The sequence below is a fragment of the Carya illinoinensis genome, chromosome 6, assembly GCF_018687715.1.
Source record: "Carya illinoinensis cultivar Pawnee chromosome 6, C.illinoinensisPawnee_v1, whole genome shotgun sequence".
In the NCBI taxonomy this organism is placed as follows: Eukaryota; Viridiplantae; Streptophyta; class Magnoliopsida; order Fagales; family Juglandaceae; genus Carya; species Carya illinoinensis.
This window is the reverse complement of record NC_056757.1, coordinates 4,881,099-4,953,187: the sequence shown is the minus strand read 5'-3', so window position 1 is coordinate 4,953,187 and position 72,089 is coordinate 4,881,099. Positions and strand designations below refer to the sequence as shown.

Below are 72,089 nucleotides of genomic sequence, written 5' to 3'. Positions count from 1 at the left end.
TTTCGGGAAACCAACAATGGCACGACTGGGTCACCACAGTCAGCGCAACCGGATGGTGGTGATATAATAGAGGAGCCAAAGTCGGGGATGGAATTCAAATAATTTGAAGATTTACAAAGCTATTATAAGGATTATGCTAAGAAATGTGGGTTTGGATTGATGACACAAAGGAGTGAGAGGGGAGAGGATCAAAGTATCAGATATGTCACCCTAGGATGTGCCCGTGGAGGGAATGCTCGAAATAGGAGTTTAAATGTTGCCAACCCACGTCCGATCGGAAAGACGGACTGTAAGGCAAAGATTAATGCATTAAAAGTTGAGGGGAAGATGCGGTTAACAACAGTCCATAATACACATAATTATGGCCTTAGTCCAAAGAAATCCCGCTTCTTTCGATGTAATAGAGAAGTGAGTGAGACTATAAAAAAAGTTCTCGACACAAACGACTTTGCTGGCATCCGGTTAAATAAGAGTTTTGGATCTCTTGTCGTTGGTGCAGGTGGGTTCAACAACCTTCCATTCTTGGAAAATGATTGTCGCAATTACATCGACAAAGCACGACATCTACGACTTGGTGCTGGTGGTGCTGGAGCACTCCAAGATTATTTTTTGAGAATGCAGTACAAGAATAATGGTTTCTTTGCATTGATGGACTTAGATGATGATGAGAGGCTAAGGAACGTATTTTGGGCAGATCCACGTAGTAGGGCAGCGTACACGTATTTTGGTGATGTGGTCACATTTGACACCACATACCTCACAAACAGATATGGGATGCCTTTTGCACCATTTGTTGGTGTAAACCACCACAGACAGTCCATTCTTTTGGGAGCAGGGTTGATTTCAAGTGAGGATACAGAGACCTTTACATGGTAATTCCAAACTTGGTTGAAATGTATGGATGGTATAGCTCCGAAAGCTATCATCACAGATCAAGACAGAGCAATGAAAAATGCAATTGCTCTTGTATTTCTGAAAACACAGCATAGATTTTGCCTATGGCATATATTGAAAAAAGTCCCTGAGAAACTTGGCTCACGTGGTGCCTATAAAAATGGGTTGAAAAATGAGTTGATGAAATGTGTATATGATACTCAGAGTATCGAAGATTTCGAGAATTGTTGGGAGGGGTTAATTAACACCTACAGTTTGCACGAAAATGCCTGGTTGCAAAGTTTATACGCTGAGCGTGGGCATTGGGTACCTGTATTTTTGAAAGAATTCTTTTGAGCTGGAATGAGTACAACCCAGCGGAGCGAGAGTATGAATACCTTTTTTGATGGGTATGTTCATGCAAAAACAAACTTGAAGGAGTTTGTTGATCAATTTGACAATGCGCTGAGAAAGAAAATTGAGAATGAAACAAGCGCAGACTTTCACTCATTTAGTGCCACAATTCCCTGCATTTCTAGATCTCCCATTAAGAAGAAATTTCAAGAGTTGTACATGAACGCTAAATTTAAGGAAGTTCAGCAGCAAGTTATGGGTGTGCTTGATATGGATCCAGCTCTATATAAAAGGGATGGATCCATAAAAACCTATCTTGTAGATGATGAAATTCGTGTTGAGGAGTTCGCTAAACCGGTCACATTTTCTGTGGAGTTTAATGAGGAAAGCTGTGACGCAAAGTGCTCATGTGGGTTATTTCAGATGAGGGGGATACTGTGTCGGCATATTCTGGCAATATTCAAATCTAATCAAGTAAAATCAGTGCCAAGTAAATACATTTTAGATCGATGAAGGAAGGATATTAGAAGACAATACACATTGATCCGTAGCAACTATGACGTAGAGGATCAGAGGCCAGATACGAACAGATATTCAGGTCTATTGAATGTATGTTATAAGATGATAACTCTTGCAGCGGGATCCATTGAGCACACCACGGATGCATATCAAAAGTTACATGCAATGATTGACTTATATCTTCAGAACCAACAACCCCCATCTATGACTGTAACGGGTTCAAATGTTGCCTTACATTCAGTTCAGACACATTGATAGCTAAATACTTCCTAAACAGAACAAGTAGAATCATAATACAGAGGTCACATCTAGTGGAAATCACATTGTTGGCTCACATTTAATTAGGATGAAGTCTACATAAAGACACTGTAAACAGAACACTCGGGTTGATTACAAACAGACAATATCATGCACATAATAACATGTTCATAACATTCAAACACATTGATAGCTAAATACTTCCTAAACAGAACAAGTAAAATCATATTACAGAGGTCACATCTAGTGGAAATCACATTGTTGGCTCACATTTAATTAGGATGAAGTCTACATAAAGACACTGTAAACAGAACACTCGGGTTGATTACAAACAGACAATATCATGCACATAATAACATGTTCATAACATTCAAACACATTGATAGCTAAATACTTCCTAAACAGAACAAGTAAAATCATAATACAGAGGTCACATCTAGTGGAAATCACATTGTTGGCTCACATTTAATTAGGATGAAGTCTACATAAAGACACTGTAAACAGAACACTCGGGTTGATTACAAACAGACAATATCATGAACATAATAACATGTTCATAACATTCAAACACATTGATAGCTAAATACTTCCTAAACAAAACAAGTAAAATCATAATACAGAGGTCACATCTAGTGGAAATCACATTGTTGGCTCACATTTAATTAGGATGAAGTCTACATAAAGACACTGTAAACAGAACACTCGGGTTGATTACAAACAGACAATATCATGCACATAATAACATGTTCATAACATTCAAACACATTGATAGCTAAATACTTCCTAAACAGAACAATCCAACCATTCTGGAAATTGATCTAGGAATTAACAACTCAAGCAGAATAGGAAATAAAACTCAACTTCGGTTGGTCACTTTCAACTGCATTCATTCCCAATTCTCTTCGTAATTAATAACCTGCAGACGAAACCACGGAAGAATCAGATTTTTAAACAGAAATAAATAACATAAATACAATGCATAAAAATCATTTATTGAAACGCAAGAGCTAGGGGGAGTTACCAACCTTGAGTGGGTTCTCTCGATAATTGCCCAATGCCCAAACCCCAACTCCAAAAATTGGGTTTCTCGGGTTAGGATTTCGGGAGTTAGGGTTTCAAGAGTTAGGGTTTCTAGAGTTAGGGTTAGGGTTAGGGTTAGGGTTCGGGAGTTAGGGTTAGGGAGTTAGGGTTAGGGTTTCGGCAGTTAGATTTTGGGTTAGGGTTAGGGTTCGGGTTTGGGTTTCGGCAGTTAGATTTTGGGTTAGGGTTAGGGTCTCAGGAGTTAGGATTTCGGGAGTTAGGGTTAGGGTTAGGGTTTCAGCAGTTAGGGTTTCAGGAGTAAATGCGGATTAGGGCTTTGGGAGTAAATGTGGATCAGGGCTTCGGGAGTTAGGGTTAGGTGTGACGCCCCCAAATTCCGTTTGGGATCGGACGGACATTTGAAGCGTCGAGACATGCAACACAAGGTTATCTGTCCCCGTTCATGACATATAAGATGCAATGTTCCTAACATGCATCTAACATTATGCAATATTCGCAGCGGATAATTTTTTTCTTTAGCAATACTATGCACCAAATTGAAAATATCCCAAATGCTTAAAACATACTTCATACATAAGGACCCATTGAGTAGATCATAACACTAGTCCAAAATGGTTATGATCTAAAAAATACTAAAGATACAACTCCATTGTACAAGTAGTAATTTACGTTAACTACTATATTAACATTGACGTCGCACCGTCGCTTAGTCAACTGTGTCTAGTTGATCAGCTCCTGATTCTCCTTCAGGTCCTGTAACAAGATCTACCATTCGGGGGGAATGGTAGTTGGGACTACCAAAGTGAGATTTGATTACAAATCTCAGTAAGTTAACAAAAAACTTCCACACAAGCTAATGATGCATGCATGACAGTAAAAGCATAAATGCATAATCAAATTCATAAGTAATTAAAGTATAACTTGGCGTACAACATAGCATAATTGACATAACTTAAATTGAAACATGAACTGAACTTGATTTGAAACTTGACTTAGCATGAACTTGCTCTGAAACTTGAATTAACATGAAAAATACATACTCCACAGTTGTTGTGACCCCATGTATTCTACACAAACTTGACTTAACATGAAAAATACATACTCCACAGTTGTTGTGGCCCCATGTATTCTACGTGTAAATACATACTCCACAGTTGTTGTGGCCCCATGTATTCTACGGAAACTTATTTTTTAACTGCTTAAATACATACTCCACAGTTGTTGTGGCCCCATGTATTCTACGTGTCACAATTGCTGTGTCTCATGTAGTGTATGCGCCACAATTGCTGTGACCCCATACATAAGTAATCAAGATGAAACGTAACTGGAATACGAAATGACTGAAGCCCTGACGTAACATAACGTGACTTGAACATAACTTGAAATACATGACCAACTTGAGATAAAAATATTTCGTAACATGGCATAACATATAATAGACAACATATTTAACATGACATACTTGCAACAGTGAATATTACATGACTTGACATACATGTAATAGATGGCATACTTAGCATGACGTACTTGTAAGGTACAGTAATACATGACAGAATATATTATATAACAGATAATAAATTGATGATAGAATAAATTCTGTATAATAGAAAATTACGTGATAACTTGGCATGGCATGACATATATGATAACACACATACATACACTGTAATTCCTTTATTTAGCACACATACACAGTAGACTGCTAGTAAGTTAAAAACTAACTTACCTCGATTTCCGCGTTTCTTATAAAATTTCAAGTGCGATCACGAGGAACTGTAATTAGTGATTCTAAAAGTTAGAACTAAATCACTAATAATTTGAAATATGGAAAATACTAACTTAAAGAGTAAAATTTTCATTTTACTCTCTACATGTGGGAAAATGACCGTTTTACCTATAACTTAAGGATTTTGCATACTAACTCCAAAAGTTTTCAAAATTTACATTTCTCATGTAAATTTTGTCCTAAACTTAAATATCAACTCAGAAAAATTTAAAACAAAACACAACTATGAAGAACACACTATGGCCGAAACATCCATAGGCCATTTCCCTTGATTTTTGTTGCAATTCCTTTCAATTTCAAAACTCATGCTTAAACCAAAATTTTGCAACAAACATCTTCCAAACCTAAGTTCAAAACCATACTTAAAACATTCATTCAGAAAAAGCTAATAATTAACATCAAACTTTTTTGTAAAAAGATCCAAGCACTTGAATCACAAGTTTTGACCTTAAATCAAAACATCTCCAAGAATTTCAAAAATCAAATCTTACTTCTAACATATTCATAATATCATCCTAACATCAACCATGCTTTAAATCATCAAACTAAAGTCACCAAAATCACAAAATAACATTTGGAGTTTTTGGTTTTACACTTAGTCCAAAAACAGAAACTTTTTCCTCAACTAGTTTTGATAAATCTCTTGATTTATGACTTATAAATATATGATCTTCAAATCAAACCATCACATGGTTTAAAAAGATGTCCTAAAACATATATAAGCTTCTAATTCAAGATCTCATGGTTAGAAATTAACCAAAACATAAATTTAGCCAAGAATATCCACACTTTGGCTTATTTGAATATCTCTTTGCATAAAATTTCATATCTTTGAAACTAATATCAAATATCTTCAAAATAATAATATAACATGTATATAAAATACTTAGGATCCTCTAATAAAATTATTAAAGTCATTAGAATAGGTTTAGACCACCAAAGAGTTAAACTTTCTCAAAACAGAAACTGTTTTTCTTCTTCCAGTTTCTAAGTTTCTAAATCTAAGAAAATCTTTCATCAAAACCTTTAAGCATGAAAAAATCCTCAACCAATAGTAACATATACATGTTAACAATACTCCATAAAAATTTCGGACCAATATTTATCCATTAGCTTGGTCAAAAACTCCAAACTATGACATATTCTCCAGTTTATCTCCCAGAATGACCTTTCTATAGTTTACACAGTATTTGACTGACCAAATTATCTTCAAATGGGGCAAATAAGATATCCATATAAACTAGACTAAAAAAGAAACAACTTATATAAAGGAGAATTTATGATAAAACACTTATAAAATCTTAGAAATGGGTGTGCAAAAGACCTCTTAAAAGCTGTTCGAGAGAGAGTGTTTGATATTCTTTCAATGGAAAGTGTAAATGAAGATAATTTCGGGGGGAGAGGTGGCTGGAGATACTTATGGATGAGATATGGAAGAGATGAGGCTGGAGTTGAGAGTTGAGTGTAGTTTTTTTTCCTACCCAAAATATCTATAAAAGATTATCTCATAATATTATATCCAATAGCATCTACAAAAAAATAACTTAAGATATTTTTATCTAATAATATCTATAAACATCAACTTAAAATATTTTTACCCAATAATATTCATGAAAATTACCTCAAGATATTTCTTTTTATCCAATAATATCTACAGTTTTGAACAGACGTTTTGTCCAAAAATATGAAAAAATGTTATTGCGCCATAAGACTTTAAATAACCCTCCGAGTCTAATGGCACAAACCATAATACATTTTAATACTTCTAACTATCTCCAAAAATCAAAAATACACTTCTGATACCATAGTAAATAATAACACTAACTATGTAGTTAGACAAAAACCTATACGATTAATGGATTCGTGAAAACTTATGGGGTTTTCACGAGATTCCTAAAGTTAATAGAAATTTCACAATTGAATTTCTAGCGGGCTGTTACATTAGGGGTTCTGCAGATTTTGAGAAAGAAACAGATCTAAAGAGATCTGACAATGGAAAACCAATCTTAACGAACCCAGACTGCAAAGAGAAACCAAGGGGCAAAATCTGAAAAAAAAAAATTGTGAAATAGAAAGAGAAAACCGAGCCTTGCAAAAGACCAAACCCAGACTGCAAAGAGAACCGAGACGAAAAACCTCCAGACTGCAAAGAGAAATCTTTCTCTAAAACTGGAAAAACATTTTCTTCTATAAAGAGATTCAAGCACCCATGGTTAAATCCAGCTTTCGACAAGATAAACAATGAAATCTATAAAGAGATTCAAGCAACCATGGTTAAATCCAGCCTTCAAAAAGATAAACAAACTATAACATCAACATACTTGCTCAAATCGATCTGCGAAAGCGAAGATCTAAGACAAATGAGAAAAAAAAACAAAGCCACACAGCACAAGAGGAAGACAAGCTCATCGTTCGTCAGGTTCGTAGGGCTAGGGTTAGGGTTGATGGCGAATGGGAGATGAAAGGGGCGAATGAGGGGAGAACGGGAGACGAAAGGGGCGAATGGGAAAATGGGAGATGAAAGGGACTTCTGGAGTTGGACAGCAATTATGGGAGATGAAAGGGCTGAAGGAGTGGAATGGCAGGGTTCGACAATACGCACCGTTTCATTAACTTTGGCTGCCACGTCGGACGCGACTACGCGGCGCTTACCTGCTGCGCTTGCCAAAAGCATTTCTGTGTAACAAAATACCATCTAAATATCAAAATTAGACTTGAACTCCTCAGTCCTCACCCTACCGAGTTACTGTTTATGAACCAAATCTTTATTTTAATATTTCATTTAACTCTAGCATTCTCTTTTTCTCGTTTTTTCTCTTTCTTCGTTCTGAAATCTCCCCATTACTAGTCTCCACGCCGTCTGTCCACTGATTCCCATAGTATCTCAGTGCCCATGCCGTTCGTCCTCTCTGAGTGGCACCTCCACGCCCATTGCCCTCTCCGATTCCGTCCGTATCTCTCTCTCCCTCTCCCCTCTACAACGAACTGAATGTCCCTTGTTTGCTCTGCCTCACACCATCCCAGCCATAGCCACGCCACAGCACATGCGGCAAGCCAGTTTTCGTGCCACCGTACATAACTCTTGGTCGACTGATCACGAGTTTTCGTTGGTAAGCTTCTCGGTTCCCTCCTCTGTGTCTTCCTCTATAGCCCTTTACTTCTTGAACCAGAGGCTGCTACTGAAAATGTGTCAACTTTTTCATTATTTTTTAAAGTGGCATTTGTATCATTTTCTTATATTTTTTTCTTCTAGGCAGACCATTACCTTCCGCTATTGCATTTGACATCCTTGGATTTGTCACTGTTGTTGCTTTAAAAAAATGTTATGTTTTAATAAAGTTATTAATTAATATATAAAGTGTGTTTGTAAAATATTTTTTAAAAATTAAATATTATTAAAATATATAATATTATATTATTATTTAAACTTTAAGATAATTAGTCCAATATGAATTAATGTAGGTGAAAGTTCATATTATAGCCAAAAGATAACATTCCAACTAAATTTTAGACTTGCCATTGCCATTGCTCTTAGAGCATCCACATTGGTTTCATCAAAGCCATCTTCAAAATTTGATCAAAAGTACATATTTTCCATAAAGTCATAACTTTTCTATCTATAACTTCACATTGGATTAGCCATTAGATTCATCAAAATAATACTATAATATTATTTTTAATAATAATATTTTAAAAAATATAATTTTTTTTTCATATTTTGCAATTATACTAATCATATGTACATTAATAATTTAATTTGATACTTAAATTATTGTTTCCTAATTAATTCTTTTGCTCAACCTAATTATCCAATAAACTCATTTTGCCAACCCCTCTTCTACCTAACAATTATATATACAATTTATGAAACAAACATATACATCTACAATTTGGAAAAATCACACTTAAATGCAAGATCAGCGGCCACCAATTCTTCTATACAAAGATATTGAAAACCCATTCTTATAGTCTAGTTTGCTATTTCATAAAGTTTGCTATTTCATAAAAGTTGCCAAAGCCCTAAAGCTATAACCAGAGAGAAAGGATTTGTCCAAGCATGGAAAGCAATTCAAATAACCAAACTACAGAATATTGATCCAAACTGAGAATGAAAACAGGGAAAACATCCCTAATGAATTGCATTGTGGAGTTCCAAGTTCACCTTCAGTTGAAAAAAAAAAAAATCTAAACTGAATCTCAATCCCTTTATTAGTTTTGCAATTTAGACACCAATCTATCCAGGCCAAGAAAATGTAAAAATACAATCCAGCTAAAGATAGAGGCAACCATCATAGGCAATATATATTCTCTCTATAACATCGCTCATGCTTAATATTCCCAGCACCAACTTGAATGAAGGGGCTGCAGCAGTGGTAAAAAAATTGCCATCTGATTGTTTGCCTACTTGATGTATTGAGAGAGAGCATCAAGCTCTGTTTTTGACTCTACAAATCTCTCTTTGCCATAAGCATCAACCAAATACACCATGGCATCGACCTACAGAATAAAAGGATCACAAATGATTAGTGAGGAACCAATCCCATCACATAAGTTGTCTGGCCTTTTCATGTATCACCCCTACCAACCATAAATTGCTAAGAATTGGAGTTTTGTGCCTTCTGAACCCAGAGTACGTCAACATGTTAGAAACCATAATTAAATCTCCCGTTTATTTACTTCTCTATAGTTTCTGTGCAGAATCAAAGCAACCATGGAAATCTAAAGGAGAGTGTTAAGTCTAAATAAAATTGTGAGACCCATGTAAGAGCACAACAAGTCTTTCCTTTCTACTCGTTTCATTGTATCAAACAACAAATGCAAGTATCAACATAATAAAGAAACCTATTCACATGCCAAAACTGATTATAGGAGAATTGTAGAAAAAAACTAAATGAAGAAAAACAACAATTGATGCTGTTGTAAAACATTCCAATCATCACCTATAACTTATCTTGATGGCCCTCAAGATACGTGACTGGTTATTGACAATTGACAATAAATTGTACCAATAAGGATTATGGACTTGAGTGGATATAGTACTCTGATGGAACCTTAGAAAAAGTGACCACCAATTGCCTCAGAAAATCAACTAAGCTAAGTTTTATTGCAATTCTTGATGAATAGATATATTTTTTTAATTTCAGTCTCTCAATGTAGTCAAGTCTTAGCATATGAAACTTGCATAGGAAAGCAGGATTTGGTTAATTAAACCTCTAATCTCAATTTTCCCAAAATGAACAGAGCTGAAACATCCCACTGATATAGTTTATTAGCTTCATTTAGACATTCGCTTTTATTGAAGTTTTAAACCTTGGTTACTTAGGATACTCAAATTATGAATCAGGAAAATTCTTCTATGTTAACACTTAAAAAGAAACGGATATAGGGGATGAAATGTAAAATGCATTACAGAAAGAAAGTGTGTTGTAATGAATTAAAATTTTGACACAAGAGAAATAAAGCAATCGGTACTTATCCAAAATTTTAATGAAAGGATGATGTAAACAGAAATTGGTATTTGCTTAACAGAGTAGTTCGACTCAAAAAAGTCCTATTAATAGTAAACCAGATGCAGACCAAAATAGACTGTCTGTATAACATAGAGGGAAGGATAGGTAACAAGAAAGCAAACACAATCTTTTGTAGTGAATTGTTGTCTCCACTCAAACACTCTAATTGACCATGCCATCTTATTTTTATTTGTTTGACTTGTCAAAAAATTTTTTTATTTGTTTGTCTATTTATGGGAAAGGTGAGTTCTTTCTACTTTGTTAAATACTAAAGTAAATACTTTGGAAGAGGTGAATATCTTTTAGTAAAACAGAACAATACACTAATGTTTTTTTAATTCTTCTTTATCACAAGGGACAGTTTGGAAACCTTTTTTAATGACAGGAAACTCATTGAGATAGGATTCTTCATCTCAGAAGAATAAACTCTCAATATACTATCCTACCATCAAAATTTGGATTTTCCCTATGATATTTTGAACTCTTGTATCCCATATTCTCCAAACCATCATTGATTGGTCCTAACTATGCTTTTTTAATTATATATATATATATATATAAACTATGCTTTTAACACAATCCAACAAAACTGATTAATACATATTTTTTTTAATTAAAGCGGCTGGAAATTTGATCTTTTAAGTCAAGGGTTTGGCCAACAAATTCAGAGAGGCCATATGATTAACAGTTCCCTTAACCCAGATTGCAAAATTAGCACCTATTCAATTGATTACTCGCTATTTTAGAATTAATGTTCTGACCATTCAATTGATGCTGCTGTATCAAACGCAGAGATGAAATACTTGAATTAGATCACTAAGATGTAGTATATACAAAAATCGAAGCTGCTACGAGTCCTTTCGCTGAAATTTGTAAAAAGAAAATCGAAAGGTTAGAAAAAGTGTTCGATTGAGCTCGGAGCTGAGAAACCTTGTGATTCATAATAGAAATGCAAGAAAATATCCTCAAGCAGTGATTTCCTCGACCCCTCAAGAGCGATTTACTCGAACGACATCACTAAGATTTCCTCATGCTCCTCAAGCGTGATTTAGATTGGGAAGGGTGAGTTTATGAGGTTGGGTTTAGCAAAAACTAAATCAAAAATAGAGAGAAAGGGAGAGAGGAAGTGTCGGACTCTAGAGGGAAGAGAGAAAGATAGAAAAAGAGAAAAGGAAGAGAGAAAGTGGAGAGGAAAAATTGAAAAAGAGAAATGAAACTTTTTTTCGGATTCATGGGCAAAAGAAATATCTAGGAGAGGAAGAAAGGCAGAGGAAGAGAAAGGATGAGAAAGAAACGGAATCACAGGCGAAAAAGGAAAGAGCAGTTGAAAGAAGTGATTTTGTAATAAAATAATGGGATAGACGGTAAACAGTGAGTCTTCAAAGATGAAGGTGAAACTAAATTTACTGTAACTCAAAGCTTGACTTTTAGCTTTTGCCGAATCCAATGCCAGCGTTTTAACCTCCAAACCATTCAAATTTTGAAGTTTCCTTCATTTTACTGAGACCAATGCCAATGCTCTTAAAATATTATAAGAATACTATATTATTATAAAGTCCTATTATTTATTATTTTATTATTATTATTTACATATTTTTTATTATTTTTATTACTATTCATTATTATTTAATATTTTATAATTATTTTTTCACTATTATTCATAAAATATTTTAGATTGTCTCATTATTCAAACGCAATCTAAACCTACTCCTGCGCACACCCCATCCTTGTCAGGATGGGATGACCGTTCTCATTTTCCTGTTGGGTCGTCAGATTGATGCCACTATCCGAAGAACCTAACTAACAACAAATTTTTTCAAAAAAAATTCCAAGATATTCACATATACATTAGAAAAATTGAACTAATTCAACCAAAAGTCTTAACAAAGTCACAAATTGAATAGAACTTCATAGATCTTCATATCTATGCACAGAACAACCAACCATGGCCGCAATCGTAGGTCCTAAAAATTGTAGACTCATGATCGCAACTGTGGGTCTTTCACTTACACACACACGGTCATAGCCATAGAGACTGACGACCAAGTCATAGTTTTACTATCGTAGATTGTAACTTGGCTGTCAATTGTGATTCGGTGACCTACGGCAACAAAGAGAGAAAGCAAACTAGAGGAGGAGGTCAAGAATAAGATAGGATGGAGGAGAAGAGAAGACAAGAGAAGAGAGAATGATAAATGGCAACTGAAGCGTGAAAGGAAGGGGAGAGGAAAAGAGGGGAGAAGAGAAAGGAAGAGAGGACAATAGGGAAGGAGAGAAACAAGAGAATATATATATATATATAAATTATTTGTACAAGTCCTAAATATACAAGTCTAATACAAACCATTGTAAAAATAAAAATAAAATAATCCCACCTAAAAAAAGTGTAAAAAAAAAACGTTTATTAATTAGTGAAATATTTTTTTATAAATGACTTATATGAGACTTGTATATTTATTTCTTTTTTGACTGCCTAATTTCCAATCTTTTTTCTTAAGGGAAATGTCATTATTCATTCATTTATTAAGAGAAACTTGTATCCATGATAGGATACATGTGAGGATATCCTCATATCAACCATTCGAAACTCCACCAGTATACTACTAAACTGGTTTGAATTTTATTGCTGCTAATACTCTCAACAAACAAATGTCCAAAAAATAGCACTTTGCCTAAACAGAGACTCAACATTTTCCATTCATAGAAAGAGAAGACTTAACCTCTGTGAAAAAATCGTCCAAGAAACGAGATCCTTTTTTATTTTTACTATACAATATGGAAAATAAGAACGAAAAATGATGGATTACAGTTTGGATCAACTCTGGTAGGCTCCAACAGCGAGTGAAGGTAACAAGTTTGTCTCTTTTTAGTCAGAAATTCAAATCCGAAAGATCTCGTAGTGAAAATTCCGGTGATCCGTCACTTGTGGTGAGCAGAGCTACCGGAAGGGTGGCGTGTGAGGACCCCATGCTGTTGTGAGCGGCCCGTGAAGACCACATATGGTGATTTCTGCAAAATTGTCACTGTCCTTCAAACGGTTTGTGGTTTGGGAGTGTTCTTATGTTGCGCGTGTCTCTAGAGAGTTGCCGAAAAATTATAGATTTGAGTTTTTCAGCATTGAAGGAAGAAAAGGAAACTAAGAAAAAAGCGAATGAGAGGGAGGAGGAGGAGAAAGAAGAAAGGAGGAAATGAGAGGGGAGGGAGGATGAGGCCTCTAGTGAGCGGATGGACTAAGTGAGAAGACTAGAAAGAAGAGGTTTTCGATGGGCGGGGGTAGTAGCCACCTCTTCACTCTCCCCTTCAGCATAACCTGCAGTGCTGCACAAGTTCTCTTTCTGATTTCATAAAAATTATAAACTAAGCTATTAAATTATAAAAATATAAAATTCAAATCATGACTATGCAATTGAGCTAAAAATATATAAAAGGAGTTATCAAAATACTGTCTTTCCTGGCCATGAGATTGATAATAACTATTGATCCATCATGTGCATCGATCTTATGTGATCGTACATATGAATGGTAAACCAATTTTTCTCTCAAATCTCTTCGCTTCGTCAAACACGGTCTCAATTTTGTTGAGAAAATTCTACTAATTATCTTTGTATTGACACATAAGGAGTCATCTCTCTCTCTCTCTCTCTCTCTCTCTCTCTCTCTCTCTCTCTCTCTCTCTCTCTCTTCAAGGCGAACAAGTTAGATCTATAATTTTTCGACAATTCTCGAGAGACATGCGAAGCACAAGAAGATTCACAAGCTGCAAATCGTTCATACTTCAAATGATAGTGGCAGTTTCGCAAAAATCAACGTGCATGGTCCTCATGCGCCTCTCACAATTGCTCGTGGTTCTCATGTGTCACCCTTTCCGGCAACTTTTCTTACCACATGCACCGGATCACCAGAATTTTCACCATGAGATCTTTCAAATCTGACCTTTGTGACTTAAAAAAGAAAATATTATGGCCTTCACGATCGTCATACATTTCAAAGTCTACTGAAATTGGTCCAAACTGTAATCCATCATTTTTCATTTTTGTTTTCTTTATTGAATAGTTAAAAAAAAAAAGAATTTATCTCTTGAACAATTTGTTTGTAGAAGTTGATTCATCCATTTCTATGAAGAGTAAAATTGAGTCTTTGTTTAGGCAGAGTACTATCTATTAGACATTTATTTGTAGATAGTATCAATAATAGTGAAATCTTGACCAGTTCAGTAGTGTATTAGTGGAGCCATAAATAGTTGATAAGGGATATCCGTATATGTATTCGGTCTTGGATATAAATTTCTCTTTATGAATAAATGATGATATTTCCCTTTAAAAATATGTGACACATAAATTTTTACTATTTTTTCCTATTTATTTAATTAAAGAAATCTTATACTCATCTTCATACAACATATATTTAATAAAAGATAAAAAAAATTCAGTAATATTTGGTGATAAATAAAAGTTTTCAATAAAAATAAGCCAATAACAACGACTTTGTTAGCCAGGACTAGCAGTCGCTCAAGTCCCATCAAATGTTTCAAAATACGCGCACAAAGACACACAAACATACATACATACATACATATATATATATATATACTAAAGGCAAAGTGCGCTGCACGTATGTCCGGATGATAAAAATAAAAAATAAAAATAAACATGAACTTTATATATAAATCAACATTTTAAATAAGTATATAAATATAACAGTGATAAGTTTACATGAACTTAAAAGTGAAAAAATAAATATGAACTTTACATGCAAGTCAACGTTCTATTTAAGTATATAATTATATCAGTAAGAAGTTTAACAAAAAGAGATTTAGAGTGTTTATGATTTAGCTTGATTTATAGATTGGGTGGAGAGCACGTTACTCTTGTTTTGGTGTAATTGTCCATGTTGATTCATTTATACGCATAAGTGTATAATCCATTCCTTTTTTGAAATGAAACTTGCAATGTTTGCTAAATATAGTAGGTGCTCATGTAATAATTAAAAAAAAATATAAAAACTTAATGTAATAAATTTTTTTAAATAAATTCATAAACTTATATTTTACCTCGCCTGTATATTCAAAGAGATCAACAGTTGTAGAATTTAGTATTTCTTCTGCCATCAATCCAAAGACAACAACTGCTATGCATTCAGTATCGTCCTCTATTTTCAGATAGACTCGACAACTATAATTAATGAGAATATTATTATTGCCTAATCTTAACAATTATTATGTTATATTTATCATGTAAAAAATGATCATTTAAAATGATGAGATAAAATGTTTATCGTGGCTGTGCGATGCTCATATTTTTATAATTATAACACATGAATTTTTCATTATAATTATATATAGTTACTTTATTACAATTTATACAAGACATATAGTAGAATGATTGATATAAGTGGAGTAATACAAATTTTCCTATATCATGCATATTTAGAATCCGTATCATATATTTCATAATGTTGTAGAAATTAAAACATGTTGAATTGAGGAGGATAAGCAAAAACCATATGGAAGATTTCAATCGGCGAGAAGAAGCAAAAAATTCAAAAATGTAAAAAGACAATATACTCAAAATCAATGGAGAAATGTGAAAAAAAAAAAAAAAAAAAAGAGAACGCCAATTCCTTATAAAATAGGGGTAAAATAGGAAAATAAAATATTAGACTAAATTATTGTTCATCAACATTCACAATCAAACGGATAAAAAAGTTACTTTAATTATGAAGCAACAAATGCAAAAGTTTTTATTTAATCATATATTCCGCTGCTTTAATAAATGGTGAAAGTTTGCTCATATTCTGGTTTTTTTGTCTTTTTTTTTCTTTTTCTTCATTTATCATCGCCACTTCCTCTGAAATTATATTATATTAAGAGGGGACTACTATGTCGTTCGGTAAAAAATATTTTTTTCATATTTTTAAATATATTTATATACATTTAAAAAATAAAAATATATTAATTTATTTAAAATCATTTTTTTAATTATTAATTAAAAATAAATAATTTTTTTTACCGAGCGGTTCTTATATTAAAAGTTTTGATAGAGTTTAAGAAAAGTATTTCACCATGGAATGACAATACCATTAATTTTATTTATTATTTTTTAATCATACATTTATTTATTATTTATTTTATCAAACTTTTAATTATTTCTTTACAAAAAGTCCTTTCATTCATACTCCTCAATAGTTAATTGTGGGACACCCTAAACCCTTCCGTCCAATACTATATTTTTATTTCTTGAATATATAAAAGGTGGAAGTAGTCATGCTATTTCGGCCATATTTTGTATTTATTTTGAAATATTAGGAATATTTAATATTTAATTCGAAGACTCTCTCTTTTCCAATAATGCCGCACCCCTCCAATTTTCTTTCAACACATTTTCCCACTACTCTCTCTCTCTCTCTCTCTCTCTCTCTCATGGTTTGGCTTTCCATGTCTTCTTTTACTTCTTTCATCCATTTGCTTCTTCTCTCAACCACACGAACACCGATAGCAAATTCAGCTCATGTTTTTGCAATTTTTTTAGGTAGATCTTACAGACCCGAATGTGTATTCCTCAAATATGCTTTATTTTTGTTTTTGTTTTTTTCTCTTTTTGCATTGTGGGTTAATCTTTTTATGTATTTTTACCTCTTTTTTTTCTTTTACATTGTTTCAATTTTTGTTGAGATTTTACATATCTGATTCTTTATTCTTCATATCTTTATTTTTTGCTTTTGCGTTTTTGGTTTTCAAGTTTTTTTATTTATTTTTTGGTTGTCATTTGGAAGTTGTGGAAGTCGTGAGTTTGGAAGGAAAGATTTGAACAAATTTCATTTCAAATATGGGTTTTTTTGTTTCTTGTTGCTGTTTATTGGGTTGTGTTTATGTTTTGTTTGTTTCGACATGCATCTTCCATTGCATGCTCTTTCTCTCTCACGGATCCCCTATGCACAGCCACCAGATCTGCCGCTGTGAGCCATCACTATTAGCCTCCCAAGTCCTCTCTCTCTCTCTCTCTCTCTCTCTCTCTCTCTCTCTCTCTCTCTCTCTCTCTCTCTCTCTCTCTCTCTCTCTCTCTCTCTCTCTCTCTCCGATTTCTCTAAAGCAAATAATGATGAGTTGATGAAAATGGCAACTCGGCAAAAATGTAGACAAAGCAGGGCTAAAATGGAGAAAAAAAAGTGTTAGACGAAAACACTATTCTAAGCGAAACACAGACAGCCTGCACAGAAGTTGAAGAAAAAAATAAACACGAAAATGGAATTAGAATGTACTGTTTATTACTGTAGCTGTGTCATAGATACTTATTATTATAGGTGTTATATATATATATATATATAACCATATTTGCATCACATTTTAGGTAAATATATTATCATTCTTGATTCCCACATTAATATAGAATTTATTATTTTTATTATTCTATTTAAATATAGCAATATGTATGTATTAAAAAAAAAATAACAAATCACATACTGATATATATTGTAGGAAATGATAATTAAAATTGGTCCAAAACATATATTTTGGGGCAATATATATAGGTTTTGCTATCCAGCCGTCTACATCGCATACTATATCTATTTTATTTATTTATTTATTTTATTTTAATTAAACTAATTGAATTCTTATACTCATCATCCTTATACCACATACATGCTAATAAACAAAAATGATAAAAAATTAAACTAAGTATATAGTATAGAAATAATGTGTACAATATATATATATAGTGTTAGGATTTAATTTTGAGGCAATATGGATGGCATCACCGTTACTTGAAACTCATTCAATTTTTAATAGTCAAGTACATGACCTATAAATTATCGATTTTGAGCTGTGTCCAATCTGTCTGCAACATGTAGAAACAAGTAGTCATATTCTTTGGAACAGAAAATCTACACAGCAGCCTCACACTTTGTCACACCATTGAAAAATATGAATTTACTATTTTACCCTATGTTATTTTACACTGGTATGTTGGGTGTGGGGCTGCTGTGTAGCAGTGCTCTTCTTTGGAATTGTGTGAGAGCTAAAGATGTGTGGTTAGAGGTAGATAGCCCTTTTCAAAAAGACGATTGCTAGGATTTAGAGTTTGTGGAAATTTGGGAGTAGTTGACTCAAAAGCATTCCAAGTATGAGTTGGAGTAGGCCACCTGTGCGTTGAGGAAAATCTGGCTTTAAATGAACGAACTTGTTTTTGAAGGCTGGTGTGACTGTCCTCAAAAGGTGTGGCGGAGTGGAAGGGTTGATCTGGAGTGCTTTTAACAAGCTCAAGGTTTAAGCTTAGTCGTGTCTGCTGAGGGGAGGAATAGGGGAAGTAGTGTGGTCTGGCACAAACCAAGTATTGATTAGTTTAAGGTAAACTGGAATGCAGCTTATGATGCATGAAGGATGATCATGGGGGGTGGGATAGTGGCAAGGGACAATCAAGGTGCTCTCATTGCAGCAGCTGGATGGTCAAGAGGTTATGTAAGAATTCCTGTTCACGCTGAGATTTTTTCGTTGGAAAGGGCTACTAATTTATAGGTGCTGAGATGGGTTTGCGTTAAGCCGTCTTCGAAGGTGATGCTCAAGTGGTCAACGATATAGAGTGCAAAGATCTGAACTACTCATCCTATGGCCAGATTACAGAAGACCTTAAATGCTTTTTCTATGATCAAGAGAGGTGGCAACTCCAATTCATCTCCCGAAGAAGGTAACCTAACTGTTCATATTTTGGGTAAATTAGCTTTAAATTCAATTCTGCTATGTACAGTCACCAGACGTCAGCATTTATTTTAAAAAAAAATATCTCATTTACCGTCTTCTTTCCATTTTGTTTAAAGAAAACAAAAACCAAGCCTCAACTAACCTCGTCGCAACCTTCTTCCCATTTAGTCCAAGCTATCAACATCGAGAAGTAGCATCGTCGCAGCTTGATACTTGTAGTTGATTTTGTGTGTGTTTTTTTTAATTATCTGAAAACTATTACGTGATATTAGTTGGCTTTGATTAATAGCAGAGAATATTGTTTGGAGGCCATAGCTTTCTGATAGATTTTATTGGAATCGATAAAGCTTTAAGATGTTCATGTTATCCAACTTAATTGAATTAATTGAAGCTTTAATGCTGTCGCATGAGCTTTTAAGATGTTCATGTTGCCCATTCCATCTTCTTCCCATTCCTTGGAGGTGCCTATTCTGGCGGAGGACAACTCCAAATGAGGAGCCACTCTGTGGACTCTGTTTCAAGGTTTCAAAATTTATTTTAATTTTGTGAATTGTGGTTGAGAGAGAAGATGGGGGAAGAAGAGGCCAGGGTTTCAAACATCCGTAGCTGAGAGAGAAGATGGGGGAAGACGAGGCTAGGGTTTCAAACATCCCGATTCTTCACATTTCATTACCAGAAAAATCACACCCACCCACAACCACTCTACTCCCATGGATCACAATGAGGGCCAAACCATCACTGCGAGATGAAGCTTGAAGCGAAAGTTGGACCTGGAATTTGAAGACCAAGACAACCATCGCAAACCTTTGCTTTGTTGAAGATAGATGAAGACGGTTCGGGGTTCGGGATAAAGGGGAAGGGGATTTCGAAGGAAACAAAAGCAGATTGAAACGAAGGCCCCTTTCTCACTTTCTGGTCTTCGAAGGGAGCTGAGGAAGATAACGAGGGGAGACAAATAATTTTTCAGAGGAGGGGAAAGGGAGAGCTAGCCTTCGATGGATCTAAGGAGGGAAATAGAAGAAATTGGATCTGAGGAGAATGGCAAGCGTGGACTTGAGAGAAGCAGAGGGAGGACGGAAGTGGAAGAACTGGTTCTGAGGAGATGGAAATGGATGGATTTTGATATGTAGAGGAAGAGGGAGGAGGAAACGAGATGGAGAGGTCAGATGGAGATGGAGATGGAGATTGAGGGAGGGAAGGGGGAGCAAAATTGAGAGAGAGAGAGACAGAGATGGAGAAAATGGAGAGAAAAAAAAAATAGATGAAAAATAAACCGTTTTATTAAATGACGTAGACACACCGCTTGCAAGCCGATTATGCCCGACACTTGCATCTAGCGTTTTTCCTTTAAATTATGTTGAGGAAGTGGTTTGGTTAGAAGAGGGTCCTAGCGAGCTGTTGAATTGTACCGAGTATGAGAAGTCAGCATTGACCTTTCGAGTTTAACAAAATGAAAGTGATGATTATTGATTAAAAAAAAAAAAATCTCTCATATTGTTTTTTTTAAAATGATCTCATTATTAAAACATGAGTTTTCTTGTATGAATTTTAAGTTTATTCTATTTTAAAAAATTGTATAGAATTTATTTATTTTTAAAATGTATAAATCATTCTTTTGTGACTATTATTATTTAAAAATTTTGCTGTATATATTATTTATATGATATAATTTGATTATTATAATTTAATTAAAAAATTAAATTTATCTTTAAAATTAAATTAAATTATATAAATAATATACATATAAACTACAAAAACTTTCTAATAAAATTATATTTTACTTATTCTCCAATTTTAAAAAAATACACAATTTATTGCTTTATGAAACCCAATGAGATTTTTAAAAATTATAAATCGCAGAACAAAAAAACATATTTAACGATTAATTTTATCCAAAACTGCCAACATAACACAATTAATGCACATTTTTGCATAGCAATAGAATAAAATATAAGATTCTTTTTACTCATTATGCAAGTATTATGTATCACATAATATATAATTTTTTTATTATTTAATTTTAATTTTATTAAATTAAAGTAATTATTCTGTTTATAATTCATATACTATATATTTAATAAAAGAAAAAAAAATAAAAAGTCTTGTGTATTACAGAAATAATGAATATAATTTTTTTAAAACTTTAACTTGATTTGAATTTTAAAAATAATAGGTAATAATACTAATAATAATAATAATAAATATGAGAGTGAAAAAACGTCAGCCGCGAGTTGTATGACAGGCTCATATAGGGTAATTAATAAGAGGCTATAAGCTATGAGTAGGTGGTGCAATATTGAGCATGATTTCATATCTTTCCAGTACGATCCTTTTCTATTACTTTTTGCATCGGAAGACTACCCATGTCTGAACTATAATCAGGCATGGGGATCTACACTTTTTTTTTTTTATAATAAATAATAAAAGTCATATATAATTTATAATAAAAGTCATATTAATTATACATACATTTATACAGATACAGTATTAATATTTTTTTTTAAAATAATTAAAATCAGTTTTTTAACCAATAATTATTTAATTTAATGGGGAGCTCTTCTCCTAAATTCGTAATAGGCTGAAAATTTGTTGAATTTCAATAAAATATTTTATAAATTGTAGTTAAATAGTATAAATTAAGATGTTTTATTAAATTTTTATAAATAATTTTACTTAAAATAATTTATTTAATTTAAAAAATTAATCAATATGATTGTGAAATAATAAATCTTATCTCATTTTATTTTTTTAATAAAATATAAATTAAACATAAACAAATATTTTCAGATTAATCATTATAATTTTTTTAAACTTTAAATAAAAAAATAAAAAATTATACTATAATAATATTTAAACTTTATAATATTTTTTATTTAATTTTTTCTCTTAATTCTTGAAATCAAATAAATATTTAACTCAAACTATCTCACTATTATTTATAAATTATGTTATTATTATTTATAAAATTCTCATTCAACCTTATTATTCAAAGATTTCTTTAGAATTTATTCATAATTTATAGATAATTTTAAATATAATAATATCTTTGTTAAATGTAAATCTTTAAATTAAAAGTAAAAGTTAAAATAAAATTACTTTATTACGTAATTATAAACAAATTGTTATACGATAATAAGACAATCGTTTCTCCTAATTGAGACAGCTAATTTTCTGGTTTTGCTAGGGTACACGACTTTCAGACAAAAATATATAAAGACAATTATCATATACGTTTCATATAATTGTTGTAGGAAAGTTATAGTTATAAATATAATTATGTATTAATATGTGTATTAATATAAAGTGATTGGTTAAAAAATAAATTTTATTAAAAATAATATTAATTTAAATTTTAAATATAAATAAAATAATATTAATATATAAATTAATACGTGATTATAATTATATATAATAAAATTTATTATTGTAAAGGAGATTTTTCCCAATCTCAAGAGCTCGGAAGGTAAGATCCAACGTGGGAGTCCAGCCCAGTTTGTGGCCATTAGCAGTAGGGGTATAAATTTGAATCGAAAAATTTCAAAATCGGTACGGATCAAACTAGACCAGGTGGACCGGTTCTTGTATTGTCCAAACCGGTCAGAACTGATCCGGTTGATAAAAAATATTAAATTTAATATGTTATATCAAAGTTTTATACAAAATTATTATATATATAAGTTTTATATATAATATATAATTATATGTGAAATTTTTATATATAATTATATATCATATATGAAATAATTTCATATTATAATTTATAAATTATAACATAAAATGTTAATTTTAAATATGAACATTTTGTAATTTGTTTGATCATATGTTATTAATATAAATATATATAAGATAATATTATTATAATTTATAAAATAAAAATTTAATCTTAAAAATAAAAATTTAATTAATCATATGCTTTAAATATAAAATATATATATTAAATTATATTATATATAGTCTAATATATTATATAGCTATACTAATATATATAATATAAGTTTATGACTAATACTAATATATAACTATACTAATAGTCTAATATTAATACTATTATATAGTCTAATATATTATATATGTATACTAAGTTTATAACTGATACTAATAGTCTAAGAGTAATGCTACATACATTTGTGAAATTGCAAACGCCGCGCAATCGCTTTGAAAAAAAGTGGAGTCCACGATTAAAAAGTTAGTTTTTTTTCATGTGAGTCCCATATTAATTCATTTTTATCAAAGCGACTGCACACCGTTTGCACAACTACGACTATAAATATCATTTCTCAATAGTCTAATATTTGTTTTTTTTTAAAATACTAATAGTCTAATATAAACTATAGTTATATTTATATTAAATTACTAATATAGTTATACTAAATCACTATAGTTTATTAAATGTATTACAAATATATATAAATTATAATTATCAATTTTTCAAATCATAAAAAAAAAATTGATTATCATTTAAAAAAACACATTAAAAATATAAATTAAATTAATCAATAGAAAACTAAACCCTAAAGTGACAAAAGCCACTCTCATCTCTGACTCTCCCAAATCTGTCCCCCACTTTCCAGGCAATGGCACCGCGCACCTCACTCTCATCTCTCACTCTCTCGTCATTTTAGTATTGGAAACTCATCGACCGTCAAAGCCCATAATCTTTTAACATTTTCTCAATATTTATAAGTTTAAAATCGAAGACTTAGTCTAATTTATTTTTAGAAATGAGATAAGTGAAGATTAAAATTTAAAATTAAATAAAATTTTATTAAAAAATATTATTTTAATATTATTTTTGTGTTAAAATTTAAAAAAATTGTAGTAATTATTTTATTTTATATGAGAATTTAAAAAATTTATAATAATTAAGATAAAATAAGATAAAATGATAAGATATTTTGTAAAAATTAACAAGCCAAACCGGACTAAGAGGTGCGAAATAGGATGTTAACCATTATCAAAATAAAATATTATTTTCAAATTTATTTAATAAAGAGTTAGGTAATAGTCTAACAGATGCGTTTGTGTCACTTTCTTCTTTACCAAAAACAGGCATGGAATGACAGAGGAATACCGCCGGAGTGCCAAAGCTCAAAAGAGGAATGGTCAACACCACTGCACCAAACAAAGATCAATCTGGATCAGGGCATGCACTAGCCCTTCTCGCATGAATTTAGCCGAACGAGAAGCAAGAAATGGCAGAGCACAGCGAAAGACAGACAAATGTCAGGCTCTCGGCTTTTTCCGAAAGGGAAATATTATTTCTGCAGAAACTTTCTACCGAAAGTTTTTATCGAAATGCATATTATTATTAATTTTTTTTATTTTACTTACTAATGAAGGAATTGTTTTTAAATGAATTTATGATTTTTTTATTTTAAAAAAATGTTGAAAAAATAAAAAAGGGCTAAAAATCCTATCGGTGAGATTCTCTGTGTGGACATAACATTGTCCTTTCTGAGACTCAGTGTGGTTTTATATGGATGAATGCAACCCTGAGCATAAAAACGTGCAGATTGCGATCTTCAGGTACGTGTCCTTTTTGTGCATTAAAAAATGAAGAAAACAAAATTTTTTAAAAAAAAAAGAAAAAAAAAACTGAAAGGTAAATCGTGCTTTGTGGCTTTTTTTGGGGATTTTGATAGCGACCTTAGAGTTCCAATACATCAAACAGACATCCGCATTTATGAAATGTCCATTCCACCGTACAGTCCATTAAATGCCGATCCACGTCTTAAAATAGGGCTGAAATGGAATATGGGAAAATGTGTAGCGTGACTTTAGATAGAAAATATTTTAAGAAGATAAACTCTTATTAAAAGAAAATATATTCATTATCCTTCGAAAGTAAAAAAATGATTTTTATAAATAGATAATATTTTTTTTCCTATACTTAAGGAAGGGAAATGATTAAAAACCCCAATTTAATTGATTAAAAACCCTATCCAATTGTTACAAATTTATAAGCTTCCTTAAAAAATTATGAAGGAAATCTAAAAGCAAATTGGAATGAATTCATAGATAAAATAAATACTTTTAAATGAAAGATGAGAATTAAATAAAATATTATTTTTTAATATTATTATTATTTTAAAATTTTAAAATATTAAATTAAGATTTGAAAAAATTAATTAATTAATTATATTTTATGAAAAAATTTAAATAAAAATTTAAAAATATTATAATAATAAGATAAATGAGGTGAAAAGTTTTCTAAATCTAAATGAAACCTAAATGCAAATTGGAAAAATGGATCATTTTTTCGAAATCAGAACTGCGTGGTGCCTACTCCTTGCGTTTACGTACGATATCGGCCGACTAAGAAGAAAAGTAAATAGGAAAATAAAAATCAGATCCATTTTCTCTTTCCCCCATCAGATATCATGATGATTGCACTTTAGATAGTTTCATGTAAACGTATATTTATATAATTAAACTATTAAATTGATTATATTAAATTATGCACATGTAATTTTTTTAATAACTGCATATATTAATTTAAATATAGCTATAGACGGTAATTTTTCATTTTTACAAATATACTGTTCACTACTAGGAATTTTATTTTAATAATTTTTCTCTTTCCTAATTTTAAGAAAAATATTAATAATAATATTATTATTTTGACTTTAAAATTTATAATTCAATATGAAAGTTTTTTTTTTAAATAGTAAAATGAATCCCTAAAAAATGTGATTATATATATATATATATATAGATAAATCAATGTTAATGCTGATGCGTAACGAAAAGAAAAATAACTTCTGGGCTAAACCCTATATCACGTAGAAGTTCCATATCTTTGTATTTTTCTTTTCTTTTTATTGTTGCATGTTTTGATTTTTTGGGCGCTTTCTGGACTCTTGGAGCAGATGAATTGCACTTGGGACCGAAACCATGAAAGTTTTTTCTCTCTGAAATATGTTGCGCCGCCAAAGCATTCTTGGATTTGTCGGGCAGCATTTATGAGTATCTCAGTTTTTTCTCTTGGCTATAATGAGTATCTCTTATTCCAACATTCAACGTTGCAGAGATTTTTGCCCCGGAAATGTGAAAGACAAGTCTGCACAAGCCTTACCTTTCGTACCAGACTTGGTTGTGCTCCCCAGAAACAGCCCCCCCCCCCTCCCTTCTCTCTCCTAATAGCAATTTCACACCGTCCGATCCACATGCGAAACGCCTTCTGCTGTGCTAGCTTCACGTGCTTATCGATCGTATTCCCTCGGCGTTTTCTGCCTCATGATATAAGTTGGAGGCGGTAAAGCCACCTTCCAATCGTCCGAAGCTTAATATATATATATCTGTTCGAGAATCCACGACATATACATGGCCTCCACTTTGTCTGCTAGGAACCATAGCGGCATGAACCAACGGTTCAGTCTCTTGAACCCGAACGCCCAGTCATTCTGGCCTGAACAGAAGGTACTATTCCCCACAATCATAGGCTTCTCCCACCCTCCACCGCTTCCGCTCCTGCCATCCCCGTTTCAGTCGTGGCAGCCGGTTGTTTACAGATTCCACGACCTCTCAACTTATGGGTATCCTTTAGCCGGCCCTTATGGATCGGACGGATCGGTACTTTACGATACTTGCTCACAGCCTCAGCCTGTTTATGAGGTTTCAAATTCTGTTGGCTGTTTCGGGAACGATTGTGAGGTTGAAACGGTGGCGGAGAAGTTGAATGCTCTCGAGGTGCAGGAAACTTTTGGTTGTGGGGTGACGGTGGATAGAAGTCCAAGGGGGCGGCTGCTTAGACCGAGGTTTTCAAGTAGAAAGTCCACTGTGAGTCGCAGAGGGAAATTATGGATGCCCAAGAAGGGCCTAAAAAACTCCGACATGTGCACGTCCGATGGGAACAGTGGTGGCGGTGTTGGTGGCTCAAGATCAGCATGCAAGGATATGGACGAACAATTTAGGAGGGGTGCTTCGTATAAGAAGAGCGGTGGTTTTGGTCGCATTATTCCCTTCCCTGGCATGGTGGAAGAAGTCGTAAGCACTGAAAGAACCACTGTGATGATCAAGAACATCCCCAACCAATTTAAGTGGGCTCTCTCTCTCTCTCTTTTCCTCTCGCATGCGGGGACCATGCGCATTTGTTACTTTGGCTAGTTTGCTGATTTTAACTAATTAATTTAGAGCTTTACTGTAATTGTGGGTTCATCCTATTCTGTGCTTAATTTGCGTCGCTCTCATTTATGATTAAGTTGTGGAAACTAGTCTTCGACTCTTCCCCAAGTAAATTAACCTTTAGTATTCTTCTACTAGAATGGGGGAAGTCATTGTTTGGTGGGACCTTCGGTAGTTCTTCTGTTGTCATCTCTATTGCCTAATGGATAATCGCATAGGGCTCAGTAATTGATGTCCGTGACTCTTCCTTTCTACTACGTACGTCCAACCCATTCACCATCTTTATTTATTTATTTATTTTTTGTTGGGAAGGGGGGAAAGGAAGGGGGGGTGGAGTTGTTTGAAATTCAGAGATGTAAGGGTTCCAGCTTACAACATCCTCATGTCTTGTGTCAATGCGCAGAAGGGATGACTTGATGGCTATACTAGACAAGCATTGTAAGGATGAGAATCTGAAATCAGAGTCGCGTACGTGCAAGTCCGCGTACGATTTTGTCTACTTGCCGATGGATTTCATGTACGTTGCCACACTTTGAGCGATTAGTTCGATCGTTTGCTGACCATTTTGTCCATACAGTTACCTCTTTTCTTTTCCTTTTTCAATTTTGTTGGATGTGTTTTGTAGGAAATCTTGGTATCAGCGTAAGATTTCAAATTTGGGGTACGCTTTTGTGAATTTCACAAACGCTATTGCTGCATTCAAATTCTTCAACTCCTTCCACAAACACGTATGGATGGTCTCGGAGAACAGCAAAACTTGTGAAGTTACTCTTGCCGAGCTTCAGGTTTGTTATACATGCATTCTCTCCTCTGTCATCCACAACACACAACTTTCGTATAAGCGCTTACATAGCGGTGTATGGTATAAAGTAATTCATTATCATGTGTTCTTGTATATATGATCCGCTTTCCCTTCTACGGGGCCTGGGGGCTGATTTATGCAGGGGAAAGAAGCCCTAATAAACAGTTTCAAGAACCGACTTTTCTGGTGTGATCGTCATTCGTTCCTCCCTGTGGTTTTACACCCACCGAGGGACGGTTCGTCGAACGACAGCGTGGCTACAACGGTTGGCGTGCTTGTAGCACGGGTACCCCCGAGACGTCTCAGGAAGTGTTCCTGAAACAGTGGAACGTCCACTTAGCGCCGCCGTTTAGTCTACTCTCTTGTCTTCCTCTAGTTCACCTGTATTTTTATCCTTGCTGTGTGGTGAAGATTGTCCCCGATCGGAAGTTTTTCATAAGGATCTGGCTTTGCCTTCTCTAGCAATCGGCGTTGAATGCTAGACTTTGTTAGTTGCATGGGGAACTGAACTGTGTCGTTTTTTCGGTTAAGGGCTATATATATATTGTTCACGACTCGGTGTATGTTTTATTTTTCGACTGTCTCTTTCATCGGGAGATGATCAGCTTCAGAGCTTCGGTGTTTTCATTCTCCCCCTGGGAGAAGGGTTTGGTAATCGCCCAATCTTCTGGGGTGAATTGGAAACATGGGTTTAGGTAAATTGTCGACGTTGTGGATGTAAATTGATTATGTTTGTTTTAGGATGATCTCTCTATCATATATGGGAGGACCAACGTTGTATATTTAAAGTCATGTACGATTTTGAGGTTTGTTTCAAGATTTACGTATCAACTTCTAATTTACTGGTCGATCGGTTCTAATTGTTATTCGCAGTAGTTACATTTCTTAGGCAAGGTTTATAGCGTGCAGGATTTTTAAAGTTCGATAGGAGCAAGCAAATTTTGCATTGAAACGGGCTTTATGGATACGGGGATTCTTTTGAATTTGTCCATTATTTTCGAAAGTTGTGTCCCAAATCTCCAATCTCGTATTGCATTACTCCTTTATACAGGCTTATTACTACAATCTGCCGAGAGAGATAAAAAGAAAGCAAGGAAAGAACCCCATAAAAGTGTGATCGCAATCTCCATGAACGTACTCCATGTCTTTAAGGAAATTGCTAGTTACTATTTATACTGCTGACTGTCAAATTATGTGTTTTAATTAAATTGAAATAACTCGTTAATTAGCTGGGTTAAAGTTGTGTATGAGTACAAAGCATATTTAGACTGGATTTGATACTGTTTTTAATACATGGGTGGGGATTTTATGATTATCTATAACTGCAATTGTTTTGATCGTAATTTTACAGTATTCCTCTGTAAAAGTGAGGCTTATCAATTAAATTTGGTACCCTTTTTCTCTGAAAATTAAAAAATAAACAAGCATGCTCAGCTTTGCTTGTGTAAAAAGCTTTAGGCATATATTGCATATGAGAAAAGGTAAAAAGAATAAAAAAAAAAATCCTTCTTGCAGCATGCTAGGTATTAGATGGTGATTCGGAGATGGTAATATCTATATGGTACGCACAAGAACACATCAGCTATGTGAATTGATTGGTGTGTGAAGTGTGAACCTCGGCAGCTTGATGGATGACATAAAATCCCCATTTATTTTTGTTACGCAGGCGCCATTAACCCTTTTTTAGTTAACACTCGTTTTATCTCTGGCATAGAGAACATGAGAATCTAGAGGAGGGAATTGACTATAACTTTGAAATCCTCAAAGCTAACAGCTCCATCGCCATCTACATCCATGGAAGCAACAATAGCTTGGCAATCCTCCAGAGACAACGTCCCTATGGGCTGGAGATTCGATATCGCCCCAAATAGCTCCTCTCCTGTCAAAGCCTCATTCCCATCATCATCGAAAGCTTGGAAAGACCTTTTAAGGAGATCTCCCCAAGAGTCAAGTTCCAAATTCTTCGTGTTCAGCTCCAAGAACTCCTCCATGGTTAGCAACCCATCCTTGTTAGTGTCTCCCCTCTGCATCATTTCGCTTATCTCTTGTTCACTCGGATTGTACCCAAGTGATCCCATGATGCCACTGAGCTCAGCAGCCGTTATTGCCCCATCATTGTCCGCGTCGAAAGCTCTGAATGCTTCCACAAGACTTAAGACATGGTTGAGTGTCTCTGTTTCAACACGAGCAGGGCGGGATTGAGCCATGGATTGGAAGAGCTTTAGAGATAGTGCAGCAAGAGCTTGTGTCTTTATATTCAAGCTCATATCTTGCTATAAATAGGGCGTGCTAAAGGTGCACGGATGGCATCATTCTCCTTTGGTCCACATAAAGTTGAAAAAAGTAAAGGTTCTTATGCTCATATGTTATTCGTTGTTATCATCAGTTTGTAGGGAATAATATTATTCTGATTGCTACAGTTGATGTTAACTGGCTTTTAATTCCAGGCTTGGATGATCAACTTGTTGCATGCATAATTCTCTCAAGTAGTAAAAGCGTCGGGCTTGGAGGTACGCTTTCCCTACGTCTAAGGTTTAAATCTCTTGAAGTGTGAACAATCTCTAATAGCCATCGAATTGGAGATTTTTACTTGAATTATCCGAGTTACACTTGTGTCTCTTGGGCACCCAGTTCCAATAAAAGAAAAAAAAAATTGGACCACGCGAGAGCATAACGTGGGAAACCTTTAAGATTGGCGGACGAAATCATAGCAACTTGGCTCACGAGCATTTGCTGGTGGTTTGAATGAAAAAAAATTGATCATAAAAATATAGGAGCAGGAGAATTATATTCATTTTCTATTTATCATGAATTAGTTTTCATTTACTACCATAGCACGAGAGGAAATATCTTAAAGTTTCAGTACTTAGGTTATGTTTGGGTAGTGAAGTGATCTTAGATATTCTGTAAATATTAATAAAAAGATAATGATTAAATATTAAAGAGTAGTAAATAGAAATAAGAAATAACAAAAAGTAAATAAAAAATAATAATAAAATAATGAACGGCGGTAAAGTATTCTCTAAATACTAGTAGTATTTAAATTAGCCCTTAAACGAAGATTATATTTTACAAGCAAAATGCTAGGGCTACCGTTGACCTTTTTTTTATAATTATTTTTACTTAATGATTAAGTAAATATTTTTTTTAATAATGTTGTATTTAAAAAATGATAATATTTAAAGTGTTAAAAAATATATATAAAAAAAAAACACATAAAACAACTATCGATCGCTTAGAACGGTGATTGTGGTGCCACTCATTTTACAACATCAAATAAGTAAAAGTAGCAAAAAAATAAAATGTTCAACTTCATTTTATTTGAAGTATCTGATCGTATGGCTGAATCCTGGCGATGGAAATCTATTACAGGGCATATTTATAGAGTTTGTCAAATAGATTTTTTTATGAGAAGTGGTATGTATTAGCCACTATTTATTTTTACACCACATATTTATAATTTTTTTATAAAATGTAGAGGTACTTTTCATAAATTTTTCATAAAATATGCGGTGAGAATAATTTCTTTCTTTTTCTAGTGGCTCTCAATTTTATTTTTTATTTAAAAAAAAAGAGATAAGTTGGCACAATTTAAATACCTTAAAAACCCACGTAAAATTCTATCAAGTGGAGGATCTTCACCTATGCCGCTGTCATAGTCGACATGTACGTCTAGGTGTGTACATTTTAAACCGTCAAAATCCATTCAAGGACAAATTTTGTAGTAAAATGGAAGAACTATTTTCAAACTCAATAAAAAAGCTGAAATTTATTCTTTTGAGTATATGATAAGTATGTACTTTTTTTAATGAAGAGATATCATAATGTGAGTTATGCATTAATAAAAAGAAATAGAAGTGTTACGGTATATAGATTACATAAAGTTAAATTTATAAATTTAAATGACTTTATGTGATTCATTAGATCTATTTTATAATAAAAATAATTTTATAATCTAACGTACTGCATCAGATTATATTAATTTGTAAATTAATTTTTGTGTAATCTCTTTATGACTATATATTTTCTTACGAAAATATGTGTTACATGCTTAATCCCATTTATGGCAATAGAATTTTTGCTATGTTTATAGATCAATCTGAATCGTCGTCCTCAATTTGAAGCAAAAAGTCTTAGGGTGAAGGATTTGGTATTGGCATATGAATGTTCATGGGTTGAAAGGTCGTATTTATTTTCGGGTCATTTTAGTGGCATGGTAGGCCATATTTGCTGCCAATATATGGCGTGTACGTATCCCTAAATTATGGTCAACAATCATTAATAATTGTAGAAACTCTATTCAATCAGATGCAGCTGTTGTTTGGGGACCAACTGGACTCTGCCATAACTGGTGGATTTCTTTTCTTTTCTTTTCCTGATGTCCCGTCCGTGTCCCTGCTCAGCTACTGTTTTCGTTCTGTGCCGGGTCTCTTTTAACAGTATGTCCGTCCCCTATGGGCCAGTCTCAGCAGTAACCCGCGCTCAATTCTTGCTGTCGTGGCCCATCATAACTCATTTCGAACAGGAGCCTTATAAATGAGTCCGAGTTCAGAGTTCTTTTCCAAACATGGGTCTATTTTTTTTTTTCTTTTTAAAAATTTTATTACATCTAAATAAAGTCGTATATTAATCTACATATTAATATTAATTTTTTTTATATTTAAAATTTAAATTAGTATTATTTTTAATAAAATTTATTTTTTAAGTAATAATAATAGATTGTTACATATATTAGTACACAATGTAATTAAATTTTTTCTTTGTGAAATTTCTTTGTAGCCAGCTATATATATCATTTTTTTAACACAAATCATGCATCTACTCTATTTGTAAAAAGCTTGGTATATAAAGATGTGAAAAATACAGCTGTATCTTGTAGACTCTTTATTTTATGTTCGTTTATGAATAGAAATAATATTGCATCTCTCGATCGGGACTGAAGATTACTCCTTTATGTTCAATTTTAAATTATATATGTACATGAAGATTTTGGCCCCCAAGTCCTTGGTCATGAATGATGTATGTCAGCATTTTAAGAAAAAGGGATAAACAACTGATAATATAAATTAGATTGTAAGGTACAAAACAATTCAAAATTACTTCGGATATTGGTGGGGGAATATATATCTATTATAATATGAAGATAGGAAAAGAGTTATACAGTACCCTAGCCTGTCGTTTTTGCCCTATAAACTGGGAGTTTTTTAAAGGGATCAAAACATAAAGGTTCATGGTTCAACCCAAGGTGGGAAACAGCAGAATCTGATTACCCAAGTTGATACCTTACAAACACAGATTCTTAATTTTATTTTATTCTACCATATTGTTTCTATATGTATTTAATAATATCTATATAGTAATATAATGATGATGAACTGAGAATATTATATTGGGCTAAAGTTAAAGGGGAGGAGGGGCCACGTTGTTGCGCGCGGGGAAACTCTAGAAATAACTATCCCAAGATGACCTTTCCAAGCGCCAAACAACAAGCTTGCTAGGGGGTCAAATTTGTATGGTTGCTCTTTGGCTCACCCTGAAAGCTGCGGACGCTCGATCGCATAGCTCTCGGATGCGGCGGTTGCCAAAATAACCTTTGGTTTACTTGGTCATGCAACCTTTTGAATGAGACATGCATCAATATTGTATAAACCAATTAGGCCAGGCTATTTTAAGTTAATTAGCAATGATCTCTGTATACATATCTATGCATGCTGGTAGGGCTGTAATAGAGCCGAGCCGATTTTTGACTTGCTGAGTTCGGTTTGACTCAAAATATTCAAACTCGAGCCCGAATTTGAGATTTTTTTCATTCTTTGATCAAACTCGACTCAATAAACTAAACTCTCAACTCGAGCTCGTCCTACAAACGAGTTCAAGTCGAGCCGAGCTCGAATTTGAATTGTTTTTTTTTTAATAAGATTTTATAATTAATAAATTAAATAAATAAAAAAAACTAATATTGAATTTATAAAACTAACAAGTAGAACCTCTACTAAATTATAAAATTTTAAAAAATTTACAAATAATTAATATCTAACTCGTTGATATTTATCCAAAATAATAATATATTATATGCCTACATATATTATTAATACATACACTTAATATGATAGTATATATCTATTTCATATATGGTTCCCACATACTAGTATATGAAATTATTAAATTTTATCGACTAATTATTATACAAATTATAAAATATATCTATGAAGCATATTCACTATATAGATATAAGTAATTAGAATACATATTATATATTTAATTATAAAAGTAGTATTCTTATATTATTATCTAATACATATATACATGCATAGGTGTGTGTATATATTTATCAATATATGAATGAGTTTTAATCGAGTCGAGCTAACGAGTTCATTCGAGCATAAATGAGTGAGCCTAAACAAGTTTTAGTCGAGTTGAGTCGAATTTTATCTGGTATTTATCATTTACATATCGAGTGGATATCTACTTTTTTTTATCACTAATCGAGTTCGATTTGAATTTAACCGAGCGAGTACCGAGCGAGCTATAGAACAAACTAATTTATTTACGTCCCTATACATGCATGCATGCATACATGATAAACAAAAGATCATTGATATTTCGCTTATGATATTTATAGGGTTTCGTTAATAATAATTTATTGGATTGGTAAATAAGTTGATCTTGAATATGCACTCCAAACCAAGCTATTTCATGATCTTCAGCCATTTATAACTTTACTCGTTGAAAATTCAACACCACAGATCTGGAGTGGGACATGAGTTTGGGCAGTCATTCGTGGGAAGCCCCACTACTACAGGTTTAGATGCGAGAGAAGCAGAGCATCACAATATAAGAAAGGGTAATGGACTTGCCACTCTTATACCACCACTTAACTATTTGTAATGTATTTTTTTATTTTTTTAATATATTTAATCATTAAAAAAAATTTAAAAATATATAATTTTATTGATAGTCACTTTTTTAATCATTAAATAATTTTTTTTTTTAAATTACAAATTTAAAAAAAGTGATAAAACTATCATTATTCATATATGAAACATTCGATCGATCAGATTCCCAAGCTACTTGACACAGATCAGTGCATGACTTCGAGTATTATATTAGACAATAAACAATGAAATTATTACCTTTTTCATAAAATATCGTACTCAACATGAAACCCCCCATTGGATCAGAAATTCTGCAAAGGGTACAACTTAAGCTTTCCTTAGTTAAGGGTAACCGATAGAAAAGCGGCCGCCTTAAAAACGTATTCAGACAATTTAATGGAAAAAAGAATGCAGGATTACACGCAGTATATACAACCTCGTCTCAGCTCATGCTGCTCATCACCTTCTGAACTTTTTTTTTTCCAATATCCTTTAAAAGAGCAGCAACGAATTCTTAATATTATAATTCATCTTCTCCAAGTTTGGCTGCACGGCGAACTGAATCATCGGCGGGGGCCCACATGCCAACGCCAAAGTATCCTCTGTTCCTTCTGGGATGTGCTCACGCAGAATACTCTCCGTGATAACTCCCAGACTGTACTGCCATCCTTCCTTTATAGATTCTTGCACCACGTACCACACCTTTAATCTGTCATATTTCTCAGCCCAAGCATCAAGCTCTTCTCTAAGCAAGATATCCTCTTCGGTGCGATTCGCGTAGACCACATACATTTCTGTCTCGTCCTCTGGGTCCTTAAGAATGGCCTGAACCACTTGATATATGGGTGTGATCCCTGTCCCACCTGCTAGCATGGCTAGCTTCTTGGCAGACTTATGTTTTCCATGTACTAAAAAATTGCCGCGGCCAGTATATTCTATGTGACCCAATGGACCCTTCACGTCTAGAACCGAACCTAGAGGAAGTGAGTCTAGGTACTGTGACATGAGCCCTCCATTAGGGAACCTTGGATGCACCTTTTTGAAGTAAATCTTAATCACCAGATCAAAGTAGCCGACTACATCGACGGTGCTCGTTGGAGTGTAAGCTCGCATGCACAGCTTCTCGTCTATGGTTGCGCACAAAAATATATGCTTCCCTACCGGTAAACCCAAGACCTGGCCATCGGATGGTAATCCAAACCGGAAGAGCCGTACGTCATGGGATATTGATCTTTTATCCAGGAGCTTGCATTGGATTTTCTGACGCGGGATGAGCGCCACACTTCTTAGTGGCGCAGTCTCTTTGATGGGAGCAAGGTGGGATGTATTCGACGCGCCATGCACTGAGCTGTTGGGCGACGAGGTGTTCGAGTCGGAAGCATAACCCGTCGTGATCAGCTCGCCTATTCGATACTCCTCGAGCAATTTCTTGGCCTTGTCGGAGTGAATTGCGTCAAACTCTTCGGTGCAGTCAGTACCGGCATTGATGAGAATGCTGTCGGTACCACCGGGGTGATCACTGAGGAACCGGGTGCAATCATAAATGTGGCCGTCGACAATGATCCAAGCTGAATCGGCCGAGCTGTGCTTTTTAACCTCAGACAGTGGGTACAAGTTTGAGGAAGTGTTCATGAAGGGTGATGAGACGCTCTTCTTGAGGGATGGGTTTGCTTCGGATGATTTCTCGAGGTGCTTTTCTTTGGCCATCCATCCACCGGACAGGTTTCCGGGAAGAGTTGGGTGCTCAAACACGATTCCAATCTCCCCCTTGTGTGGCTTGCACACATTTGTTTTAACCCGGAACCAGCAGTTGTTCATCATTCCCTGTTCATTAATGGAATACTAGTATAAATCAGTACACAACGAAGGCCTCAAGTCAAACCTATCGGCATCTACATCTATCAGCGATTAAATGCTTGGAAAATTTGTGACATGATAGTTCAATAATTTCTCCTTTCTACGTACAATGCAACCGATATCTCCGACTATCTATAAACTTGGTTCGTCGTTATTATGAATATTGCACCAACTCTTAGGCTGAGTTGCTAGCATTTTCACCTTTAAATATAAAAAACAAAAAGAAATAATAGATGCACGCACCATATAATTATTTTAAAAAAATGAAAAATATAAGATTTATAAAAAAAATTAATTTTTTAATAATAAAATCGTATAACATTCACAATTTCTATAATTTTTTATAGCATTTCTCAAAATTAAATATGGTCGGCCTAGAATCATTCACCAACAATGAATGTATAAAGGGTAAGATACGTGAAGCCTTTTTCCTCTTTTTTATATATAGTTCGGTAGGGGTCCCAATATTGCAGTGATAGTGATATATATACATTTTTTGGTTTGACAAAGCACAGAAACTCCCCACTCTTGTAGGGGCGGCAAGCAGGACGGATCCAATGTGACATTGGAACCAATGGTACACGATCACTCTACTTTTCACGCAACCATTCGTAGAAAATTTATCAGAAGACCTGCCGACAGCATCAAACTAACCACTGGATCTCCAATAAAAGCAAAAAACAAAAAAGTGGAACACTAAGTACATGTTTAGAATTATAGAAAATATAGTTTATAATTTTAAGATTTATAATTTTTAATTTAATTAATAAATTTTATTATTAAAAAGTTATTTACTGTTAATAATTATGTCTCTAAAGTATTTTTAAAATTAGTTATATTAATTTTTTTAAAATATACAGTTATTTGTTTAAGCTTTTTGATAAAAACTTCAGTTTAGTACTTTTTAAAGAAAGTAAATTTTCAATTTTTTCAAATGATTAAAATATTTTTTATAAATTTATAAAATATATCATTTTTTTTTAAAAGAACTTTTAAACAATTAAAAGTACTTTTTAAATTTTTAAACTCAATCCCAAACAAGTTCAAAGAATTTACGATGCTATTTTTTAGATGTAAAAAATATAAAATAGTTATAAAAGAAATTTTGACAAATATTTTATGTTTTTCATATTTAATTTAGTTGATAAAAAAAGTCATTTTTACAGTGGCACTCAAAGCAAAGGCAACGTATGAGGGGAAAGGTATGGACGCACCATGACATTCCAAATTAGCTTCTCGGGCTGAGTGTTGAGGGCCTCATCCCAGGCTCGAACGGCAATCTCCTTGGTTCCAAGCAGGTCCAGCACCTCCACCTCCAACGACCAGAAGCACCAGCACCAATATTTGCCGTACTTGTTCGGCTTCTCCTGGTGGTCCATAGCGCACACCCGCCATGTCTCTCCACCGTCCATAGTCACCTCGACACGAGTCACTTTTCTCCCACCTCCTGGGTACGAATAAAATAAGAGAAATAATTAATTCCTGCTCAAAGCTCTCCCTAGTCAAAGCAGGTACACTTTTTTACCAAGGTTAATTTATCACGCCGCCCCTGGTTTTAGAAACTAACCAACATAAAACACATCGTTCCAAAAAGTGATAATTATTAATAATTCCAAGTTCCAAGGAAATTGATGCAAAAGCCAAGTCTCTATACAAAACAGATTTTCTTAGAAAAAGCGATGAGATCACAGAATATTTTTATATGCCACTCAATGATAATACGAGAGTCGAGACCCATGCACGCGAGCAAAGCTGCCGTCTTAAGAGTAAACAAAAGAGTTAGTTAAGATATTATAGGATCAAGAACTCACCAGAATATGCATAGCCCCTCAAAGTGTATGGCTTCTGCGTTGTCCACGAGTTTATGGGCAAGATCTCCTCGTGGCATGGCGTCGTCATCACAGAGTTTATGTTCAGCTCGTTAATAATGTACTCGGGCTTATACCACCAAGCTGCACAAACCCCAAATCATTTCACGTCTTGCCATTTTAAGATAAATTCCTAAAACTCACACAAGAAATTTGACTCACACGATTCAATTGAAAAGCGTTTAGGAAAAGTAGAAAAAAGATAAGAATATACAATAAAGGCTATTTTCATTCCATGCTTTGAAAAAACTGGGTCAGAATCGTGCGCAAAAAGAGAGGCAAGGCACCTTCGGCGTTCGCTAGCTCTGCATCAACGTGTGAAGGAAGTACTCTGTTGTCGTTGTAATGGTAGTAACTATCGGATTCTCGGGTCGTCACAATAATCCTCTTCAGCCATTTCACCATTCGCCCGCCTATGAATCCCGGAACGATCATCCTCACTGGGAATCCGTGGTCCGGCGTCAATTGCGCACCGTTTTGCATGTACGCCAACATGATGTCCCGCGACGGATCCATGGCGATCTCGTACTTGATACTGGTCCCATACTTGGACCCACCGCCACCTGGCAAGTCCTCAACCCCTTCGAAGCACACATTGAGTGCCCCACGTTTGCGGCTCAAGATCCCACACCGCTTGAGCACATGGCATAAGAGTACACCTCGCCACACCGAAGTGGAGATCCCTGCGGCGCCCCAGTTGAATCCAATGCTCTTCTTCACCATGTTCTGCTCTTTCCGTCTGTTTCCAGCGCAGACCAGCGTGACCGGGAACTCCCGGCTCTTGAACTCAGTGACGAGTTCGTCCATGGTGAACCGGCTGGGTCGCTTGACGAGTCCGCAGACCTCGATGGTCCAGTCCTCCCACCTGGCCTTGGGCACCGGCCCGTGGTTGCGCACGTAGTGAAGTGGCACCGGGGTGATGAACCCGTGGTGCATAAGCCTGGTCAGTGGCGGTTCCGAGTTGAATGGGTGCTTCCCCGTGAGCCGGACCATGGCCGGGTTGCGCTCTACCCAACTATCCGCCGTCGCTGCGTCTTGCGGATCCAACGTCGACTGCTCCACTTCGCCGTTACCTTTCTCTACCAATTCTCTGAAATCGTTCCCATCTTCATCCTCGCTCGAAGAGTCTTCTGCCGTCACGACAGTCGAGTCGAGTGACGGCCGGTAGTTGTTGAGAGCCGATTTGAAGGTAAGAACAACGTCGTTAACGGTGGGTTGAAGACGTGTAAACCGGCTGTTGTCTACGGATGTTGCCATGAAGAGAATGGAAAAAGTTGATATTTTATCTGAAGAAAAATGAGACGCTCTCTAGGAATCACTTCATATCCGAGTTTGCAGCATAAAATGGAGGTGCTAACGGCAGAGATATATATAGGGGTCATAAGGAGGGATGCGTGGCACCTAAAACAAAAGGGCCCACCTTGACAGCCTGCATTTTACTTGCTCAGAAATAACCAGCTGGGCTGGTTAAAATTTATTTTTATTTTTTAAAATTTTCTTTAATTTTTTTAATTTTAAATTAACTAAATTCTTTTATTTATTTATTTATAAACAATACTAAGTACGGTCCTCATTTGAAAATTATAATACAGGTTTAACTGTATGTGCAGTCAAATTTCTCATTTTTTATATATTATTTATTGAATAAAAAAATAAAAAAATTATATATAATATATAGCGTAAAGATTATTTTTAAAATTTGTTTTGTTTGGTTGTCTCTCTCCAAATTGCCTACGTACGTTATTATTAGCAGCCCAATGATGGAGGGTCATTGGGGACTCGGGAGGGTGGTGTCAGCGAGGTATCATGAGACGATCACCGTTCGATTGCTCCGAATTGGGGCCACACACGGCACCTAAAGTGTATTCCGAATAATTTTTTTTTATTTATTTCTTAATTTAGTGATTAAGTATGTATTTTTTTAGTAATATTGTAATTTTTTTTATTTAAAAAAAAAATATTAAAAATATTAAAAAATGAATGAAAAATAGAAAATACTTATTCAGTGGGTTCTTGAGCTACATTCTTCGGTGGATGTAGCAGGCCCCTAAGAAATTTTCAATTATATATATCCACACACTAACAAAAGGACAAATTGGAGATATTACATGCAGAGAAATGCTACTTATTATTATACATTATACTTATTTTTATATATTTTAATATTTTAATTTATTTTTATTAAATTAATTAAGTTGTTTAACTCATTATTCATATACTATATATTTATTATAGATAATATATTATTGTAAAAATTATTGAGATCATGTAGCTTTGGTCTACAAGCCGCTTCGGGTTGGAAATGGTACTACTTCTAATAACATTGACGAAGACAACCCATCAATATGGACGATCATCTTATACGTAACAATAAGATAGAGAAATATTTTAACTATAAATAAATTTAATAAAAATAAATATATAAACTGATGTGATTTGATAAATATTTCATTGTTGTTCTCTGCCTCTTTAGGTGTCAGTGCATAAACTCAAGTTGGCACTGTATTACACTGATGATTGTTAACCCGTGTTGTTCGATTAGTCTCTTGAGGTGGGTTTGGTGTTTTTGTTGCTATCCAGTTGTAACGAGTAATCTCAAATATAGTGACCTGATTTACCACATCGAAAGTATAGTTCAGTCTCCCTTCTATATTCTCCAGAGTGATCTCAATTGCATGATTTGCATAGGTAATATGTTGATTCCTATCTTAAGTTATTCCCTTCATTCCTCCCCTTCCATGGTCCTGGTCTTTACCATAATGGGGTTCTGGTGACTCCATAACTTGAGATAATGGATTGAATATTTCTAATCCCATATGGTCCCTCTAGACAAAATGCCCTAGCTAGTTTCGTCCTTGCCAACGACATTTTAAGTAATAATTACTCCGAATGCTTAGCAACTTATAATTATGATAAGATGATATGGAGGAAGATTTTCATATATAGAAGTTTATATATAACGTTTCACCATTTCACCATCTCAATGGAATAAATATATATTCTCATATTCTTGCTTACATTCGTGGACTCTTATCACAACTTGCTCTACACAAATCGTTGTTAGATTAGACTAAAAACATGATATCATTCATTAACCATTGAAAATTTCAATGACGCGCGAACACAAATTGCCACTCTTATCGTAAACCAGCGTCAAGTGGTAATTTAATTACGAGAGATCAAAGATAAAATTAATTAATCCAACTAATTCCAATATATATAATAATCAATTATACCGTGTACTTAAAAAAATCCCACATGATACATCATGATCTAATAGTTTCAACTAACAATTAATATATATATATAGATAAATTATATGAATTTTACATGGTAAATATGTGTATTATATGGTATATTAATATATAAATTATATTCGTTTGTAGATCATCATGTATATATAGAGTTAAAGATCAGAGACAAGAAAAATATGATAAAATCAAAAATAATTTGGTAAATAGGCTATCCATAAACTAGAAATTCATTCATCGATAATCTAGATATAAATGAGAGGGAACCTCAAATCAGCAATGTTCGCCTATGGACTGAAAGTCAAACAAAATATATGGATAAGAAAATTCAAGATTTTTGGTTTAAGTCACGATCTTTGCGTACTATCGAATAAATATGGTCACATTATTCAATAATGAAGTTTAATTTGAGATTAGAAGGTTGTTTAAATAGTGAAATGATATCAGATAGTTTAAATAAAAATAAAATAAAATATTATTAGAATATTATTTTTTAATATTATTATTATTTTGAGATTTGAAATAGTTGAACTATTTATTATATTTTATATAAAAATTTTAAAAAAATTAAAATGAGTTAAATTCATCTTTGTATCCAAACCTAATCATGCATGTATGTTTTAACCTAGCACGTATAACATATATATATATATATATATATATATATCTAGGCCATTATAAATAAAAGTAGATGATATATATGGATATTCTATAGTACTAAGTATTCCAATTTCCAATCAATTTAGGCAACGAGAGCTAGCTATCTAGCATGGTCTCCCACTACCACAAAAGGAGCTTTTAATTATAATTAATGGGTTATGAGATATTTTTTTCAATATGCATGATTGAAATGTATAAAAAGATATGTAAAAATGGTTATACATAAATCTTTAGGAGAAAAGTTTACATTTATTAATTAAATTATATAGATAATTAACTCATCTCGAAGATTCTCTACGATCCCATGAATGCATATATAATAATATATATGTATGCTAATTGTCATCACGAGATGGTCTGATGTGCAGAGAATAAATTACTACCAAGTAATAGACAAAGTAGAATTAAATAAGCAGAAAAAGGACAGCAAATGGGTAACAAAGATCAAGTTGAAAGAGAAGGTCACGATCGAAGTTGAGACTTGAGAGTACTGCATATCGGTGGGTGGTTGGGTGCGTGGAGGGGCGCAGACAAAATTCGATCAGTCGAAACCTGCGAAGTGGCGCATGGGAGCCCCCAATGGTCAATGCCCCCAAAAAACATGGGGCTGCTACGTACAATACCATTGAGCTGCTATAGACACGAAAGTGGAGATCAGGAGAGTGGAGGCCGAGATCGAGGGTCAGAAAAAACTACTCAACAACTGGGGTTAGGGTAAGGGTTAGGGACGCCATATATATATGCACTTGGCTCTTCGTTGAACTGTGGAGCCACCTTTGATTTGTCTCTGCTACTTTACAAAAGAAAGGAAGAAAAAAAAACCTATGGTCAATTTTCAAAGTTCAATAAGGTCCACAGATTTGAATGACAGTTTTTGACAGATTTTTTTTTCTTTATTATTTAATTTCCAGTTAAAACCTTTTCCTTCACATGAGTGATCTATATATATGATAATCAGAGATCAGAAATATAGGTTGGAGAATCTTATCCAACAATGTGTTGTTGATGTGACTGTAATGGAAAATAAGTTTTATAGATAAAAGGTTGATGCATTTTTCAACCAAAATCAAAATCAAAATCAAAACATTTTTTATAAATCATGATTTATAAACTTTAATAATTAATATCAAACGAATGTGCAATTTATTTATTTATTATTTTTTGTATACGTTTAAGTTTGGAGCTATGATTTTAAAGTTTAAGATTAATATAAAATCTTAAATACAATTACAGAAATAATTAAAAAGATGAAAATGTTTTGCCATAAAAAGTAATTTAATTAAGTGGTTTTATTTGCTTTTGTTTTTGTTTTTTTTCCTACCTCATATATATGTGTGTACATATATATATATATATATATATATATTATATGTCGTGTGTGTACACCACAAAAACAGCATCGATCTTATTTTGACCCAGTGGCTCAAGTTTGCTCAGCTCTCGTGGTGGTTTATAAATTCTACCCGAAACTGATAGAAGATTAGGCCCTTGTTTGGATTGAAAAATGATATCATCTCATCTCATATTGTCATAGCCAGAAATTCTCATCGATATTTGATAAATCATAAAAATTCTGAAGCCCACCAAACATGTATGATGAGAGTCATTGTATCAGATCATGACTCTGATTCGTTGAAACACTAATATATATATATATATATATAGATAAAAACAAAGCCTTGGTTTCAAATCCAATGTGCGCAATCCTTTTTCACCAGTTTTACGTACCCAATTGGGGGCCATTTTTTCTTCTGCTTTTACTTTTCAAGCAGTTGAAGACCACTTATTTCTCAGAATTTATTAATCTTTTTTTGGAAGAAAAGTCTGATCTCATTGATAAGCATCAAACTAAATGACAAATGCAAATGCATGGAGGAATTTCTTCCAACAAAATACACTACTCAAAGCGAGAGACAGCATTATTAGCAAGTACGTGTGCAACATTGTTTATACCTCTAGGAACATGCCTAACAGACCACACTCCTCAACCTTTAGTAAGATATTTTTAACATCTCTTATGATTAATCCATTTGAATTCCATCACTCCTCAGTGCTGTATTTATATATATTGGTGAAGTATTTATACATATATATAGTAATATAATGCTTAGTACTTTTTTTTTTGTAAGCATTTATGCTCTCCTGGATTCACGAAACCTTCACAGATATTTCTGGTTAGATAGGTTCATCTTTTCCGCCTCATTTGGTTACATAGTTCGAATATGATGAAATGAGATATTTGGTTAAAAATTAAATAAAATATTATTATAATATAATTTTTTAATATTAATTTTATTTTAGAATTTAAAAAAGTTAAATTATTTATTATATTTTATATAAAAAATTTAAAAAAATTATAATAATGAGATAAGATAAGATAGTTTAATATTTAATAACCAAATCAGACTAATTCCCCAATAAAATCTTCCTAAACTAATTTCTTTAACAATGACCTCAGCAGCCCATAAAAATATATAAATAAATAAAACCAACAACGACAACAATCCCAGCTCTGTAATCAACAAAACTCCACTGCTTAACTCAATAACAATTCAATTTTTGTATGTGTTGTAACATGTCATGATAATTTGGAGGCATGTTAAGTGCCTTATTATTTTTTAATATTGGATTTTACTTTTTTTTTTTTAAAGAGAATGTGTGTCCTAGGATTATATCTAGTTAATTTATTAAATACAATTTTAGGATGTTCAAGTCTCGTAGACTCTCTTTAAAAAAAAAAAAAAAAGGGTATGATCCAATATTAAAAAAAATAAATTTTTCATGTAAGTCTTAGATTTATTATTATTTTTCAAGTTTTCTTACATACTATTAAGACCGAAAGTATAATTTTTATTGCTCTTTTCCATTTACAAGTTTCACGCGTGCTTTGTTCTCTAATGACCTTCTCTAATATATCATTTTCAACGTTTTTTTATAATAAGAAGAGATTTATCAAGTGACCGTAACCTTAAACCCAACACGCCCCCCCTCCCCCCCCCCCCCCCAACACAACAACACGAGAGAGAGAGAGAGAGAGAGAGAAGTGACTGCAACCTTCGACAGATCGAATTAACCCACCCAGTCATTTGGCCCAAATGAGATATTCAGCCTGTTGGGTTGAGCTCGCTTGTGCACAAATTACAGGCCCAGATCTATTTATGGCAATTTAAGGATCCCATATATAAAAACCAAGCCATTAATCGCTCAGTTACAGACCGATCTGCTCTATTTTTCTTGCTAACCCGAGTTGCATGTTCCGGAGAACTAATTCCCAGAAGGAAGAGATCTCAAGATCAATGGGGAAGCAAAATATAAAGGAAGAGAACAACAATATGGACGCAAGCAAGCCGAGCACCCAAAATATTGGAGTGATTATCTCTGTCTACGTCGAATCACCCAAAACGCAATCACCTCTCATGAGGACGGTTCCCGTCAAGAAAACCAAGCCAAAACCTGTTTCCAAAAAGCCTCAAACCTCAAGAAAGCAAGTCGAGTACTCTGATCGCAGGGCTCAGCTCCTTGCCTACGCTCGAGAGTTGCGAAGTAGTACTACTGCTGCTAGTGATCCCCAAGATCAGATTCAATTACCCAGAAACAATTTGAAGGCTAAGCCCAAGGTATAAGTTCTTCCGACTACCCCCGCTCGTATGCAAATATTATAGCAAAATGTAGGTAAATGCACTTAACAAATCGTGATGCATGCCAAGCTCGAACAGGAAAAATGGGAATGGATCATGGCACCAGCAAGTATATGCTGTCCGTCACGTCGGAGGCTTGAACGCGCAAGGAGACAATGGAGATACGAGCGAGTACCTGTTGAAGAGAACGCTGAAAACGCAGATCAGTTCTCGGTGGTTTCCGAAAGCATCGGTGCCGGCAAAAAGAGAAAAAGCACCACAAGGAGATCGTCTCGCAATTCTACCAGCTTCCTTGTAAAGCTCATTAACACATTGAATTGCGTTTATTATTTGTTACCATTTTTTTCAGAGTCATATGAACAACGTCAGGTATAGATATAATTATATGCATCGATCATTGCGTTACTGTCTAATTAATTCTTCGTTTTTTCCCTTTTGCAGAATAAATTAAGGTGTAGGTTAAGGGAACTATCTTGTTAGTTGCCAAATATGGACGATCGATGGCGGCAATGTCGATGAATTATTAGGTATTTTAGGTATCTGCTCATAATTCCTTGTTATGTCAATTAAAATTAATGTTTATATAAGTAATTTTTATTATATAGCATGGAGATACGATAGAGTACTACGTAGTATGTCATTCATCTTCAAAGAATACCTACTAATTTTTCTGAATGAAGATGCGAAAAATCTATTTATCATTTTTTTTTTATCATCATCTTTTTAATGAAATATAATAAATAATTTTCAATAATTTAATACGACATCATGGGATCGATGATGAGAGAATGATAGTAAAAGGGACGATAAGTAACATTGTTCACTAAGATAAGGTGCCTTAGATCATGGATGAAGAAGTAGATGCATATATATACCTGAAAGTGAATGGTACTAATTATTGTCTTTTGCTTTTGATCCATGCACTTATTGTGGAAAGTTTGTTAATTAGTGAAAATAATCAAAAGATCCGTTATTTTCGATCTCCAATGTGTTGTGTTAGATATAGTTGTACGTGGGGGTTTCATCAAGATCCTGATCATGTCTCCATATTTGAATATTTCAAATTACAGGGTTCATATATAAATATTTGACTAATTGCATTGATCACTTTTGAATTATCAAATATTTTAAGCTCCAACTACGTTCAACTAGCTAGCTGCACATAATTCTCTTGTTTTTTACAGGTGAGTTTAATTTTCCCTTGTGTTACATTATTCTTAACTTGCTGCACATAATTTTCCGTTGTGAATACTGGTATACGTACTTATAACCATTCTTCCTTTCATATCTAAAAATTGGTTTGCTCCTGCATATATAAGTTACCCTACGATCGACGTCTACAGCTGAACACATCACATACGTTATCCTATCATCACAATGTACACAATGTAAGCAATGAGACACAAGAAAAAGTACAAAAGGCAAAACGGGCAAACTTTCAATATAAATGCAGTTGAGCACCATTGTCAACTAAGAGATATATACAAATTGCGTATGTTTTTCGAATATTACAACAATGATATCTCCCACCTTGCGCCCCTAAAATCTTTCAATTCCTAAAATTTAAATTCCAAAGGGAGAAAAAATGAATACTGGAAACATTTCATCTTCCTTTTTTTTTTCTTTTTTTTTAACGGAATAGAGAATAAAATAATTTAGGAGCCGCATGCTCTGAAGGCTTTTCCGCAGTTATAGATCCATTTGTGACCTCACCATTGCTTGAAAATTGATTTATCCCATAACCTAAACAGATTTGAGAATGTACTGTCTATTGCATGAGCAAACTTTAATGGTTGCCACAACACTTTACCCAACTTGAGGATTCCACAAGAAAAAGCTTCCTGCATGTCTAAAGATGGACGGGGCTGCAGTCAAGAGCAAAGATATTGTATCAGATATGCATCACCACATTCGAAGTACGAGAAAATTCAAGCACCTAAACAAAACAGAAAGTGAATAATAATCTTCACCTCAATATCTTTTAACCCCCATTATCTTTTATGTCGAACCTGAGGATGTGGGAAGTGGCCTCTTTACAAATGGGTGGTCTAAGAGCTCAGCAGCCGTAGGACGACAATCTGGCTTAGCTTGAAGGCACTTCTGGATAAAATCCCGTGCATCTGTTGAAAGAGAATCAGGAACAGGAGGTGGTTCACCCTTTCCAATTTTAAACAATGCTGCCATCTGCAAAGTTACAAAATTGGAAGATAATTTAACCCCCAAACCAACAGATACACAATGATAAAATAGCATGTAAGCAAGATGGTGTTCCACTGAGGGTTTAGCATCAGCAAAGAGAATGTATTGATAACGACATACAAAAATTGAATTTATATAAAAAGAAAATTGGCCTTGTACTGCATGTGTTGAACAACTAAGAAATTTCTTAAAAGCAACAAGAAGCATATACACAAAAGGAAGAGAGAACCTCATGCTTTACAATCTGCAAACCGCATCATCATCATCATAACACTAGGAGTTGCACTATATATTGCATTGATCTCATTCTACTTCCATCCCACTGCTGATGTGATGATACCCATCAACCATTAGATCAATTCTTGGTTTTTAGAATAACAAATCAAATAGTTGATAGATAATATCACAGCATTACAGTTGGATGGGAATGAGATGAGGATGTAGTATATATAATTTTCCTAATAATAGATATCAAGAAGAAAAGTAATTAATAAGAACATGATACGCACAGGTTCCCAATCCGAGTACGGAATCCGACGTGTTAGCATCTCCAATACAGTGCATCCGAGGCTCCAAATATCAGCTGGACGGCCATACCCTTTGTTCCTGCTATTAACTACCTGTACATGCACAGCTTGATAATCAGAGAAAATGAATAAAATCTAAAGAACGTGACATCATATAATCAATACGCAATCTCCCAAAAAACATACTGAACAATTTTTACAAATCTACAATACATGTATTCTCCCAAAAGAAAGAATTACATGATCTTATTACTATATTAACAATTAGAATCCCAGAAATAGTTTATACTAAATACTTTGTAATCTGGAATGAGTGGCCATATACCTTCTAACCCAATGGACTCAAGAACTCTTCCACTTCCTAGAGCTCACCATGATTTAGCTGACACTAAAGGTTTTGCAGTTCTTTTTAGCAAAATAATTTCCATTTTAAATCCAAAAACGTTCATTATATCCACAACACAAATGGTGCATCACCACCCAAGTTCTCATGTCAGTAGCCAGGCTAAATGCATAAGATCATAATGATTTATATTCTCAAGGAAAAGAATTTGAGACATCCAAAGAAATTTCTCCTACATAAAGGGCCAAAGCCAATGCCTCCTACCAACTGAAATCACCACCAATGCTGTTCCAAACTGAAACGGATCCAGCAATGTACACATCCTAGGGAACGGTAGCCCATGACTTAAGACACCAGTCCATAACAAATATGAGTGATAAAATTATAAATGCATTAACAATGGGGCCGTTTGGATTGAGAAACCATCTCATCTCATCATTATAACTTTCCCAAATTCCCATACAAAATATAATAAACAATTCAACTTTTTCAAATCCCAAAACAATAATAAATTAAAAAATAATATTTTAACAATATTTTATTTAACTTTCAACTTTCATCTAAAACCATCTCATCTCATACCACTATCCAAACAACCCTTAAAAGTTAACCACGCTGGCATGCATTCAAGTCAGTTAATATTATAACATGTTTTCCGGTATTTGAAGCTGCGGATAAATAAATTCATCATCACTGGAACCATATGTTAGCTTATAACCATAACAAAGGATAAAAGAAAACCTCGGGGGCCATCCAGAATGGAGTTCCCTTGCAAGATAAAAGATCATTGAACTTGGCAGCCTGAAAAATGATAAAACTATGAATGTTAGGGGAAAAAAACAGAACCATTTTGGAAGTTATTCACAATGAGGGAAAAATCATGACAGAGAAAGGGAGGAAAAACCTTTGCCAATCCAAAATCTGCAAGCTTCACAGATCCACTAGCATCCACTAATATGTTAGCACATTTGATATCCCTTCAATACAGGAAAGAAAGAGATAAGATTTCAAAGATGAATTTCAAATGGTAGATATGTGCATGTACCAGTACTAACAATTACTTCTAAATTTATCAATCAAGATTTACTTTTTTTTTTTTTTTCCTTCATAAGTAATAAATTTTGTTAAAAAACGCAAAAGGCACAACCTAGGTATTACAGGCAAAGTTTTTAATTTCGTTCCGTTGTGGCCAGAATTTTTCTTGCCAGAACAGTAACTGGCACGGTTTAATGGTGTGTTCCGTTTTGGGTCCAATTCCAGTGTTTCGGCCGGAATATAAATTTTGGTCCGGAATTAATTAATAGGGCAATTTGGTTAATATCTGGAAATAAAAGGGCCAAATTTGTAAGACCGATATCTCTTTTTCTCCTCCCTACAACACGCTGACGTCTCTTTTCATCAGTAGCCCAGCCTTCCAATGGCACTTCCAAGCTTCAAGCTTCGACGACAAGTAGCGTCGTCTTGGTGTTGATTATAGTTTAGACGTACTTTGGTTCAGTGAAGAAAAAGCATTCCATTTTCAATTCCCAATCTCTCTCACTTGCTCCGTTCTTCTCACTTTGCTGTTCCATAAGTTTCACCCCAACCCAGGTAATAGGATTTTTTCTATGAGCAAAAAATAACTTCAACACATTGATAAAGGGAAACAAAAAGTATAAGGTTCAAGGGACCTATCACACATTTACTAAAATTGACTCATATTAACTCAGAAATTTTCTTGGTATTGCTTTATAACCGGCAGTGGGGGGCTGCCCCCGGGGGGGGGGGGGGGGGGGGGGCAGGTTGTGGTAGGGGAAGGAAAAGGCTCAAGCTCAAGATAAGGCTAAAAAAAAGTAGTTTCAATAAACAGGGTTTTCAAATATACTAAATTCAGTACCATTGAGACCAAGTTTGAATAGAGATAGACTAGAGCCAACAGAAGTGTTCATGAAGCCAATCGATCACTCAGTTCAAAGGACTGAAGATGCAAGCACCAGATGCTAAGGGAAAACAAGCTTAAGGTCTAGGTTTAATGTGAGGTATAACTCATGACCTCCATGCCATTCTAGAAACTACTTACTACAGTTCTTTTAGTAATTCCCAACTTTTCTGAGCAACGGAGGAGGGAAAGTATGAAGCATTGACATCATGGATATCAAAGAACAAAGGTAATGGAAGAAAAAACAAGAAACCATCTTCTCAACTAAACATTTAATGCTTTTTTTTATTGGCACCAAGTGTCAAGAATAACGTCCCAACTAATCCTAGGGGTCCACAAGGTCTCTGCATGTAATTTTCCATAAATGCACTAGGGTAATTCAAGGAGAAATTCCCCTAGTCCGATGGCCCCTAGAAATTATTTGCATTGAAGGATTTGAACCTTAGAGTTGAAAGAAGCATTCCACTAAAGACGAACGCTCTTACCACTTGAGCCAATCGCTAAGGGTTAATTTCATTTTTTTTTAATTTCAAATGTTTATTTTTAAACTCTGTAAAAAGAAATTCAAATTTGAGAGTAGGACAACCAAATAATCTGAGGATCACATTAATATCAAATGACATAAGAGGACACTTTTATCACCTGTGAACGACATCTCTGTCATGAAGATACTTCAAACCATGCAGAATCTGTCTTGTATATGGGGAGACTTGGGAATCTCTAAGAGAGTAACTCTCATAGAGCTTTAAAAGGGAACCTTTTACAAGCTCTAAAAAGATATATAGTTTTGATTCGTCCTGCAACCGCCATCAAGCAGAGCATAAGATAGGCTTGATTAATGAGAAAATATATTTAAAAAACAGTTAAAAAAACATATTGGGCACTGTTCAAAGTGATTGGTAATGCAATTTCAAAAGAAAAAGAATCATCATATCAAACACAAGGATATAGTGGCGCTGACTTTTTTTTTTTTTTTATATAGAAAGTGGTGCTGACATGGTAACAACCCCAGAACTAGATGCCAGGCTACAGCTATACGTCTATGAGACACACCATATTGTATGTATACATTTACCACCGTTTGAATTGGTATGTGACTAAAACAGAGATTGTGGAATTGCATAATAATAATAAATTATATATCAGAAAGGAGTAGATATTAAGATTTTGTACTTTGATAGCACACACAGTAGTTCTCTTTCATAAATGTGCGGATAAGAACCAGTGGCCATTGGCATGAGTATCATGCCAAGAAGTGCCACACAAGTCATTGTGAAGAAGTTGCTTACGTATCATGATGTGAATAGGAGCAATTTAAACTTAGAATAATGATGTGAACGTACATAACTACTTCCTGGTATTACAAGTTCAGGACTTAAAAACAACATCAAAATTTTTTTGAAAAGAAGATACCTTAGCTGTGCCATAATATTGAACTATGTTCTCATGTTCGAATTGGCTTAAAAGAGCAATCTCCTGAAAAGGAAGCATAGGTGATGAAATAAGAATCAAGGCAGAAATTTTAAAAAATAAAATAAAAGGAACAAGGTACAAAGCAATACCAAGAAGTAATCAAAACCAAAAAATATTACAGCAGAACAAAATATAAACCAGTCTCACCTGCTCAAGTTGAGAAACGCTTTCATTTCCCTGGCTTCCTTGATCAAGCAGTGAAACTTCCTTCACAGCAAGTAAGATTCCATCTCTGGATTAACAATAATTGATGAAGAAAAAATAACCAATTAGCCAAGAACTTATGCATTTTGCAGAAGTACAAAAATTTTTGGACATAAAAATAATATTGCCAAAGTACGAGGAGCGCAAACAAACACATCATATGGATGGAATAACTGCAGAATGGGAAATAAGAAAGAAAAGGAAAAAAAAAATGGGATCCCTCTTTCAAAATGACCAAACAAGCAGCATTCCAAAGTGTTTGGAAGCCCAAGACAGGGATCTGTGCATACCTCCATGACACATACAAAACATTTTCTATTCTATCATGTTTGCCAACCATAAAAACTACAAGACCTTTATCACAAGACCAGATTAAGTACCTCTTTTCCATCGAACAACTTTAGCAAAAGGCAAATACAGTGTTGCAATGATCTTTAGGCGGAACACCAGTTCCTAACCAAACAGAGCCAGCAATAGGCACAATTGTCCATATAAAGATTAAGTGTTCCCTTAGGTGTTCTTCTTGTATTCTTTATGTGTGCTTGGGCCATGCCAATTGCATTTTCTAATAAATTACTCAAATACTTATTTTAAAAAAAAAAATTAAGAAATCCCATAATAAAACCACTCAAGTACATGGTTCATAATAATATTACACAAAAATCTGTTATTTTCTAACATCTGGGATCTAAAACCCCTTAGTTCCATATCAATTCAGTATCAAAGAATCTGCCCAATTTAAGCATGACATTAGAAATTAAAACAACTGAATATGAAAAGCTATCACTGAAAAAATCAAAGGTAGGAAGTTGCCACCATTGAAAACCTCTCAGAAGAGCCATCAACAAAAGTCATGATTTTTTTTTTTTCTTTTGGAAAAATAACAAAAAGTCATTCTCTCAACATATAGTACCCCTTGAGTATGGGAAAGTGAAATGGGATCCAAATTGTTTGGAAATGAGAAGTTCTTGCCCTTTGTAATGATTCTAAGCGATTCTATTTGTAATATTGGCTTGGGTCCTCCTTAGGTCAATTAACAAATTATATCAGAGCTAAAGTCAACCAGAAGTGTGAAACTTAAGTCATGCCACCTAAGATGAAATGACCTAATGAGGATGTCAAGGATTTAAGGAGGGACTGTAATAACCTGGATTTGAATATAGGAAGGTGGTGAATGGAATCTCACATTGCTTGGGAGGGAGAAGTTCTTTCCCTTTACAATAATTCCAATAAAAAATATTAACTCAAACAATTTCACTACTATTCACAAACCATTTGACTACTATTCACATAATTTTGAAATACTCCTAGTGTTCAAACAAGCCCTAATTGTAACGTTGACTAGTCCTTTCAGAATACAAAAGATATGGTTTGGGCCTTCTTTGAGTCATTATATAACACTACAACTAACATAATAAGAACATTAAGCACATTAGTGAGCATAAATGCAAAAGGGTAACATTTTAGGTTTTAAATAAGATTTGGAGGTGGCATCATTTTTTTTTTTTTTTGGCACCAATGTGTCCAAAACAAAGTCTCAACTAATCCAAGGGGGTGCACAAGACCTCAGCAAAAAGTTTTTTGTAAGTGCGCATAGAGGTGTAATTGGTCCGGTCCGGGAGGGTCATGGACCGAAAATTTCGGTCCACCCTTTTTGCTGGATCGTTAGTTATCAATCCGGTCGGTCCAATCGGTCTGATTCAGTCCGTGAGCTCTTTAATGTGGATTATGTAACTAAATTATTAAAATAATAATTAATTATAATTACATTTATGATGTTAATAGTTACTAACTTAGTACCTTAGTATTCATAATGGCCTATATTAAAATTCTAACATTTTACATATGATTAATGAATATTAAATAATTTCTTTGTCCATAATTTATTCATGCTTACTTGCAACTTAGGTATCTTAAAAAAATTTACCTAATTACTTTAATTAGGTGTAAATAGTAGAGTATGTATATGTATATAATAATATATATTATCATATGATATATTAGTTAATTGATAACATAAATTATTTTACTTTATATGGTCAATGATGATAGATTAGATGAAAATTACATAATTGACTTATACAACTACTATATAAAATAATTATTATATATATTTAAAATATTTATTTGTAAATATTTCAGTCCGATTTGGTCTAGTCCAATCCAAATAAACCACACCCCAGGACCGGACTGAAAACCAAATTTCTCATACACCATGGACCGAGACCAAGCAACATGATTTTTGGTCCAGTCTGGTCTGGTCGATTTTTCTAGTCTAGACCGAAAATCTTTCACCCCTAAGTGCACCTTGGGTGATTCAAGGGAAAATCTCCCAGTCTAATAGGCTCTAAAAATTGTTTGCATCCAATGGCTCGAATCTTAGACTTGGAAGGAGCATACCGTCAAAACCAAAGTTCTTACCACTTGAGCCAATCCCTAGGGGTTAAAATTTTGGGGGTGGCATCATTAAACAAGAAATATACATATGTAAGGTAAGGAAACCTTCAAACTCAATATATCCATCTCTTTTCAAGCCCCTTCCTCTATGGTTGATATGAAATGAAGTGAAACCCAAAAACATATGTCCAACACTTTCTTCTGATGATGTGAAACCTCACAAAGGCAAGAACCTTTGGACTCAACCCTGAAGAGTAAACCTTGGATACACAACCCCACTAGACAGACCATTTATCAAGTACTTCAAAAAAACTCCTAGTGTGGGATCAAACGATTCAAACCTAGGATGTCTAAGTCTGCTGATCCCAAATCCAAACTAGGCTGCACTCTCAAAGGCGTATGTTCTACAGTTTTTGCCTCTAGTTATGGTAAAATACAAATCATTACCACAAGCATTCCTTTTAGACACCAAGATGGCATCAAAGGCTTGCTCTTAGTTCATCAAAATGCTTTAAGATAAGGAAATGACGAGATCAATTCATGTGACATAGTTAAGAGTAGAGAAAACTTGTTAATGTCTGTTTTATGTCGGGGAACCTCTCCAAGGCAGGGCCCTTTGGACCCACCCCTGCAGAATAAACCCCGGTCCCGTGCACCGCACCCTCGGAAGTTTCCCTACACGGAACTGGTTAAATCACTGGCTTTTCACCAGGGGGTGTGGCCCCAAAGGATTGTTTGCACCCATGAGGTGTTGAACCTTGGACCTTGAAGGGAATGATACCCCAAGACCAAGGCCTTCACCACTTGGGCCAACCCTTTGGGGTTAAGGTGGGCTTAGGGTTTCAAAATTAGTTTTTTAAGGACATTAGAATTATGGACAGAAATATTACAATGTTTGTGGCTTGATTTAAGGGGGTAAAAGGGGATGAAACAGAGGATGACAAGTTGCAGCAACTATGAAGTAGAAGCAAAAGTAGATACTGTATGGCTTGTTTTGATGTTTTGAAAGCTATTGAGAAAGGCTTGACTTGAGGTTGTAGCAAAAGAAGAAAATAAAAGTTTAGATCTGTGAACAATATCCATGAACAATACCAGAATGCAAATAAGAAGGGAGAGAGAACAGTTACAGCACATATACCTCCAATAACCAGATAGTCAGCAGTCCATTACCAAAACATCTAGATACTTCATATGCTTAAAGTATATTAATGAAAGTCTTGAACGTGTTCCATTGTCTGCTTGATTAAAGACTACTAATTGACTAGTAAACTAAAGACCAAAAAAATCCAGTAAAATGTAAATTTAGACTCAAGAAAACAAACTAACACACAGGACAAACTCCAATACTCTACAATATTTTCAAAATATCCTCAATTTACAAGACTTTCAAAAGCAACAATTCTCCCCTCGGTACAAAACTAACCATAACCCATAAAAATAAAACCCCATCTCAAGAATTGTTTCAACCTAAAACTCCTAAATGACTTAACCTTCAAAACCATATGATACTTGACCCAGTCTTAGATTGCACATGGGCCACAAAATAAAACTTGGAATCTCTGAAAAAATAAAGTAACAGCATATCGATCTTCCACAGCTGCATTAAAATATCACTGTATATTGAACAGAAGGAAGGAGCCATGTTTTGGTGTTGGGGTGGGGTGGGGACAATCTTATGTCTCCTGTCAAAAACTTTGACCACAATCTTATGAGGATCTAACGAAGCAAGCAGCCAAAAAACACTTTATCAACCACTTTGTTTTTTTTTTTTTTTATAAGTAACAAGAATTTTATTATCACAAATAGGCATAGCCCAAGTATACACGAAGTATACAAAGGAAATACCTACTACAGTCCACACAACAGGAAAACTAAAATAGAAACAGATTCATTACATTCTCATCATTCCTTACAAAGATCTTAGCCCACAAACTCAAAGTATAAAAGAAAAAGTTTCGAAGATCTTCAAAAGAGTGCTCTTTGTCTTCAAAACATCTCCCATTTCTTTCCAGCCATAGACACCATATTAAACACAAAGGAATCATTCTCCACCTGGCAGCAACATCTTTTCTCATCTCACAACCATACCAACATGCAAGAAGCTCCACTACACAACGTAGTGGAGTATTATTGAGAAGTCCATGATTGGAAAAGGTTTTGAGTATAAGATGATTTTAGTAAATGAATATTTATCAACCACTTATTGTCTGTTTATTAACAACACAACGTAGGCAGTGGAACTTTGCAGGTAGTAAGTGTAAAATGTTATGCAGTAGGGCCTTAGATTCAAATCATTTCCCGTTGAGATATAGAAACTTTTTATCAGAAAATTGTGCATGTTAGGAGGTTACTCTTCATTGCAGCACATAATGGATTTGAAGAATAGAAAAGAAAAGAGATGGTGCAAGGAAATCATCAGGGTCACAGTTAGAAGAGGTATGGCTCGTGCAATAAAGATTGCAATTGATTGCTGAATACAACTTGAATATATTTTTTTGATAGGTTGACTTGAATATATTCACATACTGAAATCGTCTTATACTCAAAACCTTTTCCAATCATGGACTTCTCAATAATACTACCACTGCTCTATTAATTGAAGGAATGATGAAAGAGGCAGGTGTTATCAGGAGAACAACTTAGAGAGTAACAAAGGTTAGGAGCTGAAAATGTCTAAAAGGATAAATAAATATAGGCACTTCCCTTACATTTAGGCACTTCCATCGAATTTAGTTTACACAAACTAGTTTATGTTTCAAAATTATAACGAGATGCCTCATCAAATGCTTGAAACTATGAATGGGCCCTAATCATGCGGACGTAACTTCTCAATAGGTCCAAAAATCATATAGGATCAGATCTTAAACTTGATATAGAATTAGAGATACAAATCTAAGTTGGCAAATAGTTGCAAATCCTTAGCTTGATAGAGGATTTTTTTTTTTTTTTTTTCAATACGAGTAAAAAAAACTTCTCTATCTAGGTAAGGATTTGCTAGACCTACTTCTTTGAGTAATCTAGTTTCCTTTATTTTTCTTCCGAGGATGATCCAATTTGAAGCTCTAATGTGGATCTCTAGCTGTTAGGGGCTAGTACATGAAAATATCTAGGGAAAAGCTCTTAAATAGGTTCTCGGATAATAGCCTTACCCTTTAAGGAGGAGAAGAATACTAATACATTTTTTATTGCTAAGTTACACACACCAAGTTCAATCGTCATTCCTTCAAACTTAAAAGGAAAACCTCTTAATTGTTAGCTTAAGAGGAAGATATCTGCTTATAAAAACAAAAACAAAAACAAAAAGAGGAAGATATCTAAAGAAAACTCCAGATAAAAGAATCGCACACTTAACATTGTCTTACGCTAGAAAGCTGATTTAGGAAGTGCTTATATAGTTCGAGCAAATAAAAACTTACTCAGAGATTCCTTCATACACTGATCCGAACGACCCGCGTCCCAGAAGCACACCCTTCTCCCAAGACGTGATAGTAGGCCTAACTCTCCCGTTAGGAGAAATATTCGACATACGCTCCGTGGTACTGCTAGACGAATCGTCACAATTCGACGTGGTAAACGAACACGACTCCGAGAGCCGAGCTACCTCCTCCTCCACCTCTCCCTTTTCCCTTTCCAGCACAACTCCTTGCTCTACAACTCCTTGCTCTTCTTCTTTTTCTTCTTCATCTTTACCCTCCTCTACTTCTTCATCGGAAGAAGAGCTAGAACTACCACGGAAAGTTTCCCAACCGCCTCTCTCGGCCTCCGGCGCAAAGTCCTTCAAAAGGTCCCAAGTAGACAGCACCTGATCGATTTCCGGAAGCCTCATCGCGGGTGGCGGCTTGAGCACCGGCGGCGGCCGAATTCCTTTAATGCCATTTCCTCCACCACCACTGGCACAATTACCACTTACACAACAACCACTCGACTCGGCGGGATCAGCCCGATTCAACTCTGCCATATCCCCAATATTAGCACCAACTGTATCTCTCACACGCAAGTCACCTGCAGCTACAATTTCCTCCGTATTTTTCACTTCCTCTCTTTTCGCACTATCCAACTCAAGCGGTCTCCACCTAGGTAGAACATCCGAAGACGATCGGAACTTCAGCGCCTCCCACTCCTCCGCGGGTATGGCAAAGTCTTCAGGCCCGGATAACCCCAATCTCCTGCATATCAAATCGAGTTCGCCGTCGATTCCCACTCTGAAGCTCGTACGGTTCGATAAATCGAGGGATCGAGTGTGGAGAGAAGAAGACGACGTAGAGTCGTCGAGGGAGGACGACAAGGAGCCTGCGTCGTACTCTATGTGCTTCACCGCATTACGACGCTCGAGCCTCGGTTTCCTCGGATTCTTCCTCCGATCCATGGTTCCAGATCCCTTCCTTTGACTGAAAAATCTAGGTAGGTGATGCATAGAGAGTTAAACCCATGAAGATACACCGCCAGGGTTTTTGTTCACAAGAAGAACAGCGAAAAGTGCGAGAAGGTCCCTCTTCAAAAATTCTCTCTCCCCGATGAAAACAAACAGGAGAGTAATAATTGTAAACAACTTCAGTAACTTTGCTAAGAAATTTTGGATAGAATAAAGCTTGGTTTTGAGCTGTAGGAGGGAAAAAAACAGAAAAGCTGAAGGAGCTGACCACAGGCGAGAGAGGTGAAATGGTTGGAGAGAGAGAGAGAGAGACTGGTAAACGCCGTCGAAAGAGAGTGGGAAAACGCGGTGTCTCGTGGACCAGAGTTGAACGACTCAGATCAGTGATTTTGGAATTGGACGGTTATATTTTGTTCATCGTCGTTATAACTTATTTTCTTTGGGGTTCTCGGCCGTAGAGGATCCAACCCCAAAAATAAAAGATTCTATCATATGAATAAAGTTTGCACCCCACGCCCACGTAACTGTGAGGCAGCCCTCGTGACTTTATCGACATTTTTGTTTCGACCTTCCTTAAACATAAGCCCACGTATACATCCCTTTTTTTTTCATATTTTTAAATTTTTAAATTTTGTTAGACTAGTTAAATTCTTCTATTTATTATTTATATACTAAATATTTAATAAAAAAATTTTAAAAATTTTCTTTTATTTTTACATTTTGAATTGTGAATAATTTAAATTTTAGATATTGACGTATATATTAATTAGCCTTTGATTTTGATTGACTTTTCGTTTCCGTTTGATTTATTGACTTTTCGTTGATAGCTTTTATTTTTAATGCAATCAATGTATTTTTTTTTTTAATCCAATACCGATCAGTTTTTGCTTCCTAGATATTTCTAACAAAAATACTAAATTTTTCGTAAAGAAATTGAAGAGAATAACAACCTTGAAATATCCAACATCGGCTGGCTAGACCCAACAACCCGATATTACCGGATAAAAGCTTTTTCAAAGGGCGCAGACTCAGGGGGATGGTGGATTGCAAGGGATTTAGTTCTCTAGACCGATTCTATTCTTTCACTTCTTAAAATGATAATATGTCACAAGATTATTGGAGGGTGTAAATCCCCTCTTCACATTTCATCTTGTTTGAAGTTATTCTTGACCAAAAATTGGTAAGTAACTCCAGGGCTTGAGAGAGAGAGATGGAAAAAAAGGGTAGAATGAGGGATTTAGTTATTGAAAAAACCTTGAGGCCGATCGGGTTTGAGTTTTGTTTTCACACCTGCAAGTGAAAAATAAACATTTATGTAACTTATAAAGATTACAATAAGCACACATCCCAATAATCCACTCTCTCTTTTCCAACTTTCATCTTCTATCTTTCCTCTTCTCCCCTGTAACCCTTCTTCTCCCCCAGTATTCATGATAGGTGCTTGCATTGTTCTTTGGCTTCAGGGAGAATTTGTCACATGAGCTAGGATCTTTGATCTCTGATAAACAACTAATGATGGAATCGTGTTCACCTTCAACTAGAAGTAATTTGTTGTTGACCATATCAATATTGATGGCAATAGTTTGGTTTTCCTTCCAGTCTTCACCTGTGTTTTGAGAAGCTATTATATATTGTTATACTTTAATGGAACAGCATTCCAAAATAGTTTATGTGAGTTCAAAAAATTTCATTGCAGGTAGTCGTTTGTCCTTAAGAAAATTACTCACTTGGTCTGGATAACCTTGAAATATTCCAGTCGATTGGTCATGATGGGCTCGAAGTCCCCGTGGGTATGGGGCCTTTGAAGAAGTCCATGGTGCGGCTTCAAATTCCCTTTTCTTTTCTTTATGGCCTATAATTTGATCATCCAGTGGCTTAAGACCAAAATCAGAAGAGACCATGCTGTTACTTACTGTTGATTCCACAAATTCATCATCAAATGGTCTTCTACTTTTATCTGGTGTTTCTCCATTTGCAAAATTGACCCTTAAAATCGCCGAGGTCTTCATCTTCTCTACCTAAACTACAAACTCCATTTGTTCTACCTTTTGGTTATTCAGCATTGGAATTTGCGAGCAAGTCCCTTCCTGCTTTTTGTTTGACATGAGAGAGAATTATGTTACTCGCATTACCAACTTTAGGATCTCCATTATGGAGCATTTTGCTTGACTGAATTCTTTTCTTCATTTTTCCATAACGTTTGCCTATATAAAGTTGATTCTCCCATTTCATGCCCTTCTGGGTCTTTCAATGAAGGAGCTGCATTATGGTTACGGCCATGAAGGGAGCAATAAGTATATCGTTTTCTTTTTTGGGGCACAATGGCAAGATCAGCAAGGACGTTCGTCGATTGGACCTCTGGGGAGCAAGGACGATCATTGACTGAAACTTCAGGGAGCATAGCGTTCGTCGATTCAAATTTTGGGGAGCAGAGACGTTCATCAATTGGAACTCAAAGGTGCAAGGACCTTTTTATATATATATATAGAGCAGCAATGCTACATACAGTCACTTTTGCGTATTTTCTGCGCACTCCATTGATATGATTGGCTGGATTAATTTTTTTTTAATATCCAACCAATCATATCACTGGAGTGCACAAAAGAGTGCACAAAAATGACTGCACATAGAATTTTTGATATATATATATATATTTTTCTTTTTTTTTTTTGTTGTTGGTCGAGTTAGTGTAGATGGGAGAGTGAGAAGGAGAGAAAGAAAGAGAGGTTGATTCAATGCAAATGGGTGCAACTTGAAATTTGTTAGGATGCCTACGTGGCTCTTCATGATTAGCGGGTGTAAAAACAAAATTGACACCCAATTGGCAGGGAGCACCTCTCTTGGTTATGTCACAAGTAGGGGTATAAAAAAAAAATTGGTAAACTGGACCGGACCAAATCGAACTAGTGGGTTTGGTCCAGTACCTAGTTTAGTTCGGTTTGATACAAGTTTTATTTTTCTTAAAATCAGTCCGATTCCAATTTTTCTTTTTCTAAAATCGGACTGGACCGATTCATATATATATTTTTTAATTTTTTATATTATATGTCATTTTTATATATAATATATAATATACTATATAATATATTATATAGTATATTATATTATATAATATTATAGTGTTAATATATTGTAGTATATTATAATATATAATATAGTGATATAGTATATTATATTATATAATATAGTATATAGTATATTAAAATTAGAAAATCTAACCAAACCGGAAAAACTGGAAGAACTGATTTAGAGGGATAACTAGTGCAGAATCGGTTCTTAAAAATACAAAACTGGTTCATACCAATTTGATTCTAAATTTTATTCAAAACGGAACCAAACCAAACCCGTTACACCTCCAGTCACAAGGCCATTGAACTAGTGGAGGATGTAAATCTCATAATCACATTGGGTCTCGCTCTAGCCTCTCTCTAACATGTTAATTCAGTTAACATTTCATGTGTTAACTATATACATTAAACATTTATAAAAAAACAAAAAAAAAACTTAAAAAGATGAAAAAATAATTTTAAATTCAAATATTAAAACATTAAACAACAATAAAAAGCTTATAAATAGAAAATAAAACTTCAAACAAAATATATCTAAATATTAATTTCTAGAAACCAATAAACTGCCTTCGGATAGTCTTTTCTCAACCGTTTTCTCTGAAAGAAACTGAGGAGAAGTTTGTTGAATTTGTTTATGCTTCAGCTGAAGAAGGAGGGTGAAGTATCTGCTCTCTACGATGGGCAGAGGTGGAGTCATGGAAGAGATAGAAGAGATATGGGATCGATTAAAGCATAGTGAAGAAGAAAATAAACCGATCAAAGTCAATTGTCGCCAACTGGAGACGATTAAGAAAAGAGGAGAAATGAGTATAGTGAGGAAAATTTATTTTGAGCGGAAGATTGGGAGGAAAATAGTAAGAACGACAATAGAGAAGATATGGAAGGTGGGTAAGTCGATGGAGTTTCAGGAGATTGGTATAAATTATTTTGCCATCACACTACAAGAAGACATTTGTGTCGCTTTTAAAGTGGTCGCTAATTTTTCACATAATTGGTGCCAATTAGTTATTCGAATAATTATTATAGCTTTTGCTACACAATTATAAGTTTTTGCATCTAAATTCGAGCGACGTAAAAAAGAAAACTTAGTGTGGCATAATTTGAATTTTTTGCTTCTAAATTCAAGTGATGCAAAAAGAAGACATTTGCATCATTTTTAAAGTGGTCGCTAATTTTTGACACAACTAGTATCAAATAGTTATTATAGTTTTTGCAGCACAATTATAAGTTTTTGTGTCTAAATTAGAATGACGCAAAAAAGAAAATTTATTATATTGGAATTTGAATTTTTTGCGCCTAAATTAGAGCGACATAAAAAGAAGACATTTTCGTCATTTTTAAAGTGGTTGCTAATTTTGGACACAACTGAAACAAAGTGTTTTCCATTTCCCCTTCTTTCATTTGAATTCCTTACCCAGCCCCTAGTCTTCTCTCTCACTAGCTCCTCTCTCTCTCTCCCCTTCCCTTGCGTAGATCGACCACCCCCCAATAGTTCCCTCACTCTCTCTGCTCCTTACATTATCTCTCTCTCTCTCTCTCTCTCTCTCTCTCTCTCTCTCTCTCTCTCAAACTGCCTTATGCTTCCCAGCTCCAACCAATCTCATCACTCATAACCTTTTAAGCACCTCAAACCTTGAGGAATGGAGAGCCAAAATTTCTTTCCTCTCCTATTTTTCTGAAGAAAGGCAAAGATGCCAAGACTCTCATAAGGAGGAGCTGCTTGAAGTCATTGTGCATCTGGATCGGGAGCAAATGCCACTTTCGAAGACCAGCAAACAGTTGATAAGGTTTGACTTAATTAATTTTCTACACTTACCTTTGGTTTGATCTCTGGGTTCTAGATGGCTGTAGGTTGCCACAAATTTAATGTATGACTTGAATAGTAAGATTTGTTGTTGAATATTTGTTCGAATTCTACTTCTAGTAAGGGCTATCTACTAAATTCTTGAGTTAAGGAATATAATTTGGTGAATAATTATTTATTTGTTAATTGATTTTCCACTTTTACTCCTTCTCGAGTTTATGAACTCTAAGAATTGATTAATAGCTTTCCATGTTTTTGTTTGTTTGTCATTGCTCTTTATGCCTGCAAAAATTTCAAAAAGGCAAACAAGGTAATTTTTTTTTTATGTGGGGAAAATATATAATTTGCTTGGTTCTTTGTTGGCGCAGCCCAGAAATAATGGCATTAGATTATACCATATGTTCTTTGCTCTGCAAGGCAGCACATTGAAAAGCCGCTCTTCTAATGTACATTCGCAATAGTGTGCAATAAAGATAGAGTAATGGAAGGTTGCCCATGGCTTTTAGATAATTATCTGTTTATGCTGAAGGATTATAATGGTGAAACTCAACCACATTTGTTGGACTTTGATCACAACAGTCTCTGGATTTAGATGCTCAACCTCCCATTAAGTTACATGAATCAAGAGATGAGAGAGTAGATTGGAGATTGCATAGGGAAGGTGATGGGGGTAGATATACAGGAAGATGGGTTGGCGTGAGATCGATGTATGAGGCTGAAGATAGAATGTGATTTGAAGAAACCAATTGCTAGGGTGGAAAACTATTAATGTGGAAGGGAGGCGGATGTGGTACCATTTCAGTATGAAAAAATACCTAAACTATGCTTTTGGTGTGGTAGGATCATTCACGGCAAGGAAGGATGTAGGGGTGGGGAGGTTGAGAAAACTCAAGTCAATGGTGGGGATCTTCAGTATGGCTCATAGTTGAGAGCTATGCCGATGAATCTGAGATGGATTGAGAAAAATGAGGATAAAAAAAGAATATAAGTGACTCTGGAAAACAAATTTCCAAGATTCACACTCTTGAACGAAGGAAAGGGATGAATCACCTTGTAGAGAAAAGGAGATTAGGTCAGCAAGGAAGGAGGTGACAAAGGTGAGGAGTATGGAGGTGGAGAGGGAAGTATTGGTGGCAAATGTAACATAAGGAATTGGATTTCTATGCGAATCCATGGAAGTGGACATGGTTCAACATACTCCCAGCCCAAGCATTAGAAGTAGAGCCCAGCAGATACCAATAGAGGTAGTATACATGCATGTACAAAGTCCAACCCAAAAATGTGCAAGTTTAGGAACGACAATGAAAGCAAACTCAAACAACCAGGGAAGTTATTAGGGAAGAAATAAGAGTAGCTGGAAGAGAAGAGCACGAGGAAAGCCTGAGATAGGTAAGCTGACTACCTTTAATCTATTGCATAAACGTGAATTTGATAGTATAAAGGGGGAGAATATGCTAGAATTTATAGAGAAAAAAATTAGATTTGAGAATGGGAAGGTCTTCGGAGAGAAAAGACCCAGGGCATAGGAGGAAATTATTTTTAGAATTATTAAGAAGTTTAACGCCTAAAGACCATGAAGCATGGTGTGTGGTAGGGGACTTTAATGAGATTTTGTTCCAAAATGAGAAGATTGGGAGTAGACAAAGGGCTAAAACCCAATTGAGTCAATTTCAAGATGCGTTAAAGGAGAATAGATTGTTTGACCTTGGCTGTTGTTGTGATTTCTTCACATGGAGCAATAAACATTCTGACCATTCTTCTACAAAAGAAAGGTTAGACAGATGTGTGGCCAATAATATGCGGAGAGAAATGTTCATGAAAGTAAGGGTGGAGGGCTTTCAGCGAGATGCTCAAATCACACACCTATTTTGTTATCAATGGATGAGACTAGTAGGTAGAGAAAAAGGCAATATCTTTTTATATTTGAAGCAAGCTGGGTTAGAGAAAAAGAATGTGAACAAATAATAACGCAAGAATGGGCAAAAGGAAATTTAATATATGATGCTGAGGTTCAATCTTGATTGAAATCCTATAGCGGAACTAATGAGTGCACGAAAATGTACTCTAAATACCCTATTATTGGATTAAAATGCTAAAATGTGAATAGAAATAATAAAAATTAATATGTATTCTTGAATTGAGTTTCTATTTACTTTGTGAAACTCTTAAACAGATTTTTATGTTTAATTTCAGAGTTTATAAAAGAGAAAGTCAAAACCTAGTCAAATTTAAATGAGAACTTTTATGGGGTTTGAGAGCAATTTAGATCAAGAAAAAAAATCATAAAAAAAACTGCAAGAAGTCCAAATCTGAAATTTACCAAGAGACAACTTAGACATACTTTATTATTTTAATCATAACTTTCTACTCACATGTTAAATTGATTCAATTCTTAATTCTTTTTAAAGTTATCTTAAAGAGTTATAAATTTGTCTCTAATAAGTATTTTCAAATTCAAATTCCTGAAGAGTGTACGTGGCTGCCAAGATTAGTCCTAAAATTTAGGCAATTTTTTTAAGCAGGAATTTTGAAGATATTAAGGTTTCTTTCTTATCCTATATAAGCATATCATTAGCACGAAATATGGAATGAGGAGAGACACAAGAGGAAAATTTGAAAAGATGATAAAATTACTTCCATGGCCGCTGTTTGCTTTATTTTTCTATGGAGATTTTTGTTGTCTATTATATTTATAGGTAACTAAATTCTCAAGTAGGGTTAGGGATAAACTTGCACATTAAATGGTATTTTTAATTTATATATTTGATTTTTAATTACTAAAACTCTTTTGTTTTATCATTCTCAATTCATTGTTTATGTTTTATTTTTTCGAATAATCATATAATTTATTCTGTTTATGGATTCAGTCATGTTTTTTCTATTGAATTGATTGATTTTTTTATTATATCTGGATCAATTATTTATCTATATTGATTTAGTTCTTTGTTGTAATATCACTACCTGAATATATTGTCGTCGTTGGATTTTCTCAATAGGGATAATAATTTACGTATTTTAAAAGTGGTGAATGGTTTTTCAAAGGGTTACATTTGGTTTAATTTTGGTTTATAAATATATACCTTCCGATTGTGAATTTCAGGAATTGAGTTTCCAATTAATTCATTCAATGAATTAAGAAGAATTAAAATACTAGATTTGTGCAAGGGATTCACAATGCTCTATTGTTCGTCAATTTGATTATTTCTTCCGTTAGTAATTTTGCCTCACTTTAATTTGTATTTAAAATTAATTTTTGTTCTCCATTAATCATTTAATATTTTTCTTTGGTTTCTTTGTTTCTTCTGCTATTATTTTAATTTGTCTCTCTATGGAATCGACACCCCAAAGTTGTGCTACAACTACCACGTTATTTTTTTAGCGTAATCAAATTTTGGCTCCATTACTAAGGAGAAGGTAGAAAAATTGCTAGATAATTTTTCTTTTCAACAGTTTATAAATGCGGTAACTCTTTTCCCTCTTTTAGCTTACTTATAGACCTGTGTCAGAGTCAGAATCTAATTTTTCTAATCATTTGTTTGATAATCCATCTAGTCCCGTAAAAATGAGTGCACACGAAGATCAACCTAGGACTCTACATGAGTACCTTCACTCTACTGGCATAGTAACACCATCATGCATTATATTTCCACCAAATATTCCTCCAATGGATTTCAAACCAAGTATAATATAACTTCTCCCTGCTTTTTATGATTTAGAGAGTGAATATCCATATGTACATATTATGGAGTTTGAAGAGGTTGTTATTACATTTCATGGTCAACCTAACACTGTAGATGTTGTTCGACTTAAGTTCTTTCCTTTCTCACTAAAGGATAAGGAGAAGAGTTGGATGTATTCATTGAGACCACAGTCCCAAATTTTTTTCTAATGCTTTGAAAAGATAAATCTCAACTTTTACACAAAAGGATAGTGAGACTCTATATCAAACATGAGAATATTTTAAAGAGTTACTTAACTTGTGTCTCCATCATGGTTATGAAAGCTGGCGTCTAGTTAGCTATTTTTATGAATGTCTCACTCTTAGAGAGCGTTATTTGTTGAAATGATATGTAATAGTGAGTTTTTACAAAAGGGTCTGGATGAGGCAATAGAGTACTTGAATGAACTTGTAGAAAAAGCTCACAGTTGGACAGAACCAAATGCTTTTGACACTACCAATCGGACACACACCAATCAAACTCATTCTAGTGGAGGCATCTATCATCTCAAAGAAGAAGATAACTTAAAGGCAAGGATGGAAGGAGAGAGTTAGAGGCATTAAAGATGAAGGAAACTATGGCAGCTCATATTATTCCTCAAGTTGATGCTTCTAAACTTTGTTTTATTTGTCAGGGAGTAGATCATCTTGCACAAGATTGCCTAACATTTGCTGAAATGAAAGTAGTGTATGAAGAACGTTGCAATTCTCTTGGCATGTATTAAAAACCATTTTCACCCTACTCAGATACATACAATTCTGGTTGGAGAAATTACCTAAACTTTAGCTGAAATTCTGAAAACCAATCGCCTGCACAACCCCCTAGATCATATCATGCACCATATCATGCATCTTTTTCGTTTAGGAACTCCTAAGAAGATACTTTACATGATTTTGTTGAGACACAGAGTAAAACTAATCAAAAGTTTGAATCTTTGATTTCATAGGTTGTTGAAGAAAACAAGGATATAAAGAATCCTGTATCCAAGATGATGAGCTACTTGAATGTGAATGAGCGTGGCAAGTTCTCATCTCAAGGTCAATCTACACCCCAATGTCAACATATGGCACAAGAAAATTTGAAAGATGTCAATGTCATTATGTCACTGTTGCCCAGATGACTAACACATGAGGGAGGGTGAATTGAGTTGTATTTAAAAAAATAACAATTATAAATCAAATATACAATATAAAATATAAACAAAATATGAAACAATAATAAATATAAAGAGTAAGGGTAAGAGAAAAGCAAACTCAGTATGTTAATGAGATTCGATCCTACTGCTATGTGACGCCCCCAAATTCCGTTTGGGATCGGACGGACATTTGAAACGTCGAGACATGCAATACAAGATTACCTGCCCCCGTTCATGACATATAAGATACAATGTTCCTAACATGCATATAACATTATGTAATATTCGCAGCGGATAATTTTTTTCTCCTGTGTCTAGTTGATCAGCTCCTGATTCTCCTTCAGGTCCTGTAACAAGATCTACTATTCGGGGGAATGGTAGTTGGGACTACCAAAGTGAGATTTGATTACAAATCTTAGTAAGTTAACAAAAAACTTCCACACAAGCTAATGATGCATGGATGACAGTAAAAGTATAAATGCATAATCAAATTCATAAGTAATTAAAACATAACTTGGCGTACAACATAGCATAATTGACATAACTTAAATTGAAACATGAACTGAACTTGACTTGACATGAACTTGATCTGAAACTTGACTTATCATGAACTTGTTCTGAAACTTGACTTAACATAAAAAATACATACTCCACAGCTGTTGTGGCCCCATGTATTTTACGTGTAAATACATACTCTACAGTTGTTGTGACCCCATGTATTCTACACAAACTTGACTTAACATGAAAAATACATACTCCACAGTTGTTGTGGTCCCATGTATTCTACGTGTAAATACATACTCCACAGTTATTGTGGCCCCATGTATTCTACACATCACAATGCAGTTAAATACATGCTTCACAATTGTTGTGACCCCATATATTCTACGTGTAAATACATACTCCACAGTTGTTGTGGCCCTATGTATTCTACACATCACAATGCAGTTAAATACATACTCCACAGTTGTTGTGGCTCAATGTATTCTACGTGTAAATACATACTCCACAGTTGTTGTGGCCCCATGTATTCTACACAAACTTGACTTAACATGAAAAATACATACTCCACAGTTGTTGTGATCTCATGTATTCTACACGTCACAATTGTTGTGTCTCACGTAGTGTATGCGTCACAATTGCTGTGACCCCATACTTCGTGTGCCACAGATGTTGTGGACTCCACAAAACTGAATGTACTCAAGATGAAACGTGACTGGAATACGAAAGGACTGAAGCCCTGACGTAACATAACGTGACTTGAACATAACTTGAAATACATGACCAACTTGAGATAGAAACATTTCGTAACATGGCATAACATATAATAGACAACATATTTAACATGACATACTTGCAACAATGAATATTACATGACTTGACATACATGTAATATATGACATGACATATATGATAACACACATACATACACTGTAGTTCCTTTACTTAGCACACATACACATTAGACTGTTAGTAAGTTAAAAGCTAACTTACCTCGATCTCTACGTTTCTTATAAAACCTTAAGCGCGATCATGAGGAACTGTAATTAGTGATTCTAAAAGTTAGCACTAAATCACTAATAAATTGAAATATGAAAAATACTAACTTAAAAAGTAAAATTTTCATTTTACTCTCTACATGTAGGAAAATGACCGTTTTACCTATAACTTAAGGATTTTGCATACTAACTCCAAAAGTCACCAAAATTTACATGCCTCATGTAAATTTTATCCTCAATTCAAATATCAATTTAGAAAAATTTAAAACTAATCACAACTATTAAAACTCCATAGGGCCAAAATTCTCATATGCTATTTCTATTGATTTTTTGTTTCCAACTTGTTTTGATCAACCTTTTGATCTATGACTTATAAATATGTGATCTTCAAACCAAACCATCACATGGTTTAAAAAGATATCCTAAAACATATATAAGTTTCTAATTCAAAATCACATGGTTAAAAATTAACCAAAATATAAATTTAGTCAAGAACATCCACACTTTGGCTTATCTGAATATCTTTTTGCATAAAATTTCATATCTTTGAAACTAATATCAAATATTTTCAAAATAATAATATAACATGTATATAAGATGCTTAGGATCCTCCAATAAAATTATCAAAGTCATTGGAATAGGTTTAGACCACCAAAGAGTTAAATTTTCTCAAAACAGAAACTGTTTTTCCTCTTCCAGTTTCTAAGTTTCTAAATCTAAGAAAATCTTTCATCAAAACCTTTAATCATGCAAAAATCCTCAACCAATAGTCATATATACATGTTAAAAATACTCCATAAAAATTTCAGACCAATATCTATCCATTAGCTTGGTCAAAAACTCCAAACTATAACATATTCTCTAGTTTATCTCTCAGAATGACATTTTTATAGTTTACATAATGACATTTTTATCTCTCAGAATGACATTTTGACTGACCAAATGATTTTCAAATGAGACAAATAAGATATCCACTTAAACTAGACTAAAAAAGGAATAACTTATATGAACGACATTTTATGATAAAACACTTACAAGAGCTTCGAAATGGGCGTGCAAAAGAACTCCTAAAAACTGTCCGAGAGAGAGTGTTTGATATTCTTTTAATAGAAAGTGTAAATGAAAATAATTTCGTGGGAAGGGGTGGCTGGATATACATATGGATGAGATATGGAAGAGATGAGGCTGGAGTGAGACTTAAGTGTAGGACTCTCTTACCCGAAGTGAGAGTTAAGTGTAGAACTCTCTTACCCGAAGTGAGAGTTAAGTGTAAGACTCTCTTACCCAATAATATCCACGAAATTAACTTAAAATATTTTT

The 72,089-nt window shown here is 34.3% G+C and overlaps 5 protein-coding genes and 1 non-coding gene across 6 annotated transcripts; 2 read left to right on the top strand and 4 right to left on the bottom strand.

Annotated features, from left to right (window-relative positions):
- Positions 1 to 26,213: 26,213 nt before the first annotated feature.
- Positions 26,214 to 28,810, top strand: LOC122312891 (protein terminal ear1-like). Its single transcript, XM_043127562.1, has 4 exons — positions 26,214 to 27,075; positions 27,564 to 27,677; positions 27,786 to 27,945; positions 28,105 to 28,810. Exons 1-4 carry the CDS (start codon positions 26,360 to 26,362, stop codon positions 28,279 to 28,281), a joined length of 1,167 nt encoding a protein of 388 aa, XP_042983496.1. The 5' UTR covers positions 26,214 to 26,359; the 3' UTR covers positions 28,282 to 28,810.
- A 784-nt stretch (positions 28,811 to 29,594) lies between these two features.
- Positions 29,595 to 30,237, bottom strand: LOC122312892 (probable calcium-binding protein CML29). The gene has a single exon (XM_043127563.1). The coding sequence runs from the start codon at positions 30,227 to 30,229 to the stop codon at positions 29,690 to 29,692; it is 540 nt and encodes a 179-aa protein (XP_042983497.1). The 5' UTR covers positions 30,230 to 30,237; the 3' UTR covers positions 29,595 to 29,689.
- Positions 30,238 to 35,068: 4,831 nt separating this feature from the next.
- LOC122313651 (nitrate reductase [NAD(P)H]-like) lies at positions 35,069 to 39,894 on the bottom strand. The gene is made up of 4 exons (XM_043128828.1): positions 38,850 to 39,894; positions 38,506 to 38,646; positions 37,909 to 38,141; positions 35,069 to 36,661 (listed from the first exon to the last, which is right to left on the bottom strand). Exons 1-4 carry the CDS (start codon positions 39,817 to 39,819, stop codon positions 35,330 to 35,332), a joined length of 2,676 nt encoding a protein of 891 aa, XP_042984762.1. The 5' UTR covers positions 39,820 to 39,894; the 3' UTR covers positions 35,069 to 35,329.
- A 5,614-nt stretch (positions 39,895 to 45,508) lies between these two features.
- LOC122313469 lies at positions 45,509 to 47,151 on the top strand. The gene is made up of 3 exons (XM_043128516.1): positions 45,509 to 46,090; positions 46,181 to 46,405; positions 46,553 to 47,151. Exons 1-3 carry the CDS (start codon positions 45,725 to 45,727, stop codon positions 46,589 to 46,591), a joined length of 630 nt encoding a protein of 209 aa, XP_042984450.1. The 5' UTR covers positions 45,509 to 45,724; the 3' UTR covers positions 46,592 to 47,151.
- Positions 47,152 to 47,524: 373 nt separating this feature from the next.
- LOC122313468 (mitogen-activated protein kinase kinase kinase 1) lies at positions 47,525 to 59,892 on the bottom strand. Its single transcript, XM_043128514.1, has 9 exons — positions 58,589 to 59,892; positions 52,719 to 52,803; positions 52,512 to 52,574; positions 51,741 to 51,895; positions 50,085 to 50,157; positions 49,922 to 49,981; positions 48,820 to 48,930; positions 48,082 to 48,295; positions 47,525 to 47,976 (listed from the first exon to the last, which is right to left on the bottom strand). Exons 1-8 carry the CDS (start codon positions 59,584 to 59,586, stop codon positions 48,110 to 48,112), a joined length of 1,731 nt encoding a protein of 576 aa, XP_042984448.1. The 5' UTR covers positions 59,587 to 59,892; the 3' UTR covers positions 47,525 to 47,976; positions 48,082 to 48,109.
- An 8,412-nt stretch (positions 59,893 to 68,304) lies between these two features.
- LOC122314548 lies at positions 68,305 to 68,412 on the bottom strand. The gene has a single exon (XR_006243769.1). It is a non-coding gene; the product is annotated as a small nucleolar RNA R71 (small nucleolar RNA).
- Between the last annotated feature and the right edge of the window lie 3,677 nt (positions 68,413 to 72,089).

Excerpts from the sequence above, each read along its gene's own strand:
- LOC122312891 (XM_043127562.1), top strand. The coding sequence starts at position 26,360 with ATGGCCTCCACTTTGTCTGCTAGGAACCATAGCGGCATGAACCAACGG. Across the intron at positions 27,076-27,563 it reads AACATCCCCAACCAATTTAA|AAGGGATGACTTGATGGCTA; the intron begins GTGGGCTCTCTC and ends GTCAATGCGCAG. Across the intron at positions 27,946-28,104 it reads TTACTCTTGCCGAGCTTCAG|GGGAAAGAAGCCCTAATAAA; the intron begins GTTTGTTATACA and ends TGATTTATGCAG.
- LOC122312892 (XM_043127563.1), bottom strand. The coding sequence starts at position 30,229 with ATGAGCTTGAATATAAAGACACAAGCTCTTGCTGCACTATCTCTAAAG.
- LOC122313651 (XM_043128828.1), bottom strand. The coding sequence starts at position 39,819 with ATGGCAACATCCGTAGACAACAGCCGGTTTACACGTCTTCAACCCACC. Across the intron at positions 38,647-38,849 it reads AGAGCTAGCGAACGCCGAAG|CTTGGTGGTATAAGCCCGAG; the intron begins GTGCCTTGCCTC and ends GGGTTTGTGCAG. Across the intron at positions 36,662-37,908 it reads AGCTAATTTGGAATGTCATG|GGAATGATGAACAACTGCTG; the intron begins GTGCGTCCATAC and ends ATTAATGAACAG.
- LOC122313469 (XM_043128516.1), top strand. The coding sequence starts at position 45,725 with ATGTTCCGGAGAACTAATTCCCAGAAGGAAGAGATCTCAAGATCAATG. Across the intron at positions 46,091-46,180 it reads ATTTGAAGGCTAAGCCCAAG|CTCGAACAGGAAAAATGGGA; the intron begins GTATAAGTTCTT and ends ATGCATGCCAAG. Across the intron at positions 46,406-46,552 it reads GCAATTCTACCAGCTTCCTT|AATAAATTAAGGTGTAGGTT; the intron begins GTAAAGCTCATT and ends TCCCTTTTGCAG.
- LOC122313468 (XM_043128514.1), bottom strand. The coding sequence starts at position 59,586 with ATGCATCACCTACCTAGATTTTTCAGTCAAAGGAAGGGATCTGGAACC. Across the intron at positions 50,158-51,740 it reads GACAGAGATGTCGTTCACAG|GGATATCAAATGTGCTAACA; the intron begins GTGATAAAAGTG and ends CCTGTATTGAAG. Across the intron at positions 48,296-48,819 it reads CGTACTCGGATTGGGAACCT|ATGGCAGCATTGTTTAAAAT; the intron begins GTGCGTATCATG and ends GTAACTTTGCAG.